At 47.5% G+C, this 71103-nt stretch overlaps 1 protein-coding gene and 2 long non-coding RNA genes across 11 annotated transcripts; 1 reads left to right on the top strand and 2 right to left on the bottom strand.

Annotated features, from left to right (window-relative positions):
- Window positions 1-232: 232 nt before the first annotated feature.
- VEGFA (vascular endothelial growth factor A) lies at window positions 233-23430 on the bottom strand. Of its 9 annotated transcripts, XM_085055134.1 has the most exons (9): window positions 22723-23430; window positions 16852-16903; window positions 11455-11651; window positions 9644-9720; window positions 9194-9226; window positions 8884-9030; window positions 6404-6475; window positions 5137-5268; window positions 233-2890 (listed from the first exon to the last, which is right to left on the bottom strand). In XM_085055134.1, the coding sequence occupies exons 1-9, from the start codon at window positions 22786-22788 to the stop codon at window positions 2869-2871; spliced, it is 798 nt and encodes a 265-aa protein (XP_084911260.1). In that variant the 5' UTR covers window positions 22789-23430; the 3' UTR covers window positions 233-2868. The 9 variants fall into 9 exon arrangements, 8 of the variants coding, with proteins under 8 accessions (XP_084911260.1, XP_084911263.1, XP_084911262.1 ...); XM_085055137.1 differs by lacking the exon at window positions 8884-9030; XM_085055136.1 differs by lacking the exon at window positions 5137-5268.
- Window positions 23431-24158: 728 nt separating this feature from the next.
- Window positions 24159-35115, bottom strand: LOC146439384 (uncharacterized). The gene is made up of 4 exons (XR_014850785.1): window positions 35010-35115; window positions 27155-27191; window positions 25909-25982; window positions 24159-24589 (listed from the first exon to the last, which is right to left on the bottom strand). It is a non-coding gene; the product is annotated as an uncharacterized LOC146439384 (long non-coding RNA).
- A 130-nt stretch (window positions 35116-35245) lies between these two features.
- Window positions 35246-42004, top strand: LOC146439385 (uncharacterized). The gene is made up of 2 exons (XR_014850786.1): window positions 35246-35383; window positions 41733-42004. It is a non-coding gene; the product is annotated as an uncharacterized LOC146439385 (long non-coding RNA).
- The last annotated feature ends 29099 nt before the right edge of the window (window positions 42005-71103 follow it).

Below are 71103 nucleotides of genomic sequence, written 5' to 3' on the forward strand. Positions count from 1 at the left end.
ACACCACCCTCTTCTCACTAAGCAGGGAATTTGGGCTGAGCTCCACACAAGGTTTCTGGTGCCTACCTCCCATTCATTTCAATGGGCTTTAGGTACCTAGGTGCTTTTGGAGGCTCTGGGCCCAAATCCAAGAGTCCAATTGGTAGGTTGCTGATGCCCTGTAGCCTCCAGAGACAATGTTACACCATGGAAGAAAACCAGGATGCAAGGCAGAAGGAGAAGGCAAAGGAAATCAAGGTCAGAATTAAATTCTTTAATACAAAAAAAAGTTTGTTTGTCGTCGTTGTCGTTGTTTTTTAAGATATATCTGTAATTTCTTTGTTTAAAAATAAATATGTACTAAGGAATATCTTGAAAAAATTCACTAGACACAATATGTAGTGTTAATATCTTTTTTCCCCGCAATTATTACAGATAAACAGTAGCACCAATAAATAAAATGATAACAAATATTAAAATTAAAAAGGAGAGAGATTCAAGATGTAGAATTTTCTATTTTTCCTGTTTCTTCTTTTTACATATATAAAAAAATCGTAGTGTCTATTTAATCCGAATCACACATATACATAAACATATATATATATACAAACACATAGCCAAATATATATATAGTATGTAGATGTATATCTAACCGTTGTCTCAATAGGAATGTGTAGGGGTAGGTGTTAGAGAAATTAATTAAATAACTGCCCATAACATGCTACTGACTCTGCCAACAATTGGGGAGAGATGGGATGGGACAACAGGGAGGTTAAATTTATACACAACCAAAAAAAAAAAAAAAAAAAAAAAAAAAAAAGAAAAAAAAGGAGGTACGGCTTATAAATAGTTGAAATTAAATATTAACAAAGAATACTGAAAAATCCCTACTCTTTAATTAAATTATCTGTTTAATTTCTAATTTAAAAAGGGATATTAAATAAGTATATAAAACACTTTCTCTTCCCTCCCCCGATCGGAAGCCTCTGTCTTGCACACGATGCAGCATGAGTATTCTACAGTGCAGATGCAAGCACCCACCCGTGTGTTTTCTCTCCTTCTGAAAGCCATCAGTCGGATGGGGAGATCCTAGTGGTTAGTAGTCGCTTGTTGTGAGTCTGTTTTTAGACTGTCTTGTCTTTTTGGAAGCTTTCCGTGTTGTACATTATCAGGCGTTGAAAATTCAATTGCAGATGATGTTTGGCAGCATTCTGACACAGACCGAGTACCTTTTTGATTATTATTATTATTAATAATAATTTTAATCACAGAACTAGATTATATATATCCACATAGATGTACAGACACACTTTCAGGGGGGTGTGTGTGTGTGTGCGCGCGTGTGTAAGGTGGGTTTCACATACACCACAGCCTACACTGCAGATACTCACATAGCCAAGAACCTCACGACACAGCTAAGGGACTCCAGCTGCCTTCACGTTTGATTCCCCAGCCCAAGACATGGAAAAGGGGCCTGACATTTACAGCACGTCATTAAAAAAAAAAACTTGACGTTCTTAAGGTTCATTCACACTGGACACGCAAACTGAAGGCAGCAGAAGTCACTTTCTTTCCCCACCCCTTCAATCTTGGCATACATATATATTATTTTTTATATATATATATGTATAAAAATAAATATATATATATAAAAAAGAGAAAAAAACACATCCATACATCCATCCACACAAATGCATACATTCACATACATACACACACACACCCCCACTTCTGTGTATATACTTTTGATTAATATCCCTTTCCAGAAATGTTCCATAAGCATCTTGGATGCTCTTGAGTGGCAGCTCTGTGCATGAAGAAAGCAGACAGTGCTGAACAACTGTGTGGCTATGCACCGGTCCCCATTCTTGCTTCAGCACACTGTAGACCTTGTGTCCTTCTGCAGCCACCAAGGGCGGGAAATCTAGACTCCTGTGATACTTCCTTGAATGGAAAGTTAGTGCGCATCAGCTGCCCACCATCCTTAAGAGAAGCCAGCGCGCTCTCCGGCAAAGGTTCTACAGCGAATAAAGTCAACGCAAAATGTACACTGACATCCCATGTCCCAGCAAGGCAGGCAGGTTATGAGACGAGTAAGGGCGAAGGTTTGGGGAAGAGAGGGGAGGAGGAATCCTTGATCACGGAGATGGCCATATCCTTGGCCTTTGACCCATCGCACCCTAAGATGCCGCTCTTTGGAACTCCCTGCCCATCCTCTCCATCACCTCTCCTCCCTGTTCCAGGCAAAGAGAAGGTGGTTTGTGGTACAGCACACTCTACAGAAAAACAGCGGAGGCCGCACAAGTCAGTTAGAGTTAAGAAGTTTACACCCAGCGCTTCTAGTCAAGTCCAGTCTTAGCTTGTTTCTTATGCCCCAAGTAGCCCGCTTGTGTCCACAGCAGTCGAGTATTATCCAGTGAAGACACCAATAACATTAGCAATGTTAAAAAAAATAATCAGTATATATATATATATATATATAATATATATATGTGTGTGTGTGTGTGGTTAAAATATACATATATGTATATATAGATGTGGTTAAAATATATATACATATATATATATGTATATGCATGTATACACACATATATATGTATGTATGGGAAAACCCATCAAATACACCCCTATAAGTCTTCCTGGCTCTGTTATTTAGCAGCATAAAAAGAAAAATAAAATAAAACAGTTCAAAACCCAAAGGTGAATTCTGTGCGGCGGGTGCCTTGGGGAATGTTCCTTCCGGAGTCCATCGTCCGTACTGAAAGTGCTGTGCTCTACCGATCCTTCATTTTTAGGGTTCATTTGGATTAGTGTTTTGTTTTGTTTTATTCTGTCCAGGCGAGAAATCAGGCTCCAGAAACAGGGCTGTTCCCCCTTCTTTTCCGCTGCTCACCGTCTCGGTTTTTCACATCTGTCAAAGAGGAGAAGGAAGGAAAAAAACAGAACAGGGGTTAATGTTTGTGATGGGGGTGCAAGCAGGGCAGGGAAGGGAAGGAAGGGTGGTGGCTAATGTGTTTAAGAGCACATGGTGTTAAGACATGGCATGATGTCACTGGTGGGGTGAAGTGCTGTGCAGATGGGGCAAATCAGCTGAGAATCTCAACCCCCACGGATGAGTCAACGAATTCTTTGCCCCCAGGCTCACCTAGAATTAGCAGGGGGGATACTTGAACACAGGGAAATTTAGGAGCAGAATCAGTGGCTTCCCCACGGGTAAGCTGAGTGTCTTGTTTGCACCTTTGTACACCACACACACAAATACACAAAAACACACAGAAAAACAAGGCTAAGCAATGCATGCAGAAAGACACACACCCTCGGCTCTCCACCTAGCCTCTTGTTTGGGTTGGAAGCAGTGCATACAACAAGGCCACATGCAGGCAAGAAGGTGAAAAATAAATGCCTTTCATTCCACTAGCTGCTGTGAGTGGGGGTTAGCACCAGAGAACAGAAGTGGCCTGAAGAAGCAGCAGAAGAAAGGAGAATTTACCCTCCCGTGTAGGTCCCAATTCTAATTCTACAAGACCATGAGGAACTTCAGCTTAACCAGCTTTTTATCTGGAAACTGATAAGCTAACCACTCCTATAACTCCTTCGCTTTTTTCTGGCCAACACACCAGTTCTGGAAACCTCCCTTAGTGCCAATTATCTCACCATGGAGAGAGACTAGTAAGAGAAACTAGTAAAGCCGTCCTGCCATCACGACTTCTTTGGGGTAGTTTGGTTTTTCATTGTATTTGTTGCTATTTCTCACCCTTCAAACGTTGTGGGGTAATTATCAGTTATACTGGACTTTGGGAACAGGAGCAGGCGGGAAACAGCCAACATTAAGTCTGGTCCAGACTTTAGGAGTTTTGCTCACTAGGAGAAGTTTAACTCCAGAAGTTGCTCTATTCTAGCCCCTCCATCAATTACTTTCCCACTGAAATTAGAGCACCCTCGAAAAATTCTCTGTATACAGAGCAGTTTCCACCATGCTGGCAGTGCTAATGCCTCTCTGGTTTGGACACAAATCATTTTCACACCTAAAGGAAACACTTGCTATTTGTATCAGCCTTAGTCACCTAGCCAATGCATGTCTCCTCTTTTCAGATGTAGCCACAGAGGACCCCGGATATCTCTTCCTTATTTTCTCCCCTTGAGCCACTACCACTGCAATACTCTCTTAACAGGAACAATCTCCTAGATCTCTGTGAAAGGGATCCAAGTTCAGAGTCACAGCCAAAGGCTCATTAGCAATCCCATTTCTGTGTCTCCCTCTAGACAGGCAGACGATCCCATACCAGAGGTGCATACACAGCTTCTGTGAGTCAAGATATCCCCAAGTTCACCAAAGTGCTCAGGTGAGGACCAGGAATCAGTTTTTTACATGTCTGTGCCACAGATGGTATGTGACAGCACTCAGATGACACATTCACAACATGGATCTCTGAACTAACACTAACCCAACAGTACCTTTATGTCTCCCACCTGACACCTGAAATACACACCTTTGCATTCACCCAGGGTCAGACTTAAATCTGCTGTATTCCATTCACAGACCTGAGTGCAGCCCCTCAAACTGCAACTCTGGACAGGACATAGGGAACTGTAAGCACAGCGCAAGAGGACAGGGCGCTCTCCCTGGCTTCTAGAAGAACAAAGAGCCAAAGGAGAATGTAGGCTCAGCCTTAAGGGAGGCTCCTAGTGGCTTTCCTCATTCTGCACAGAGCAGAGCATCTACAAGCCACAGAAAAAGGGCTTGGAAGACAGGAGTGGTCAAGTCCTAGTCAGTTAAGGATTGTCTTTGTCCAACAGTATGCTCAGAGTTGCATACAGATAATGTACAGAGGGATACAGACCCTCCCCCTGCCTACCTCAGCAACATGAACTCCATTATCCTGTTCTATGATAAAGAATACCTGAGATACAAATGCCCTGTCTCTGGGAGCCATCCCCATCCAAGTTCTGAGAGCACACCTGAAATGCACAGCTGCCCTCTGACACAGGGAAACTCTGTCCTCACCCCAGTTAGCCCCTCTGCCCTCTGGCCCACGTAGGACAGAGAAAAGAAGTAATCAAATAAGCACTGGTGCCAGAAGTCAGCAGGAAGCAAGCTCCCCCCCTTTCTCTTTCTCTCTCTTTCTCTTTGTGTGTTTCATCCTTCAGGACACAAACCTGCAAGTGCGCTCGTTTAACTCAAGCTGCCTCGACTTGCAACGTGAGTCTGTGAATTTGCAGGAACATTTACAGGTCTGGGGATCTTGTACAAACAAGTGCTTTCTCCTCTCTGAGCAAGGCTCACAGTGACTGCAAAAAGGCAAAAGGAAAGATGTCTAAGCTACAGCGCTTCAGCAGAAAGAAAATACACATGCAACACCCTAAACATCAAAGCAATCCCCTTGCCCCCTCCCGCAGCCCCCATGCTGCCCACTGGAGTGTCGAGGGCTGATGGATTTTCCAGCAGCACCCCGACAGCCCCAGGACAGCAACCCCTTGCATTAGCGTAGAGAAAGAAAACAGGCCTTCTGCACAGTATTCACAAATGCTGCATTGGATCCATCGGCTCAGGCCAGAGGGAGGAAGAAGGGAAAAGCAAGGATGGGAAGGTGAGAGGTCCCAGCCAGCTATTGACACATCAGTGAAAGGAGTTCTCTGAAGTGGACTATTCGAGTAGAAAGAGGCCAGCGGCTAAACGAGTTAAATCCACAGGGTCTCTCCTCCCCTGCAAAGCAGCAGGGCTTCGGAATCACATGCTTCCCCCTGCAGCCAGCACTACCCTCCTTTCTGTAAGCCCCATCTCAACCTTGCCACCTAGGAGTCTCCTATGGAGGGGCCGTGAATTTACAATGCAGAATTTTGTGAAACACCATGAGAGAGGCAGAGCGAAAGAGACAGGGAGAGACAAGCCACCAAATCCAGCAGAAAGAGAAAAAAAAAACGACAGAGAGCCCCTCCCCACCCCTGACTCCCCAGCACCCCCTCTCTGGCTTCCCACCATCCCACCTCTCCTCTCCACCTGTGACTCCACCAGACACGCACCACATGTGCACACGCACACACACACACACACATGCATGGCAGATGCCAGCCTGCCTGTCACCAGTCGTCATAGCAGTGAGGGCACGAGACAAGTGGGGGAAAGCAGGTGACAGAGTTGCAATTGGAAGGTGTGAAGAGGTGCAGGGTACTCTTCCACCCACCACACTCTTGTGCCTTGGGAAAATGGTTGCCACTGATGATTAGAGAGCCAAGCAAGCTAAAGCCACCTTCCCTAAGATAGCCTTAGTGCCAGAGCAGTGCCACCACCAGTGCTGCCCCTTGCAGGATCTGCAGCCCACCAGTGACTGAGAGGGGAGGGTGAGATTTGAGCGAGCAGCAAGCAGGCAGATTGGTTTGGGGAGAGGGAGGGAAGAGAGTCTACAAGCAGAGGACACAAACGTACAAGCTGAGTGGTTTGTACCGGCCTTTCTTGCGCTTTCTCTTTTGACCCTTCCCCTTTCCTCGTTTTGATTTTCTGGAAGAAAAACAAAAAAAAAAAAAAAAAAGAGAAAGAGAGAGGGGGAAAGAAAGGGAGAGATAGAGAGAAAACGGAAGAAAACGCAAGGAAGAAGAGAAAAAAAATACAGCCATGTGCCTTGCTGGGAGGGGAGAAGCACATGAGGCAGGACTGGAGGGTAAATCCCAGGGCTGAAGCACAGATCTCCACCTCGCACACACATTCACTGGCTCCGGCGCTCCTGTCAGCTCTGCAACCAGCCTGCCCACAGCCAAGCCAGCACCAGGAAACTCAGCAGAGACCACCTCCAGTAAGGCTGCTGCGAGCAGAGGCGGATCTGCTGGAGCCTCAGAGGGGCACCTGCCCCTTCCAGAGGTGCAGTGGGAAAGGGACAGGGGGTGAGGGAGAAGGAACAGAAAGCTTTGTGAAAGCATCACGCCACCGCAGTGAGTGCAGACAACCATTCCAGGCGACAAGCACAGGTGCACAATGACCGATAAGAGGCAACCTGAGTGAAAGGGCTCTCTCCAGGGAAGAGGACACCACTCTGACCTGATGCACTGCCCAGCACTGGGCCTAGGAGGGGGCAGCTGGTGGCAATCCTGCCTTGGGATGGGAGCACTCCACAGACAAGGGAAGAGATGTGATCTACACAGCAGTGCTGTGTGGGAGAGGGCTATCCAACCTGAAGGCTTTGCTCTTCCACCTCACCTCCTGCCTGTGGCTCAGAGGACTCCAGGAGACCTTACTTGGATGTCTGTAACATCTCCTCTGGCAGCCTCCATCCTGATTACTGAAGGGTAAAGAGGGAGAAGAGGAAGAACTGACCTAGTTATTTTACCCAGGAGATAACCAGCAAGCAGTTTTCAGTTCTTCTCTCCTTTCCCTCCTGTCACCTTCCACATAGATCTGCCAGACAGACAAGCAGATGGAGCCAAGGCACTGACTCCATTCTGAAAAATTCACCCGTTGCCTCTGACTCTTGGCCAGGAGCTGAGGCAGGCAGGGGCTAGGACATGCAGTCCTGGACACTAATCATGGATCCCTATAGGCCATCGAGAGCACAGGGAGCGAGGGAGGCTGGAGCCTGTACTGCTCCTTGAGCCAGATTAGCACAGGAACAAGGGAGAGACATGCAAGGAGAAGGCCCTAGGCAAAGCACCAGGGCTTGTCAGGCAAATGAGTCCCAGCTTTGAGGCAGTTCAGCAAAGGCTCCCTCGTTCCCTGGTGCAGCCCACCTCGGGAAAGAGCTGTCAAAAGGAATTGGGGGGACAGAAGAGAAAGCACCATAGGTGTCTCCTAGGCCCTGTTCAAGTCGTCTCACTGGAACGAGTGTCAGAGCATCAGCTCAATCCCGGTTCTGCCCTACATGTCAGGCAGGAGTCACAGGGAGACGGTGAGGGGAAGAAAATCAACCTGAAGGGAGGAGAGGGGTACCAATATAACAAGACTTTCAATCCAGTACAAATCAAAGCACACCAGTCTCTCCCATCCCTTCCCTTCCTTCCCTGGGGAGTGCAGAACCAGCGAAGAGCAGGCAAGGTGCTGTTAGAAGAGGAAAGTGAATGCAACACAGTCCGAGCTGGCTGCTACACCCACACCCCATCCTCACCAGAGCTCACACAGACCAAACTCTTGCACACCTTTGAACTACAAAGCCACACAGACCAACCATCCCTGACACGGCCCTGTGCAGAGAGGACTGCTGGCTGCACGCAGTCAGATGCAGTCAGGAGCAGATTTCCAGGGGAAGGAGAGGCTGGAAGGCAGCTAGAAATATACAACCACCAGGAGAGGGGTGAAAGAAGCTATCTCACTCTCCTGTTTGCTCCCTCTGTCTAAGATTCAGCCTCATCTCCAAATATTTATTCCTTCCTCTCCGACTCGGCACCTCTAAATGGCAAAGTTGCTTTCCCAGTCATGCGCAGTCCAGCTGATCCTCTCACTCAGAGAGGTCATTCTTTCTTTTCAACGTTGTTTCACATTTTATGCTGCTCCCTGCAACTACTGCAGGATTAGAGCTAACTTTTCTACTTTCCACAACATTTTTACTTTGGGCAGGAAGTAAAGGGAAGGTTGTGCCTTAATCTCCTTCAGGCCACCAAAGCAAATCCATCAGACTCAGAAAACCCCTCATGAAGGCCTTCACCCACACTCAGCTAGGACATCCACCTCCCTTTACACCCTCCCAGGTCCCCACCCAAGTAAAACCAGTGTCACATCCTGCATGGCATCAGTCCTGCCTCCACCAGGCCTCTACTTCCACCTCTCCCTGTAGCCAGCAGAGTTCCTACCCAAGCTGCTGTGAAAGAAGCCAGCAAGTACTCACTCAAGCAGCAAGAAAAAAATTAATAATAAAGAAAGGCAGCAATTCGCAGTAACCAGAAACACCCCAGGAAGAGGGAAGGGGAGAATGGGGGCTGCACCTTGAATCCATTCCGGCAGGACAGACACGACAGGACTTCCCGTGCTCGGGAAAAAGCATTAGGAATGATTGCCATGGCCATGGGTCATGCAAGGTCCAGGACTGGGGTATGAAGGAAGGACCATCAGATCTGGGTTTCTGTGCCCACCTGGAATGGATTCAGAGCGTCGCCCCATGCACTACCATATGCCATTTCCAAAAACACCTTCTTAAAGTGAGTATATCCAACCAAAGAAAAGGGCAAGGGGCAGTGGGGAGAGGAAATGCCAACCAACCACCAAAAGAGAAAGGAAGAAAGGCTTGTGACTTACTTTTCTTGTTTGTTTTTGACATCTTTCTTTGGTCTGTGGGGAAAGACAGAACAAAGGCTTCATTAGAAGAGAGCTTACAACATATACTTCCATTATTATCCCCAGTTCCCACCAAGTCCAGGGAAGAACATGTACAGGCAGCACTGCAAGATGCCCACGGCACAGGTTAAATGGTCCATCTCAAAGTGTTTTTGCTCTCCTGTTGCATCTTGCTGGTAGCCAGTGCCAAAAGATCCCAGGTTGCAGGCTACCACTGTCCGCCTGTGACAGCTAGAGACGGAAGAGCCCTGACAGCAGAGGACTTAGTTTCCCAGGCTCAGCCTTCCCACTGCAAACCTACTGAGGAGACTGCAGAAGCCTCTGAACAAGACTCCCAACCCAATGGCAGAAAAAAAGGAAAGGCTCAGAGTAAGTTTATTGCAAGAGGAACCAGTGCTGCTCAATTCTCACCTGCAGTCACATTTACTGTGCTGTAAGAAGCTCATGTGTGATATGTGCTGACTCTGATGGGGTTTAATTCTCATGATCTGGAATGAAAGAAACAGAGAGGGTCACGGCCCGTTCACTCTTCATATTCACAGCTCCAAATGAGGCTGCTGCGCAGCAAAGCACTCGCACCCCAGGTGATCCTGGGAAGAGCAGGGCAGAGTTCAATCTAGCTCTGAGGCCCTGTTCTCCCAGTCAGGGAAGGCCTTTGATCACAAGCAAGCAGCAACACCAGACTCGTGCCAAAGCTCTGCTCGTGCATGCCCAGTGCCAGCACTGGTGGACAGCCTTGAAGACAGGCTTGGGAGAGGGAGTACCACCACAGCAAGGTTCTCACTGAGCCCTCCCTGGCTGATGTGGGACAGACTACAGGTGAACATCCAGCCTGCTTGCACAGAAGCAATGCTTCAGTCTCACACAAAGGTCTAAAGTAAAAATTCCATATCCATCTTCTCTTCCTTAAGCCACCATCCCTTCCCTTCCCATCTGACATCTCATTTTCTCAGAGACTAGACACACAAAATAAATCTGGAGATCTGTGCTTAAAAGAGCCCTGCAAATCCGGACATCACCCAGACCCCAGCTCCAAGTACATCCAGGGAAGTCATATTAGAAACTATGGAATATTGTAACATTCTCTTAAACCAGAACATGGCTGGACCACTAGCTTTAGAGATCACCTTAAGTGCCTCTGACCCTTTACAGGCATGCAGGCATACCAGCCAAGAACTCTAATTCAGCAAGGAATGGTAGGAAGCAAACCATTCCTAGCTACACCATGCTAGTATGCTCTGGCCCAGGCTGGAGCCTGCAAGTGGAAAAGCAGTATGGGGAGCCATGAAAGGGCACAGGCAGGTTCTCCAACAGAATTCAAACCCAGCCGAAATAACAAGTAAAAGGACCTGTTGGTTAATCACTTAGCTCTGCACATCTCTCACTGACATTAAAAAGCGGCAGCAATACTTACAGTAGCTCTTCAAGAGGCTGAGGGACCAAAGTAGGTAAGGGAGCTACGGGTTATGGGTTAGGGACACCAGAATGATTTTGGACACTAGCTGGGATCCAGGCTGACAGACAAGGGTAGTAACAAAATCCTCCAAAGCAGTTTGCATCTTTCCCATGTGCCTAGCCTTTGCTATCATGGCCACCTCTGTCTCTTCCCAGGAATTAATTCAGCAGCCTCCAAACAAAGGAGGAAGATGCCCAGAGGCAGAAAGGCTTTTCCAGCTAACACAAAAGCAGTTTGTTTCTTAGAGCCCCATTCACCCCTGCTGGCCAGGGTAGCTAACAACCCAAATTCCCTCCTCTGTTGGTACAGGCTGACCTCCCATGCCCTCCAGGAGACAGTACTGACAGGTTCTCCCCTTTTGCCCTACTCAGTTGCCTTCAGAATGACAGCTGTGTGTAGAGTTAAGCTGGAACAAGAACCCAAGGAGTATCTTCTTTGCAAACTTGGAGATAACACCACCAGAAATGCTCCTTTACATTCTCTAAGCATGAAGCACTCCTTTGCAGAAACACTCCTTTGCATGCTCCTACCTACTTTATTTGGGCAAGAGCCAAAAAGTAGACTCTCCTCTTAGCCTTAAATAGACATAGGCAACTCATCTTTTAACCCTGCATGACGGAACACTGAGCATCAGACTCAGAAGAGGGGTTCCCTGGGGTAGGTTGCCCTTCCTCTGAATTAGATGGGAGCTGGGACTTGGGGTGGCTGTGATGGCTGACTTCCATCCTTCCAACCAAGCATGACAGATTGCAAACTGGACCCTCACCTCCATCGTGACGTTGTATACATCCACAGGGACACATTCTAGGCCCTCATCGCCGCAGCAACCCGCACATCTCATCAGAGGCACACAGGATGGCTTGAATATGTACTCCACCTCATCAGGGTACTCCTGGAAAATGTCCACCAGGGTCTCAATAGTCCTGCAGAAGCTGCGCTCGTAGACTTCCAGGAATTTGATAACTAAAAGAGGAATGGAGGGAATAAGTTAATGCAAACTTAGCTCAAGAATGTCTAGTGCTTCGCCCCTTAAAGTGAGCCAGACAGTTGCAACACAACTACCCTATGCTCTTCACTAACATTCTTGTAGGCCTGAGTCCTTTATCTATGCACTATAGACACACACATCAAGTGGAAAGGGAAAAAGACAATGTCTTCCTACAGCTGCTTAAGGGCAGAGGCAAGATGGACAAGAGAGCCTCACTATTTGCTTCCCTGGTACCACGATGCCTGTCACAGGTGACTCTTCCCCAAACCCCTTCTCTGCTATTCCCCATACTCCTGGTATGCTGCCACTAAGAATATCAGCTCAGCCAAAAAGAACCTGAAGCTGCAGCAGATAATCTGCGCTCTGGATTAAGGCCCTTCACTGGTTTGCCCTTTACCCCATTTCAAAACAGCCAATGGATGCCCCAGTGGGTTTTAAAGCCAGAAGCATCCTTTGTACAGACCTCAGCATAGAGACACCTCTAAGAGCAAGCAGAGGCTCTGAACCAGAGCTATATATCTTCACCCTTCCTGTCATCTACCTCTGCTGGCCATATAGAACATCTACCTCAGCAGGTCACCTCAGAACCATGACAAGTCACAGCCTCTGTGTCTCCACACTGACCACTTTCCCAGACGAAGGAACCAAGCCACCCACTGAAAGATTCAGAGTAAACTCTTAGCACCCCCAGGATTAACCAGACTATATATTTGGCTACTGAACCACAATGAGACAGTGTGGGAGGGCGAATAGGGTGGATCTGCCATTATCCCATGCCTTCCCTACGAATGGAGCAAACACTAACTGCTTGCGATCTGCACTGATTTCACAAGCATTTCTCAATGTTTCCCAGTCTCTTGCCAAAGCTTCATTTTGCTGCTTGGTCAAGGGTTGGAGAGATTTAAAGAGATGAGAGATAGTATAGATAGTATAGATAAGTACACACGCACAAACCCTGGGTGCTAGTGTAGCACTGCAAACAGCAAGTACCTGGAGCCCTCCAGGCCTCCTAGCTCCAGCACCACACTGGCAACAGAGGATGTCTCACATGGAGCAGAGGGTAAGAGTATGCACAAAGAGATTGTACCTGCCCCATGCTGTTATGCACTATAATGATCCACCTGTACAGTATGCAGAGTCCTCCAGCACCAAGGTTGATAACTCAGAGTGATAAGAGCAAACTGCTTGCATCATGGAAAATAATGGTCTCCAGTAAGCGTTTCTAAAGTGCCCTGAACTTGTGACAAACTAGCATAAAGGTTACTTTGCCACAAAAATGCAAAAGCTGCGGGGCTTGGAGCTCACAGCCCGCAGTTAATTGTTGAAAGTTAATTCTAGGTCATGCAGGGCTGACAGTGCCATAGTGCTGAAGTGCTGAGAGCGGGTACAAGAGGGGCGGAGCTTCCATCCAAGGAGTTTGAAGTGTCAGAGAGCGTGAGCAGCTATTAAAAGAGAAAGTGGCTTGTGAAAGGGAAATGTAGCCTGGCAGGCATGGACTGCTTGTTGGTATTCCTCATCTAGAAGAGAGCATGTTTCTGTTCCTTGTTCCTTCCCTTCTTCTTCCCTCCTCCCCAACTGCCGTGTGTCTCCTGTCTGTTCTCCTATCTTGTCTGTGACTACCTCCTTCTTCCTGTTCCCCTTTGGAGTGACCTTAGTCACCACCTATGTTCCAACAAGTTGAACAATTTCATACGTGGGAAATTCTGCAGGCACAATGATAGCCACTGAACTGCACTGTTGATTATTCACACTGTGCCAGAAGACAGGATCTGAGAACTCTGGCAGTAAAGCCACAGTTCAGGATAAAACTGCTTACAGACCTACGTCAAGGGGAGGGGCAGAAAGCAAGAGGGAGGGAAAGCAGCAGTTACCTGTGCAGATCAAATGCTGCTCACCATACCAGTCTGGGGCAGAAAGGAAGCAGAAACCGAAACAGAGTAGAAAACTGAAGTGAAACTGACTGATGTCTGCCATGCTTTCCTAAATGTCTGCACTACCCAAACATTTGGATTACACCAGAGAATCCAGATTACAGACTGGCCCCAGAACACCACATTCAACTTCCTTTGAAGAGGCTTTACTTTTACAGCTGCACCCTGACAACTAGAGATCTGGGAGATTTGACAGGACCAAATCCTTCCCATAAAGAAGCTGGGAGTTTCTACCTTTAACACATGATGGTTTTCCAAAGCCTGAATCAGCCTCTGAAAAGGAACCAGGGAGTATTTCCCTAGCTGCCAGTCAGAAAACTCTGTCACAAAAGGCACACTGCCGTATTTTGCTGGACACAGAGCACTCACATGGAGAGTGTGCAATGCTCTGTAGCTCATTTGCACAGTTACCACCCAAACCAAACTGGAGCACATGAGGTACAGTCACCCTCACAGCAAAGCCCTGCCTTTTCTAGCATACCTACACTTACTCCTATATACTGGCAATCAGATTCCACACTTTGCGGGGCTGATTCCATCTGTGCTTCCTTTTCATCCATTGTGTCAGGAACGGAAGGTCTCTTTCACAGGAAAGCATGGGAAGGTCACTGAAGGACTAACACCACTAGGCCTGTTCCTTTCCTGCAATTTGGGCTTCAGCCCATGTTAGAAGTTAATCCCACAATTAACTCGCACTCCTACCCTGCAAAACACCTCCAGATTTGAGTCAGAGGTTCTTCGTTGTAAATGGAGGGGGAAGCAAGGTTAAAACCCAGACAGGACCCACATTAACTCTTCAAGGCAGAGTTTAAGTTCAAACTTGTTCAAGTGAGAACATGCTGGACTAGAAAAGGAGAAAGTCTATGATCATTTTGTCTCCTTCCCATCAATGGCTTAGCAGCAATATAAACACGCTGTTATTTTAAAAATAAAAGTGCAGCCACAAGTGCTGGTGGTTTCCTTTATTTATACCAGAAAATCTTTTCCTGTGAAACAAAGAGTGTTTGTCTGACTCCTCTACAACTTCCTGTGCCGCAAAATATGTGGAAGCCTCTCTTGAGCACAAAAGGATAGGGGCTGAAGCTAAAATTACAGTCTCCAACCAAAGTCCATCCCAAATAAAAACCTGTCACAGCTTGACATCTCAGAGAAAGCATAAAATGGCCAAAGACACAAACCCATCTTACACCCCAAGACCCCAAGAGCTTCAGTGGAAGGAACTACAGGACCTTCCTTGGGAATGAACTACAGGACCTTCCTTGGGTAACAGAGGCCCATCATTGTCTCCTCTTCACAGAGGAGAAACTCTATATAGGTATAGAGAGAGGATCTCTAAGGTCAAACCACGGTACAGAAGTAGAGCCAGGCAGGTAGCGCCAGGAGTCCCGACTTCTAGTTCACAGATATATCTACACCGCAGAACCTGAAATAGCACCAGGACAGTAACACCAAAGTCTCACCACTTATATTGCCAGACCAACTTCTCCTGCAATCGCATCAGCCTTCTTGTGACAGAAGTTAATTCTGTTTGATTCTTTCCCTCCCCAGGAGGGATTTGTTGAACACAACAAATGGCACAGATGAGGACACTAGCCCTTTTCTACCAAGAGCAGAGAACTGGTTACCAAAATAAGCCTCACAGCAGGCTCCATCTTGATCCCTCTGGAGTCACTGAACCTTCTTCTGTTGACTTCAGCAGGAGCAAGGGTCAAGCGCAACAGGCGGCAGCCCGCCAACAAATCAGAAATTTTGCCCCTGCAAAATGGACACCTATCCCAAGCACAGCCTGCCACAAACCTCTGGCAACACACATGCAGTCTGTCACACCAATAAAGTTACAGAAATTGAAACTGACTGCTACCACAAAAAAAAAAAAAAAAGAAAGAAACAAGGAAAAAAAAAAGAAAAAAAAAAGAAAAAGAAAAAAAAAGAAAAAAGCCAATCTGGGCCCACACTGCTGGAGCCCTCTGCTGACCTCCGGCTGGAATAACGCTGAAGGTCACAGCCCGTGGGGACCCTGCAAGACGTTTGCCAGACCCTGCCATGCAACAAGTGATCTACTCTGCTACACAGGTAAGGGGAAAACATGGTCAGGATGGTCTTAAAGCAGGTGATGATCACTTCAGCCTGAAAGTTCCAAAGTCCACAGCTCTTTTATCCCACTGCTGAACTGAGGACTGCAGACAGAAGCCAACCTCCTGACACGCACAGGGCTTCACTAGATAGGGCTCTCACAGGAAGTGTCTCTGACTAACCCAGGGGCTGACTGCCCTTCTGGTCTACATTTATTTGCACGAAACAACGAGGCAGAGGCCACTGCCACAACCTGGCCTTTGGGCAACCAAAAAGACACAAAATCACAGTAGCTGTAGAGGCACCACCTTGCTTCCTCACCAGGCCATGGTCCTGTCCGTACTGGACCACCAGGAACAAATTAAGTAGAACCTATCAGATCATAGTGCTGTTCCCTGAATCAGCAAAATCTGCTAGCCCAAACTAGAACGAAAGTGTGTATTTTTCCAGCCTAGCTCTGTACAGCACTTAGCAATCTCCTGAACTGGTGGGATACCTGTTCTGGGAGGCATGAGTCCAGAAAATCATCCTGGACTTGCCCTTTCCTCCTTCTCTTCCCCAGAGACCTGCGGTCTGGGGGCCGCTCCAGCCTTTGTTTGGGGATCAGCCCTGGCCACCTAGCCGGGCATCACCAGCGCCGCCGGCAAAGAGGCGGGCAGCAAAAGAAGACAAATCCCTTCCTACAGCACTGTGGCGAATCCCCAGCAAACTGCTCGCCGCCAGTCAGCTCTTTGTGTGCGCCCGAGTGTGTGTAGATATATATATATATATATGTAAATATATATATAAATGAGCGTGCGTATGTGCACTAGCGCACGCACGCAGTTTCCCTCTGAGTTGCGGTAAGCCAGGGGCGGGCTGGGCCAGCCGTGCTGCCCGCCCTGGCACCGCGGCCGCCCGGAGCCCGGCCCCACGGCTACTCCCGGCCCCACGGCCACCCGCGGCCACCCCCGGCCCCACGGCCACCCCCGGCCCCACGGCCCGGGCCGGGCCCGCGGCGTGGGGCGGGGGCGCTGCGGCAGCCACGAAGGGGTTGATGGCGGCGGCGCCTCCCGCCGGCAGCCCCCGGTCCCGCTCCCCGGGAGGTGGCGGTGTTGGCCGCCGGTGGCTCCGGGGCTCCTTCCCCGAGCCCCCGGCCACCCCGCCCACCGGGAAGCCGCCCAGCGCTTACCTTCATTGGGTTTCCGCTCCCCATCCCCCAGGGCGGGCGCAGCCTTCGACAACTGCAAAGACAACAGAAAATCAGTCACAACACGGAACCGTGAAGCAGTCCCGGGGCGCGGGGGGGTCCCGGGCAGGGGTCCCGGGGGTCCCGGTCCCGTCGCCCCGGCGGGCAGGGGGCGGAGGAAGCCCCGGCGGGAGGGGTGCCCTGAGGCGGAGCCGCTCCCTGCAGGCCGCCCCGCCGGGCACAGAGGGACCTTTTGTTCCCCTGTCCCTCGGCCGAGCCCAGAGGGGCACGGGCGGGACGGCCCCGGGCTGGGGGACGGGGCTGGCAAGGCGGTGTGGCGGGCCCGAGAGAGGCCCCAAAGGGAGAACCCCGGCCTCGGGGAGCTGCTGTCAGTGACCGCTGGCAAACACCGGGCGCAAATCCGAGCCCGGCGGAGAGAAGTAACACGGGGGTGGACCTGCTGCTACTGCCCACACGATCGGTGGACGTGGGCACTGCTTCTCCCCCTTGTAAAGGTGAATCTGGCTCGGGAGGGCAGAGTGGGAAGAAGGGCGGCCAGGCACGGAAGGGCATCGCTCCCCTCTCAATGTCACAGATGTCTGTCACCCAGCAGTGGTGTCCACGGAGGTGTCGGCATCTGGCCGGGTGTCAGTGCGATTAACTGTGACAGCATCACTTTGCCGACCGTCGCCGCAAAGCCGCCCAGGTTTCCTTCCTCTCTGATGGAAGGGAGGGCGATGCCACCTTCACCTAACGGTGCCCGTCCCCAGCCCCGCGTGGCTCCCGTTTCTGCACTCCGCAGCTTCCCTTGGCCAAAACCGAAAAGGCCGCAAGCTCTGCAGTCACTCTTGCTGCCTTTTGGGACTGGGGACATTTCCAGAGCACTGATGCAGGCAGGAATGGTGACAGGTAACCCACCCCCAAAACGCTATAGAGAAATATTACACCACTTTACTAAAGGAAGTCTTTTTAATTCCAGGTGAAACAAGAACTCCACTCTTCCTGCTCATCGTGAGGGCTTTAGCTCTGATGTAACTTTCCAGCCAAGTCAGGCTTCCCCCTGCTGTTCTGTTCTGAACCAAAATGGAAAAGGCCCAGCTTTCTTCACTTCTCCAGGGTATGTTGCCACCTGTGTGATGCCATCCACCCCAGAACTTGCTGCCTTTCAGCAGAGGCCCATAAAGAGTGTGGTGATCCATACAAAATACTGCTTTGTAAGCAATATACTGCGTTTAGGCTTAGAAAAAGGCCCTCTGATCTCATAGCCGAAGACAGAACTGAATTAAGAAGGCCAAGTCCACCCCAAGCTCACAACAGGAATCTGCCACCTATGGCCTTCTAAGCAGCGCTGTGCACAGGGCAGTGTTACCATCCAAGCAGCCCAAAGTGTCAGCTTTTAAAAGGAGGTGGTGAGTCAGCTAGAAGCCCCTCTCCCAGACATTCCTTTGTGTCTGTGCATAGTTCCCTTTGTCTAAAGTCCCCCCTGACTGAACTCGTTTCTCATTTCTACCAAAGTCTTTCTGTACCTGGGCATAACTCACCTGCCCAGACCTGAGCCGCCCCATGTGTGGATCTATTTCTTCTCTGGGGAGAATGGGGCTGTGTGCCCAACCTCAGTGCTATGACAACACTTTAAAAAGCAGGTTCCTAGAAACAGTTTCATTCGTGAAGTGTGAAGGTCACTGCAACAGCACAAACAAAATGGAGGCAGTGGAGGTTGCAGGGGCCTTCCAAAGCCACTCAGTGCCTGACAATCCATGGCTAAAAAGAAAACCGCATCATGGGCAAAAAAGCCTCAGTCTGCTATGGCACAGGAAGAGGATCACAAGCCAAGTCAGTTTATTCAAGTCACAACACCCCCAAGACTTTTCACAGAAGGATTTCTGGTTCACACACAAAATGACTATGACAGACTGAGCAAAATTAGCTCGGAGACACCTTGAGAGTCATTTTTACCCATTCCCTATGCAAGGCTGCCCAGCCAGCTGCCAAGCCCACTGCCTCGTCCCATGCAAGTACACAGGGTGCACAAGTGATGAGAAGCAGAAGCCACACGCTTTCGCTACTCACCTGTGCCTAGCCAGCACCTCGCCCTGCCCTGCTGTAGTGGAGCAGCAGCCAGAACACTCTCGCAGCGCTCACCTGGACCTGGGATGCGATCTGACCCCAAAGATGGGAAACGAGATCGGTGTAAAGTGGGCAGAGAGCTTCTGAGCTTTCCCAGGGGAGCTCTCAGCACGAACTAGAAAGTTTTCCCAGAACTATCAGTAACATACTCTCTGCTCACAATTCCAAGAAACATTTTTGCCCTTTCAGCAGTGCCTTTCACCTGTGCCTAGTGCCCTCAAAGAACGTCCACTAGAACAACAGGTGAGGCAGGGAGTTGTGCCTCACTTCAAAACAGTCTGCTACATATCAGACATAGGGAACCAAAAACATTCCTCAGGACAAGCAGGCCCAGTGTGCCCTTCGATAGGAGCCTGAAGGTCATGCTCTCTTTGGCATTACCCAACAGTTCTGTAACACAATTTCCTTTCAATAGATTTTCAACATTTCACAGTAGTGTGGAAGCAACTCCTGGTCTGGCCTTAAGAATAGGATAAATGAGCCCAGGAATGGGGCTCCCAGAGGAAGCTCCCTTCTGTGATCTTTGCAGGTTGCAGCAAATGCACATCATTCCCTCTGTGGGGTAAAACCTTCCCTAACAAATAAATCCACTTCACACCAACCATGTGTCTGCACCTTCCCCATCTCCCTTCTCCCCCAGTCCCTGTCCAAAGCAAGCTTTTCTCTGAAGGGAGAGAAAAGGTTAATCAAGTCATTCCTCTCTAACCATCACCCCCCTCACCACCACCACCACTCTTTCTCTCCCTTCCCCTCCCCCTAATCTGTGCAGCCTCATTAAAAGAGCTTTGTAACTGTTTAGGACTGGAACAAACAATCCATCCACTTTGAGAGGGACTCTGGGACAGGAGTTAAGGCACTTTTCGTCTTAGGCACTAGAAATTCTCAGCGTTTTCTACTTAGGGGAGGGGGGGAATGGGACTCCCTGCACTCTTTCTCCATTGTACATGCAGACAGAGGTCAGTAATCCTGCAAGCTGCCAGCACGACCAAGGCACCTCTGACAGAACAGACAGGAGAATGGATTTCAGGTTGCTCAGGAATCAGTGAGCCCCTCAGATGTCCCTCTACCCTGCTCCCAAAGGAGTGCTCCTCTTTCCAGCCTGTCCTCAGAGCATGGAAATGGCTCTGGGGAAGGTGACCCGCTGCATCCCAGCTGCCTACGGGCTGTGGAAGCAGGTTCTGGTGGCTCCCCATCGTGGCGTGGTGCAGAGGCACACCAAAGACAGGCAGCCTGGTGGGTGTGCGATCATTAACAGTCTAGTCACAGGCTTGCTCTCCCTCCCTGAGTGTCTGATCACTGCCTGTTCCCTATGGCAATACAGCTGGTATATCCAGGTCCTGCTGCTGTTCAGGGCAGGAGGGGAAGAGCTCCCAGACCATCATCAGTAGTGACCTGTCACCAGGCTGCCAGCAAGACCCGTGGACGAAGGAAGATGGGAAATAACCACCTGTCCCCCGTTCTCTAGGAAAGGGAGGACTGGGAGGGACAACAATGCAATCTCTCTAATCCCGTGGTGTGTGAGGACTGTGCACACCGCTCAGCACAATCGATCAGCTGGGAGGGTGGCATTGCAAAAGTGCCTTTCTCTCCCTCACCTGCATAGAAAGGCCATTGTCACCAGTGGATGCAGACACCTGTGGCATCAGTGCCACCCAAACCCGACCATGAAACAATCTCCCACCATCCTAATCTTGCTGCAGGAACAACCATGACAACTAGCTCAGTAAGGAGTCATCCCCCTCCACCTTCACCAGAGGAGCACCTTGATTCCTTCATTCCTTCTTCACTTCCAGGAAAGGTGCCTGACACATGCTGGACCCTGCTTCCCAAACTCAGACTCTGTCAGGGCTTCTATTAAATGCTCTCTAATGTGCCTGGCTAGCTAGATAGGTTTTATTCAGCCTGACAGCCAGATAAATATTATCATCAAAGCACAAACCCTAGTCCCACGTGAAGAGTCATGCCTTCTGCCATACCCAGAGTCATCGTCAAGCTGCCTACGTGAGATCTGCTGGTATTTCTAACGTTCCCATCACCGTGGTGCCTGGACAACCAACGGACAAATAAGGACAGACCGAAGGGCAGACCTCACTGTCGATCTGCCTGAGCACTTATATGGCCCACATCAGCCAGGTACCTCAACCTCTAGCTGTCTCTCATGTGTCTGTCCCTGCAACATTTCCCCTGCAAACTTCTATAATTCTTCCCCACCATTTTTTCCATCGTTGTACTCTCTATTTTCTTATCTGCCCCATCCTCCAGGCTAGGAGAAAAGGCAGCATGAGGCTTTTATGCAGCTCCTGAGGACAGACAGATCTCGACTCTACCTGATCCGCCGTTTCCTCTTCTGGGGAAGAGGAAGGGGAGGGGAGAATGAACAAGGGGAGGGTTAAAGGGTGTTATCACTGGACACCGATACAGAGTTGTCTAACCTATAGGTGGGGAACAGATGCTACTGTACAAGTTTACTGAGGAGCTGGGAGGCAAAGAAACCCCCGTTCTGGCTGACGGTGGAAAAACTCCTGGAGAGCAGAAAGAATTGTCCCACGAGCCAAATCTGGCAGAAAGGCAGCAGGGAGCTGCTCTGTGCCACACTAAAGTGAGAGTTCCCATAGAGCACAGCCGAGTACAGCCTAATGTGCGGCTGTCACTGGATAAAGTAGAGATATAACAGGCTAGAAACAAAGCGTGCAGTGCTTGCATGACTTCAGTTACAGCTGAAATGGCTCCTAATTGGGGAGTTGCCTTCCAGCATCGGTGCTGAACAAACAATGTGAATAACTGATTAGTTTGCAAGCGACGTTTATTTTCACGATTGTGGGAGATGATCTGGCCCGTGCTCTCTCCAAGTGCCGAGCAGAAATGGTAGGAGAGAACTAACCTGTTATAACCTTTAAAACGTAATCCATGCCTGCCTTGCGAACAGCCACTTTCACGTGGGCACTCTGTCTAAACCCCTTAATATCTCTTGGCAACACAGCCGTCTTGACTCTTTAGAAAACAGATTTATAGAACAGGTTTGCAAAGAAAGCTGCCTTTTCCTTTTTTCTTTGAAAAGAGGAAAGGAGGAAGAATTGGTTTTTAATTCCTCAAGAATGACAATGAGGTAAAAGTGACTGAAGAGGAAGAGAAAAATCCTTGGGTTTGTAATTTCAGCGCAGGAGATCTGTATTTTGCTTAATTTTTCTTGCAGTCTGGAAGAAATTCTGGATCCATTTTGTACTCTTTGATCTCTATTTGTTTTTCCAGCTAGGCATTTTGAACTCCACTCGGCGGCACGAACCCGAGCTGGGACCCAAGGCAAATATCGCCGAAACAGCTTTTGCAATGTCAGGAGACCCGAGGCTGATGCAAGAAGGCAGCGCGCTGCCTCCCTGCCCCGCGCCCCGCCGACCGCAGCGCCCCGGCTCCGGCGGGACCCCACGGGAGCCCCGCGCCGGGAGCCCCGCGCAGGGCGCGCTCATGTGCGCGGCGCTCCGCACGGCGCTGCCGCTACCCCGGGGCCCCGCGGAGCTCCGGGCAGCGCTGTCCCCCCGCCGCAGCACCGCACGCACGCACGCACACGTGTCTGCGCTGCGGACACCCACCCGCACCCGGCGCCAGCGGCGCGGCCGCACCGCACCGAGCAGGTGGGAGGTTAAAGGGGGGGAGAGAAAACAAAAAAGCGGGGGGACAAGTATTTTCGGCCGTCTGCCTTCCCTCTCCCTCCGCTACGCGGGGCACAAAAGCCCCCGTCCCGCCGCTTACCTCCGCGCTCTGCAGATAGAGCAGCGCCGCCAGCCCCCAGTGGATCCAAGTGAGCAGAAAGTTCATGGTTGCCGGCGCACGCCGCGAAGCGGGGCCCGCCGTGCTCCGCCTCGCCGCCGCCCCGCCGCCGCCGCCCCGCCGCGCTCTCGCCCGCGCCTCCTCCGTGCCCGCCGCCGCCTCCTGGAGTGCCGCCGGCCGGGCGCTGCGAAGGGTTCCGGGAGAAGGGGGGTTCCTCTTCGGGGTCTCCGGTTTCACCCCTCCATAAGCCCGGCTTTCCGCCGGTTCCCGCTGCTGCTTTCCGTGGGCGCTCCGCCGGGCCGAGCGCAGGCTCCGCGGCCGCCTTGCCGCCGCCCGGCCCCCGCCGCCGGGCAGTCCGATCTCCACAGCGGCGCCCGTCCGCGGCGCTGTCCCCGCGTCGGGGCAGGCAGGCACCCGCGCCGCACTCGCTCGGTTTCGCGCACTCAAGGCAAAGTTTGCGCGGAAACTTTCAATGCATCTCTTTTCCTGCGCCCCCTCTTCGCGGCGGCTGCCTCCGGCGGCTCCCCGAGTCAGGGTCGCCTCCCCAGGGGAAAGGGGCTGATTCCGCCGCCGCTCGGCCCGACCCCTCTCCGCAAGTCGGGGTGGTGGTGGCGGAAAGGACGAACAGAGCGCTTTCCTCCTGCCCTCTCTGTTACTGTCTCTCCCTCTCTCTGTCCACCGCTTAAAAAAAAAAAATCAGAATAGTAATATATGAAAAAAAAAAAGGAAAAAATCCAAGCTGGATAGAGAGGGAGGGAACTGGGGCGTGGGAAGGCTCTGTAGAAAAGGGAGGAAAAAAAAAATCCCAGCGGATCAAAGTATAGGTGGGGAAAAAATAAATTAAACGAGAGGATAAAGCAAGGCGGCAAGCTAACAGCAGGTCCCGGTGCCCGGGGAGGGCTGCTCTCGCGGCTCGCTGTCCCCCGCCGGCGCGGCGTGCGCTCCTCGCCCCCGGCGCGGCGGCAGCCCCGCTCCGCGCACTCCAGCGGCGGCTCCGCACAGCGCCCGCTCCCCGCGCAGCGCCCGCCCCACCGCCCGCCGCTCGTCAGCACTCTGCAACTGATTAGAGCGGCCACGGGGAGAGACGCTCCGGCGAAGTCCCACCTCCTCGCCCGAGGCCCGGCCTTCTTCCCCGCCCTTCTTCCCCGCCCTTCCCTTTAGGCCGTGGAGGTGAAGGGCTTCCTCCCCACACACGCGGGGCCGTAGCCCCGCGGCTCGTGCATTTCGAGCCCAGCTCCCTGCCCTGCCTTCCCGCCGCGCTCCCTGCCGTGCCGATGGATACGCGTTCGGGTCAAAATTCACTCTGCTCGTGGGAATAGCTCCAAAGTCCAGCAGAGCCATTTGGGGAGAGGGGCGGCGGGGGACAAATTGTAATCACAGCCATCATCCGACCACCCCCCCAGGACTTGGCTTTTCAGATACAGTGATTTCTTAGCAACTATGTGTTAAAGAGCTGAAGGAGCGTTATCCTCAGGTGGGTTTTATTTCTCTTAACCCAGTGCTATTCCCCCGTGGCTGAGGGGCCTGCCTGTGCTGGCTGAGTGGTGCCCTAATGTGCAGAAATGTGTCATCCTGAAGGGGTGAAGGTTTTGCCAGACAAACCCCACCCTGCTTTCTGAGAAGGTTTGAAGGGCAAAGAGACAGCTTTGTCTCGCTGAGTTTGGCGCGGGCATTCCCCAACTGAGCTATTTCGATCCTGTCACACACAACATTTCTTCATACGGTATACATAGTTTCAATATGCGGGTGTCAATATACATAAATCTTTCTCCTGCTGCTACCCTCCAAGGACCTTATGTGGCAGATGGAGTGGAAGTCCATACTGGCAGATCCCAGGGCTCACCGTGGGCTGGAGGAAAGGGAAGGGGAAAAAGACGTTGAAGAAAGAAAAGGCTATATTATCATTTAAAAGCAGGTATTCCAATGCTGTGTCACAGACTCATACTGATACAGGCAAAGCATTAGCTCTATAGAGGCACCTGCTGGCTGAGAGAAACACATGAAACAACCCCACCCCCCTTCCAAAAAATCTTTGCTTTTGGTAGATCTTGTTCTTCCCTTTGTTTAATTTTTAAAGGTTTTGTGTCACCCCTTGGTGCAGTGTGTGGGGATGTTGCCAGGGTCACACTTATCCTGAGGAAGGCTGGGAGATAAGTGACAGTGCCTGAGCAAGGATCAGCTCCCATCTGGCCCCTCCACTGCCCCAACTGCAGGTCACACCCCTTGTACCCATGGCCTCCCGTCTGGGCAAGAGCAGAAATCCAGCCCAGTCAAAAGCCTGAAGGAGAATGTAATCCCTTTCTCCTCAAGGATCACGTTTCTACAGCAGAGTGGTGGGTGTTATTCAAACATTACAAAATAATCCCTTTTCTATCGCTTTTTCTATAATTTTTAAAACAAATTGTTGCAGAGGGGTTCTGTAAAAACAAAATACCCATCCAAAATAACTGGAGTTCCCCATACTAAGGATACAATTGCCAAAAATGCCTTCCAAGAGACAGAGAGAATTCAGTCTCCCCAGGAAAAAGAGGGAATATTTCATTAACTGAAGGTAAAGCAAATTTAAAGTTCCTGGAGGCAAGAACCACTTCCGACTTTGTCTCAATCCACTGTGAACAGCTCCGTCTTTATGCCAGGCCTCTGCACTTCAGACCAGCAGCAAGCAGATTAACTCACTCGATCCTTTTATTTGATGGAAGGTATTTTCCGTTCCTACTAGGTGAGCTTTCTATGAATGAAGGTAGCTCTACTGCAAATAACTTGCAATTCTAACACTCCTCTGGATGGACAAAATCCCTCCAGCTGCTGCTCTGAGGAAAGTCCCCCACAGAAGCCTCTCAGAAAAGATTAAATCCACAAATGGCAAGGGAAGCCTTATCCCCATAAAGCTACAATGTACTGTAAATAATGTACAGAACCCAGCTTCTAAAATTATCACTACGGGATTGCTCATCTCGTTTTATGTTTCATCTGGATCCTGTGATCTTCCCACCTGCCAACATCCTGTTACCAGGAGAGCAGTGTATGTGAAGTTTGTGCAAATGGTCATGTACTTGCTGAATTCTGGCACCAGCAGGGACATTCATGTGCCGTCCATGTTAATTTTACACCATAATAAATACTGACATTGCTATAGAATCTGCAGTGTTCGTGCTAAGTGCTGCTCACTGAGAAGGCAAATCAGTATGTGTCCTGGCTACACTTCTTTATTAGCCTTGTTATTGTTCCCATGTCCATGGTCCCTGAGACATGAAGAAAGACAGCATCAACAGGCAGGATTTTAAATATGGAATACCTAAAAGCATGAGCCCCATGTTTAGGAACTTAAGGGAAGACGTGTGATTTGCAAAGAGGCAGGGTGATGACTTATTTGGAGCTGTGAGGTACTGAGAACTTTTAAGAACCTGACCATAATTTAGGACTTCATCTTGCAGACTGAACTCAGTGGAAGCTTTGGCATTGACTTCAAAGGGCACAAGACCGAGCCTTATTTAGGGGCTCAAAATACAAAATTAGGAGCCTAAATTTTGGCATCCATATTTTAATACCTTGTTGGTAATACCCTTCATCTAATCCCTCTATTTAACCTGAAAAGAGACGAACGTCAGTAACTTATTACGACTTGCCAAAGAGAACCTGTGGCAAGAAATGCATTACCTGCACTTCGTTTATTTTTAATCCCCTCTCTCAGATCCCCAAAATAACAGCCGAAGCAATGTTAGTGGAGGAGCTCAGACCCAGTTTGAAACTGGAACAGGAAATGTGAAAAATGTGGATATCAAAAAACAAATTAAACAAAACAATATTTTCTTAGTATTCCATCTTGTGGACAAGTCTGGGGGGATGATCCAAATTAGGAGAGAAGTCAGAGAAACAAAGAGTAATTTTAAGTATTTTAGTGCCAGAGATATTTCTTAACACACAGCTCACTCACTGATTTCAAATATAGTCTCTTGCGGAGCATGGAGGACAGCACAAGAAAAATCAACATTTTGGTACAGCCTTCTAGTAGGTACAGAAAAAAGGCCAGAATGGAGTGAGCTGTTGAGCAAAGCAGCCAGGTGAATGGATCCTAAACATCCTGAGGTATTTCAGGTGTTTTTTTCCCTGTAAGAAATCATGGGGACACAAGATGCAGTAACCAAGCTATGGCCAAGTTGGCTGCAGTGGTCACAGAATGGTGAATCAATTAACTGCATGAGTCTTATTATTGTGATTATTTTTGTGTTGGTTGTACTAACAGGGAAGGGAGCAGCTGTAGGTATAACGAAAGGTTGCTCCTCTGAGATGCTTTGCCGACGCTCCCTCTGCTGTGATGTAAATAGAATACATGTGACGGGTAAGGGCAGCGCTCTACTCAGATCTGCAAGCATTTAGAGATGCCCATGCACCACCCACTGGCAGTTTCACTTACCTCTGTCACTCAGGAGTTTCCCAAAGATTTTCAGCTTCTGTAAAGAGAGAAAAATGCTTATGAATGCACAGCACCATCACTCATTCTGTCCCCCTATGTTGATTTTGTACCCTGACCTCTAGTCAATAATCATATCATGTTATGAGGAGGTGCTTCCTTTCCTTACTCTTTGTCTCTGTTTTCCTGTCACTGACTGGATCTTTGTAGCATCCTTTTGCAGCAAGCGGCAGAGGCAGTGACAAGTGAGTGGAGGTAACAGGACAGGTCCTCAACCATCAGCAGGATTGTTTTAACATCTACAGAGAGATCAAGAAACACAAAACAGCTCTTCCTGCCAAAACTATATGTAATGTCAGCCTAAGGGTACAGTCATCTTGACCCTGACTTATATTTCCCTGGCTAATAGATCTGGTAGGAATATACACACGGTTATTGTGATAGTACTTCACCTTACACTTACATCACATTCCCTGGAGAAGCATCTGATGGGGCAGCCTTACTTATTAAATCATTTCCTGGAGGGGAGAATTCGTTTGGGCTCATTTATTATCATTTGTCCTGGAGCTCATATTTTAAATTCTGAGCATAAGGAGTGGGTGTTATTCATGGCTATGGGTCTAAGAACCAAACACTAATTTCAGGAGAGCTGTTCTATTGTTTGAGGTTGATCACTTGATGTTTGTCCCAGGTGCTGGACACATGTTGCTTGCTGAAGGAGATATGGCTTGATCTCAGATTTCGACATATTGGTACCAAACAAAAATAAAACTAAACGCAAGTATGCCTATCCCTCCCCTGCAAATCAAGTGGCATTTAGCAATATTGACTTCAACAATAAATAAATAAATCTATTCAACAATCAAATTGGAATTACCTCAGTGAGGCACCAAATGAGTACAATAACAGAGACACAGAAGTTGGACAGTCCTCTGCCTATGAGTCCTCTGCAAAGACAAGCAAACGGGACTTCTGTCCAGAGGAACCCACAAAGTATCTATTCTGTGTTCCATGGGCCTCAAAGTCCCCCCCAGCACCTCTCACTGTACTTCAGAGCTGTAGCAAAGGCCAAACACCACAAACATAACTCACCACAGAAGAAGAGGGCAAGGCTCTCTACAAAGTCCTGGCAGTGGCAGACTGTGGTTTGCACCAGTGCCCCACACAACTATCTCCACAACTAGCTCCAAAGAGAAAGGTAGCAAACCCCAGCTGGTGGTGTCTGTCTGATCCAGGCAAATCTCCCTCCTGCCCACAGATCTGACAGTCACATTAAATGCTGGGGACATGGGGACAGGATCATGAGCACACCTTGCCACAAATCATGTCTTTTCTCTGGCCACTCACTCACCAGTGCTCCCCTAGAAGGAAGAAGCTGCAGTAGAAACCCAGAAGCTTCCTTTTCCTTCTCCTTCAAAGGCAAGAGAAACCACTCCTGCCTCCTTTCAGGAAGTGTGCCACAGAATGCCTGCCACACCGGCATGGTGCCAAGTTCTGACCCAATTTCCTCTCACCTGCTTGGTGACATTCAAAAGCCCCTCTACAATGAAGGGGGAGGGGGGGGTGGTGCTTGAGAGGAGTAACTTCCCTAGAATGAAAAGCCAGGGAACAGCTTGTTTGTGGTTCCCCATCCCAGGGTACCAGAGGGATGTGAAATGTGTATGTACTAAAGCAATACCTATGCCTCTTCCCCAGTAATTAAGGTCTGAGGTAGGGAATCTCTCCATCCCCAAACACCACTGCCCCACAGGTGACTCTAGACCTCCTTTTCCTCCATTTCCTCCATTTCCTCCTCCAACCCCCTTTCCCACAAGTAACTCGTGATTATCCCAGGTGATAGTTTCACCTCTGCAAATGACTTGGGACTTGACCTCTTCAGGAAATCCTGCCCACTCAATTGTGTGGGCTATAAACCCCAACCAAAGGATGCTCCAATCAAATCTGCAGCTGGATGCCAGTTAAATATTTTCATACTTATGCTAGATTATTATCTGATGTGTAAACCACAAACCATATATACAATTGCAAGGCTTCCATCTCAGAGGTATATTAGTGTCTGGCTCTACACTCCAAAAACATGCAATTTTTTTAAAATAACAGACCCTACAAATTGTTTTGGATAAATGGAAATTTTATAACTTTTCAATTGCAGTTTACACAAGATTGTATTTCAGTTTTGTGAGGATCTTAAGTACAGCATATTGAATACAGTTCAGTGAGTAATTTTGTGAAAGCACATTGGGTTGGTCAAAGCAGGGAAGTTTTCTTAAATTCCTTTTGTCTTTAGACTCCACAGATGCCCACACACCTTGGTGGCTGACTGCCCAGAACCACACCTTCACACCTCAAAAATGGTTGGGCAATACCCCAACTAATTAAAGATCAAAATAAGGGCAAATAGTCTGTTAGAAGGTTCCTAAATTCTCCAGCTCTCAGTCTCTCTCAGTCTCAGCTCTGGAACTGAAATGCAGGCTGTACAGCATTTCTTGAAAATAGAGGATGAGACAGAACCTTCCTCATCTTTGGCCAAACTCATCAGCCTTCTCCTTGCTAATGATAATTTCCCAAATTCTTTTTTCCTCTTAGCATTTCGAAACTGAGTTCTCAGGCCAAATCTTGGAGGAAGGAACTTTGGTCCAAAACAGCTTCAACTTGAGACAACAGTTCACTAGTGTCAGTTCTGGGAAAACTTCACTTACACCAGTAGGACAAAATGTAGCCAAGGCTCAGAATGCCTGAGATGTCAGAAAGGCCTCCTTTCTGAAAAATAGGATATTCATAAATAAAACTACTTTTGAAGAAGATTGGCAAAATCTGAATTGGGGAATAGGTTTTCTGATGTCACCAATTCACAGAAAGGTCAATATTAAAAACCCAGATGATGTAAAACAAAAAACATAGAGGCAGCCACTCATACAAATGCCATCCATCAACAAAATTAGGTTCAAACATATGATCAGTTTCATAATTTCCAGCTTATTTTCCACTCATCTGAAAAGAAGTGTTTTTTCTGGAACTAAATTATAGGTCAAAGAGCTTAGCTTTTGACATCTATAGTTTGATAGAGAAGTTGTTTTTCAGTATTCTCTGTATTCTCAAATATACAATATTAACTCTTTCAAAGGCCAATGGACAGAGGAAGGGATGTGAGTTTGTAAATCACCAGTGAATCTAACATACTGTCTCTATTCTGGTAAGTCGAAAGCACAGTGCAGGTTTACTCCCTCCCCTTCCTGGGCATTTCTCAAGAGCTAAGTTGTGGATGGACAAGCCTCCATCTGTCCTTGTGTTGCAGGGCAGCACAGGACCATCAGGCCAGTGCTCCAAACCTGCACAGGTTAATGCTCTCTTGTCATTACAATGTGAGGCAGCAGCAGTCACGAAAGTGAAAGCTACTTTCCTAGCAAAGGAAAATCCATAGCCTTTGCTCCAAAACCACTTGCTCCTAACAGTTAATTTTCTCTGAAAGTGGCTCATAAAACAGCTCTTACAGAAATGCATTTATATGTGGATATAAATATCCAGAGCCAACCAGCTTGTACATAAAAGAGAAGCAGGCCAGTTAAAATAAAGCTTCCCTCACCCTTTAGAAAGAGCAGCATGCCATTTCTTTCCATCTCCCTTTCTCATTTACATGCTCAAAAGTTGCAGAAACCAGAAAATACCTTCTCTACCCTGAATTAAATAAATGTTACAGTCACTTTACCTTTTAATACTCATGACCCTGAAACTTGGAGGGTAAAAAGCCTCTCCTGCCCATCCAAAATATCTTTATGCTACAGCTGGAGTTTCATGCCACTAGTTTTGTGGAAGTTTGTTTTCTTGTCTCCCAGTGCCATGCACAGGGCTGTACCAGAGCCCCAGGACATGCCTGACACTGGGACAAGACAACTGTTTTCTGAGGCAACATCCCAGGTGCATTCACTGGCTGGGGACACCAGGGCTTTCAGCAAAACAACTTCTGCTTTACTCAACATCAGCCCATTTAGGTGAAATAACATGAGCTGAATTCCATTTTCAAAGAAAATGATTGCACAAACCAGTGCTATCTGTGAAAACAAATAGTTAAGCAAACGAAGCCAGGCAGGAAACTCAATGCAAAAAGAAGTGTGTTTCATGAAGTGCCATGCCTAGCTAGCTAGCTTGGCTCTGGAGACCAGCAATCCTGTCTCTGACAAGTCTGTGCACTCTCCTCTTTGCACACTGACACACTTCACTGCATTGCACTTGTGGAGTTTGCTTTGATCCTTGGTGTTACTCAGCAGAGGGACCCTGCTATGGTGAATGGCTCTAGCTACAAAACTGTGCTGAAGCACCATTTGTGCCTGTGACTCAGCTGGCCTTTTCTGTTTGGAAGGAAGGTGACTTTAGAGTCCTTGAAGGGAAGAGGTGACTTCTAAAAGAGAAATAACTAATTTGTTCTGTACTTCAGTTCTTTCACCGTTGAACATATCCGCTGTGCATGTACCCCTGTTCCTCCCCTTTCTGGGGCTGAAGAGAGGTCTGAGCATGCAAGACTGGGCTGGGCAGAGTGCATGATGAGAAGAGGATGCAGAGCTTGCTAGAGGAGGTGCTGGTAGAAGGTCAGTAGCTCTTCACCCAAGGGACAGTGCCTGGAGGCTTCCATGGGAAGAGGACAACCTTTCAGTTCACTATGTAACATGACCTTTAATGCAGTAAGAGACATTGAGAAGCCCAAGGGCTAGCACCTTGTAGAATGAAGTGGTTGCCAAGGGAGTTGTCTTCTTTAATAACATGCATTCGTGACCCAGGTGCAGACCATGTGCAGACTGGCCTCGCTGCTGGACAGCACCCTATGTGACAGAGAGCTGAGGCTGGTGGCTGGGGGCTCATGCCAGGTTTCAGTCAAAAGTACTTGCCTTTCATTTTGCTCCAGACTGAGCAGTGTAAATGAAGGAACTGCATCAGCCAGCGCCAATTTCATCCAGTCAAAAGTTTGGCAAATTAGTGTGAGTCAAAATTCATTAAGCAGCTGCTGAGGTTGCCTGAGCTGGCTGAACTTTTCTCCAACAATGTGTGCTTCAGAGAGCAGGTATTGGGTCAGCTACTTGTTCTCCCAGGGCCAGGACTCATTCTGGCAAGGGGAGGACCAAGAAGATCATGCTGGTACTGCTCTCCTGGCATCCCACCTCTGTGTCTGGACTTGTGGGAGCACGGAGGACTCTGATGGAGTCATCACTAAGGCAGGCTCCCAGTGCAGGAGTGATCTCCTCACCAAACATGGCCAGGTACCAGAAACCAGACAAGAATCAGGATGTGTGCTGCATGAATATCTCTGCACACTGATAGACAACAGCTAGTCGGAGGTACCCAAGCACACAGCCAGAGCCAGTCAGCACAGCATGTCTGTGCTTTCTTTCAGAAGATGGACTGTGCTCTGTCACTGTAGATACCTTGGGGACAGTTACCTGCTGGCAAACGGGAAAAACTGTCCAGGGTGGTTTATTGCTGGCTGTTCCTGTCCTGAAGGCACCAAAGCATGTCCAACTCCAATGCAATGCAGGATTAAGACCAAAACAGTCAGCTGCATCCCAGAAGACTGGTGCTTATTTTACTCTGACCAGCACTAGTCATGCTTGACTAATGTGAAAGGTGACCCCTCAAGAGCTGCACACACATCAGCAGGCAGAATGGAAGCAGAGTGGGTAGAAAGGGTCAGGGTAGACCTTCCAAAACACTTTCCTCTAGAGGAAATTCATTCTCTAATGGTATTCTGCACTAGAGCAAGACTACTAACTACAGAACTGAAAATTAATTATTGATTACTTAAGAGTGAAATGAGCATGACTCAATGTGATTTGTTACGGGCAAACAGAATAAAGTCCAAACTGCTAATATACAAACCTGGAGGTTTAAAAACGCCAGTTTTCAAAGTGGAAAACAGTTCAGCTTTGAGGTAAATGAGATGGGAGAGGAACACAAATAGAAAAAATTGAATAGTTAGGAAACAGTACTTTTGTTGGTGTTGAAAGATCATAATTGAGAAAGAAGGGTGGCTTGGAGGTAAATTAAAACAATAATTAAATATGTAGATATTGGTCTCTGTATGGATTTGTGTGTATGTCAATATGGGGGGAAGAGAGAAACTAGTAGCAATAATTAATGTAATTTAATTGATTACAATTGTATGAAATAGATGCAGGGAGGAAAAGCACAAGAACATATTTGTGAACAGGAGATTTAAGGGCAGTAAGACAGTTTTTTTTAAGCAGAGTGAAGCCAAAGAATATAAAAAACTAATTCTAGGCAATTACTGTGTGGTACTACTGATGAAATAATTATCCAATAATGATACAGAGAACAGCTGAAGCCAACAAATATGACTGTCGTAGAGTTTGGACAGTGATGACACATATTTTCTTCCCAAAAGGGACTTTGGAGTTTTTTACAAATGTAACAGAAGTGTAAGAAACCTGAAGGCAGTGATTTAGATTGAACACACGTAAAAACCCCTACCTGTAAAGTGCTAAAAAGAACTGTTAGAAAAAAATTCTGAGGGGCTTTGATAAGTTTGAGAAAACAGGTTTCATATGGCTAGAAATAAGGTGGCATTGTACCAGTATGACAATGAGTAAAACACAAATGTTGGGTGGCACTGCAGCAAGATACCCAGAAAGCTGGAGAAACCTCCATTCCTGAGCTTTTCAATTTGGAAGAACTAATTCAAGAGCATAGTATAATTTGCATCAGTGAGTCTAGATACATAGGAAGTGGATCAATTTGGTATAATAGCTTTTATCAGAGAGATTACAATTTTGCTTGACAGAGGTAAAAGGGTTGATGTAATTTATTTGACTTCTTCAGGCCATTTTAGTTCATGCCATGGAATGATAGAAAATATGTATGGATCTTGTTAAATTGATTAAAACTGGATAACCACTAGGTCTTGGGAAATGAAACTGTAAGTGAAGAGTCACTGTTTGATAGGTGGTGCTTTTGGCCCAGCTCATTCAAATCCAACTTAAAAGGTGTACAAAATGATTTCTATTGATGGTGTAAAGATGGAACTATTACATGATGAAGAGGATGTCTTTGGTGCAGAACAATACAAATTGCAGGGCTCATGCAAACATGATGTATTTTAATGCAGAAATGTATGACTCAGCTGTAGTGGAAAGCAGGAGTCCTCCTACCAGAAAGCGATTTCTACCCAAGCAAGCCAGCAATATGGAGAGGAATTGGAGGTCATGGAAGTATCTGCCAGAGTGAAATATAGTGTCAAGGGTAACAAGATCCTGGGCTGCAAAACAGGAAATATTAAACAGGAAAAGGGAGGTTGCATTATGCCAGCCTTTAGCATCAAGAAAACTGCTGCATGGGCAGGGAGGAGTCGGGGGCATGCTGAGAAGAGCCAGAGGATGAAAAAGATGCCATGGAATAGGGTTGCCATGATGTAGCCTGTTTTTGGATGAAAGAGAAGCTCATGGGTGATTTGGTAACGGCGTGTAAGAGTCTTATACTGGAGACAGCAATGCAATAACAAGGTTCTCCTTCGTTTAGCAGTTACAAGTATTGAAAGAACCAATGGGGGCAGATGAAGCAAGACAATCTTGGAGACTAGAAATAAGGCAAAAATACAACAGAGGAAAATTACAAGAAGCTCTGGTGGATATTTTGAAAACCAGAAATCTTTCTAAAAAACTTTCTAGAAAGGAGCATGCTTCTCCCTAATTGAAATAGGGACGAACTCAGGAAGATTCTTTGGCAGGTGTTATACAAATCAGATGAGATGGTCACTGCAGTCACTTCTGACCTATGTTTCTGAATCTATTATAGAAGTTGTATTCTGTGGGTGTATTTGTTGCTTGCTCTGATTGCAGTAGGGATTCAAACCTACATGCTGGTCAGTCACTGCTGTTTCTCCACATTCAGTAGTGATTCCCTTCCTGACAGCCTCTTTTCCTTCTTCACTGCTGTAGCCAGAAGCAGCAGTGCGCATCATCACCTTCCCTCTTGCTCTCCACAAGATTCAAACTCTCACACGCCACTCCTGGTTCCCCACAGCTCCATTTCTGTCCTGGTGTCCCCAAATCTCCACATTCCTCCAGCCCTACTCCTACTGCTCAGTCCCAAGAGATGTCTCTGGGAAAAGACCCTACAGACAGCTGGAAAGATGCCTGTGTTTCTCTCTTCAGTTACAGAGAGCAGCTGTGTGACTGCCACAGCCTCGAGTCACGGGCACTTTGGGGGCGGCTAAAGGCAACTTTTGAGGTAAGGCAAACTCCCGTGACGATCAACTTGCCCACGTCATACTCCAGGTTTCTGGCAGAGCGGGGAAGGGACAGACAGGGCAGATTCCTGCCTCATGCAGCGGTGATGTAGCATTGTCAGCATTTCGGGTGGGCTGGCCAGGTTTTCCCCGAGGAGCGAAGCGCCTGGCTTTTCGCGCTGCCCACACTCCCCCCTGCTGGTGGCAGCGGGCTGGGCGCTCGCTGCAGCCTGCCCCATCTCCGGCTCCATCCGCTTTCTGCCTACTCCAAATTCTGAGGGTGAAACGCCGCAAAACATCACAAGGGCATCTGCTCCGGTGCTTTGGAGCTATGCGGGATTAAATATCCCTCACCCGAGTGTTTCGTCAGGGCGTGAGTTTCAGCCTCGATGAGGCGAGCAACGAGGAGTGCCTCTTTTCAGCTGATGCTACAAAGTAAAAAAACCCGTGTTAACAGAAGCACCTGAGCCAAGGAAGTCTCTGCCTGCAAATGCCACCGTAGGAAAGACTCAACGGCACCAAAGCAGGGCCATTGGGCAGGCGTGCGAGCAGGAATATCATTAACGCCTCGCATGACTCATAGCTGGAAGTGGAAGTGCAATCCCATTTACCTGTGCCCTCTGACAGGACGGTCATAACCCCAGCAGAAAGAGATCGCTAAAAATTAACTTATTGGTATTGTTGTTGTTGTTGTTGTTCCTAAGAAGCCAGACAGAGGACTCAATGGGGAACAGCCCGTCCCCTCCTGACAGCCACCCTCTGAAGACAGGACTTTTCTGCTGAAGATAGGGATTAAGGAGAAAAATGAGTGAAGATTTCCGTTTCTGAGATAGCTGGTAATAATTAACATGCGGCTAATGGAGGGGCATGTTAGTTGGGCTTTTTGGGGAATGTACTCTAGCTGCGAGAAGATGGAAAAATTCCAGAGTGAAATGCAACTGGCCTTGCACATCATATTTCTTGTGCTCCCCAGATCCCATCAGGCCATTAGAAAGCCTGACCCTGAGCACACTGAAGCTACTCCGAGCATTTTCTTTGTGTGTAGAAGATCTTGGGGCAAGGCTGCTAAACTCCAAAGATGAAAACCAGGATTATACTCCAGCTGGACAAAATTGAGGCTCAAGAAACCCATGGGATACCTCCATCTCTCTGGCAATATCTTTTTGCCAAAATAAGACTGTAAGTCTTGGTGAAGTTCCCCCTCTACCTCAACCTACTCTCTCCTTCAGAAGTTGGTTTATAAGGAAAAACGCATCTCAGGGTTTTGCACAAAATGACCTTGATATGCCTACCAACACAGCAGGCCAGTGTGTGACCTGGTCTGTGGGCTGTGCATCACCACAAAGTACTCTGAATAAAGCAGTAGGGCAGCACAGACTTTGATGAAAAAGGGACAGAACAGCCCCAGAATAGCCCCACTGTTAACCCTAGCAATAAGTTAAAATTTTAGCACATCTGTGGCCTATCTGGTAAGGAATCCAGCCCTGATTTCCTCTGTGGTAGGACACTTCTCACACTGTTAACCCACACAGCACTACCACTTTTCAGGCAGGGAAATGAAGAGCAACTTCTCCCAACACCTGGGACTAGGCACATTTATGTACCAAGAGTAAAAACCCCATCAGTTTTTGTTATTGTTTACTACAGCATATGCAGCAGGTATAGCTCAAGATAGTGTAAGAAAAAATAGTCATACAAGGACATAGATTCTAGGGTATTTAGGAGGGCAGAAGGACAGATAAGGTGGTGTAGGAAGAAAAGAAAATGAAAAATTTTGCCCAAGGCAGTTGAGAGATTGAGGAAGACATGAATCTGAATGAGAAAGTTTTGAACATCAGATGATTGCCAAAGAACCTTAGTGTTTTTCCTCTCCTTCAAATACAGAACAGGGGGAGGGAAAAAGCCACACTGGAATCCTATCTCATGTTATCAGCATATGAAGAAAAAGTCTCACTCCATGCAATTACTTGCAGCTCTGTACAGGCAAAGACTCACGTGGGAGAGGGGATGGAAGGTCCATTAGTAATCACAAAACCCAATCTCCTGTAATTACCATCCAACCTTTAAACAAAAAGTCTTCACAACTTGCCAACCATAACCGTAATTCTATTGTCTTTGCTCCTGGGTCCCTTGGCTCACAGTTGCAAGACCACTCATGCAGAAAGCCAGGTTATAATTGTGATAGCTGATGGAGACAAAGAGAAAGTCCACCAGGGAAAGATAAATATTGTTCTATAAAGATCACCAACCAAATCTACTCAAATTCCAGAAGATAAGAATCGTTAATAATTTCCTGCTCAAAGTGGCCAGCCCTGGCCTCTCCTGCAACCTCTTGTTCCCATGAAGCTAACATTTCTGAATAATAATTTTTTTTAAAAATTACCCAAAACTAAAGCAGTTTTCCCTTGTGTAAAACTTCTGTCCCTAATTTAGCCAATGTTGGCTTTAGGCCATCACAATTTTTTTTTCTCTAGTGGGTCAAACAGTGCATTTGGAGAAATGCAGCTATATCTGAAATGCTCACACACTTTATTTTAAGCAAAACACAGACATAAGCATTCCAGTAAGTAAAAGCTACCTATTTGTCTTACCAGAGCGAAAACTTTTTCTGATGTCCCTGAGGAACAAAATAAAAATAAATGAATTTTGAAGTAAATTCTGTCTTTTAAGGGCTGATGAAACACTTTGACTGCAAATATGCAGAATCACTCTCTGGAAATGTTATCTACCTTTTATCTACCAATGGACTCCAGCACATTCAGACTCTCTCTCATACTCCAATAGCTGGAAGTTTATAACTCTGGTGTTATTTTCAAGCATTTCCAAGACCCTTTTGGTTTGGTGATTTATTCTCTTCAGTTAGAGAAAATAATTTGCAAGAGCTGTTTTCTGGCTCTTCTGGCTCAGCAGAGCAGCTGCAGAAGTGATTTGCCTCCTAAGAAGACCTGTAAACTCTCTGCATCCCAGAACAGGGAAAATAGGACCAATTGTTACTAGAACAGCATCGTATCATGGTCTGCAAAATAGCTGTGGCTGTGACCACTCCTTCTGTCAGAGCTGAGCTGCCTGTGCCTGCTTTGTGCTTCTTGCTCTTGAAACTCCCACCCAGGGCATTTCCCTCTGTGCTACCCCCACAGGAGCCATCCAGCTGTGAGAGACAAAACTGGTTCTGCTCACCAGAAATGTGGCATTTTGCTTATTGCCATGCACCAGGCAGAACTGGGAACCAGATCCAGGGGAGGGCTTGCGCGGTGGGCATTGGAGGTCAGTAAGTTATCGCTTTATTTGTAAACATGAGAAAACTTCATCTGGAGTCAATAAAAACACAGAGTCCCGTGGGGCCTTTTTCCTGGGTCAAAAGCAATAAATTCAAAGAGCTCATCCTTACAGAGAAGGGAAATTGGCAAAGAACAGCGGCATAATAATATGTTACATTGTATATCTACAGGCCCTTTGATCCCTGGATATTTACAAATATTAATGAGTCACGCTTCTCAAGCACCTTTTTGGAAGGTATCATTAGACCATTTTCCAGATGGGGAAACCCACAGGAGAAAGAAGTGATCCTTCCATAGCCACACAGAGCGTCTGTGACACAGCCAAAAGCAGAAACCAGATATTCTTGCTTCCAGTCCTTTGTTTTTAATTATAGCAACATTCTTCCTCCCATTTTTTATGTTGTATTTTATAACAAGTCATATATGAATACACCTATGTAGGACATTTGTTGCTGGTTTATTTTCCACCAGTCACACTGGTATTTTACTCCTTGCATTAAATGAATTTTAACTGACTCTATTACAGCAGAAAACTCAGTAATAAATATATACTGTGGTCACACAGAGGGCGTTGCTCACACAAAACAGTAATTGCCTTTACAAGCAGCAACAGGACACTGAAAATTTAAGAACAGATGCATCTTTAATGTTTGAGAAGGAAATTTTAACAAAAGAGCAAGAAAAATGCATCTATACGCGATAGTGAATACCAAATATGTTGTGATGTCTTGGTCAAGTTCAGCAACTCTAAAGCTGTGGTATCTAAGGGACCAAATTTAAGAGACAAAACTCAGTGTCTATTGGTTTGATGGAAGAGTAGGGGTAGAAAAGAAAGAAATCTTCAAAAAATCATCAAGTATTCTCAAGTATGTGAGAAAACAGCTATCTGTAGGCTCCTTTGTTCTGGGGAATCTGATAAAAAAAGCAGTCTTCTTTGGTGACACACCACCTAGGATTGCTTTTTTGCTCCTGTTGTGGATAAGCAGGACAGTTGTCACTGGATGACCTTACCCACAGTGGCTCTGTTTTCCTGTAGAATACCAAAGCATTTTATTATCTTTTAATTATTTTCCTTTGTAATTTTTCTTTTTTCTCTCTTTTTTCCCCCCTCAAAATACTCAGATCCTTTGCAAATAATAGCTCATATTTTAAAGCCAGAACGCTATCATATTTTAGGCTAATAGGATAACTTCATTTACATACAGGGCCAGTACTCATTAGCTTATTCCTAAAAACCATATCAAAACATTCAGATCCTCCTGTCTCCTCCCTCTGAAATCTATAAATTCTTCCCACCAAGCCCATAGATAAGAGGATGAGCCAGGCCTTTGCATGGATTCTGATCCTTACTGGCCTTGAAGCAGTGTGGGAATTTGGCCACTTTACAATTTTCTCCCTGTATTTCTCTTCAGCCTCACTCTTCTCTGCACTCACCTCTATTTTGGATGTTTGTCCTTTCAAGAAAACAAAGTAATTGCTCTGGATTTTACCAGGGGACATTTTTCTGGTGGGATAAACCTGTCCAAATGTTGGCATTTACATCAGAGCTAGACGTCTAGACATACGTTAGCAGTCAGCAGAGAGAAACAGGCATTGTGGGACATGGGTAATCTCATTTTAAGGTAGATGTTGAAAAGCGCTCAGATGAACCAAGTCCTGGAAGTGCCTATCTCTCTCCATTGGCTATAAAGATTGCCTGGAGCAGAACTTCAAACATAAACATCAAAAGTTAAGGGAGATGAAAGTGTATGATCCTCAAAGTGCCTAATACAAAGGCACTTCAATAATCACTGGGCTTTGGCTCTTTGTAGTGCATGAAGTAATATCTATGTGTTTTCCATGATGTGATCAAATAGCAATAGCAAAGAAGGAAGAGTATTTTCTATGAAGGAATCACAGACCTTTAGTTCTTCTTTTGAGGTATCTGCTCACATGACTGAAGACAGCCAGGCTTAAGCCTCAACCTCAAACCCAACATCTTCAGTTCCAGTATTTCCGCTGCCATCAGTGGAATCAAATTCTTTTCCCTCAGCAAGAGGAAGAATGAATTTACACCAAACTTAATTCAAGGGAAGAGCTGCTTGTCTGGCATCACTGAGCAGATGCCAGTAACATGCATTCTTCTATAATTCCAGCTCTTATGTCCCTAAAGGAATGTGAGGCAAAATACTTCGTTGTCCCTAAATTTATATCAAAAAGGTGTTTCAATTCAGTTGCCTTTATTGGCACAGTGTGTACCTTGTCACCAGTGAGACCTCATTTTGTCCACCTCACAAGAGGAGGCCACACTTAAGACTCCCCCAAGAGTAGGCATTGCAATTACTACCTGCATTGCAATTACTACCTACACTGATGATGCAGCCAGAGACAGACCAGAAACCCCAGACAGCAGGCTTTTAATCAAGCTTGTAATCACAAAATACTCTCATATTTAGACACCAGAATAACTGCAATCCCAATATGATGATAGGTGATAGAATCAAGCTCAAAAGCCTTGACACCCTCCTCTCCAAACCAACCATTTCATCATGTTTTTCATACAAGAAAATAGACAAGTGTGTGTGCATATTCCTATTTTTTCCTTTCTTTATTAGCAGGGCTGACTGTCACTTTATCCATATTCCTTTCCAAATTTAGCTACATTCACACAACGTCAGCATCTCAACAAGGCTATTAAAGACACCAATTTCGCTTCATAACTCTTCAAGCATTTCGCTTCAAACACTTCAAGGCCTGGTTTGTTGTAGGGAGTCTTGTTGCCCAAAAGCAAATTTTCCAAAAATGCCTGAGCAAAGAGGAAGGTTTCTGTGAGTTTCATGCTCTAGACAACCTTCCTAATAATGTGGAAGTGTTTGGGAGATTTTGCACCCTGAATTATCTTCTGCTCTTCAGGTATTCAACACTGTTTTAGTTTAATTTGAGTCAAAGTCCTAATGGAATTCAAAAAGCTATCCACAGTCCTTGTTCTTCTTCGTTTCAGACAGTCTACTGCTAAGGACTAATTTCCCTGCACTCTCTCTTTGAGTTATGAACTAGGATTGTTTTTCTCAGTTTTGTTTTTCTTGTTCTCTAGGAACACTTATTGGCAGAAGTGTCTTTGTTTCTTAGAAGTTCATCAGCTCTCGCCATCTGTTTCTCCCATGATGTCACTGCTGTCACTTTTGCCTCATCACTATTTCCACGGCAATCCATTAGAACTGGATGCATCAAATGTCTGACCTCCACAAGGAATTAAAAACCAGAGCAGTAAGGATATGAAGAAAAAAGAAAAGGATAATGGGAATCAAAACCAAGGAAAAACAATTGCTCAAAGTCTCTGCCTCTAAATGTGATTCCTCTGCTTAATTTATTAATTGCGGCGTCGTATTTTAAGAATATCTTAAACTTAGCCTCTAAAGAAAACCTGTTTGAATTTATAGACTTTATGAGGTAGATATTTAACAATGTTTTCATAGCATTTTAAAAGGAGTGATTTCATTTCCATACTCAGACTCCTATAACCTGAAAATCAAGACATGGTGTGAGAACTATTGTCACTTCTTACATCATAAGAAAGAGAAAAGCAGGTTGACTTTTAAGTTGAAGGACTAATTTCTTTTTCTTAATATTGACACCTAATAAAAATAGGAAAAGAATAGTATCGTTAACAACCATTCTGCAAATTCAGACAGGAGACATTTGTAGGTTTTGAAACATACATTAAAATCAAGGAAAATGCCAATGCAAAAACCTTTTTCTTTCTTTCTGAGAAACAGCAAACCTTCCCCTATTCCCATTTTTCTTTCTTGTCCTGATTACAAAATGTCAACAAACAAACAAGGCCATAAACCCAGTTGCATTTTCACTTGGCACCTGTAGTGTGCGCTTGCTCTTACATAAAGCAGAGCTTTTTTGCCAGTTTTATTGCTCTCTCCAGTATCAAGATGCCCACAACATTCCAGCCAGGAGCTCTCCACTGCTTCTGGGGTTGTAACCATGCCAGAAATACCACTGCAAAAAGGAAGGCTTCCTTTCCATGCACCAGAAATAATATTTTCCACAGATCTCCAGCTTGCACAGGTTAGTGTGACCACAGGCTCCTTCCTTAGCCCCCTGTAGTGTCTATCATGATGAAAGCTTTTGAAAACGCTTTGTACACTAAACTTCCTGAAGCCAACGGGAGGGCTCAGTGTGGCGTTCTGCAATCTGAGCATCCATCTAAGCGGCCGTGTTCCTCATGGAGTCCCAGCGCTGCGTATGCTGCATATCTGTGCTAGCAATTACTGCAAAGGGGTGCAGCTGAGCCTGATCTCAACACAGCTGAAGCTCAAGCACTGCCAAGAACAGAGTGTGTTCAGCGCTGTTTTATGGAGTATGGCTTGTCATCATATGCAGGAGCTCTCCTTGTTCTCATTACCTCTCTTGAGTGCCAGAGTCCTTGAGGTAAGCAAGAGACCCTTCTCCTCCCTTGCTCACAGTGAAAACTGCTTGCCTCAGCTTGGAACCTTTTTTAGCTAGAAATTATCCCCTCGACATGTTTGTCTGCATCACTGGAGGACCTGGTAAGTCCCAGAGCATATATCCCTATGCATCCATCCAATAATCTCCAAAACGAATATTTCCTTTTTGCTGGATGTGGAGACATGTCCCACTATATCTCCAGTTTCATCTTCAAGTTGTTTCATTGTTCTTTGATTTTATCCTTTCACCATCCCAGAAGGAGATTCCTATTCTCTATATCTCATATTTGGAGACAGAGATGAATGAGTACAGAGCTTTTTTATGGATTATGTGTCTGTCTCCTTAGCTGCGTACCTATCTTGGTGCATAAGGACAAAGAGGCTGTTCTGAATGGATGATTTCTTTTTTTTTAGTGAGGGAGAGAGGCTGTGGTGGAACAATTTTTGTGCTTGGTGGTTGGCTAGTGTAAGCCAAGCAGAGGAAAAAGAGGACGTATTGTCATTGCACAGTCATCAGAACCCCTCCAGGTAGCCCTTCCCAGGAGTCCCATGTTCCCCTTGTACATTTTCAAGCAAAGTGTCCATCTATGCCACCCTCTTGTTCAAATGTTACATGATTGTGATTGATCCTTTTCAGTAGTAATGGATGAACACACAGGTTCTGAAGGCTGAATCAAAGAGGGCCTCAGAAATTTCCAGTTGCATCATCTATATCCACGTATGCATACTCAGACTTTCCTCCTCCTCCATTTCACTGTCCCTCGTCCTTGATTTCAGCTGCCCTTTCCCTCATCAGTTGCTCTCCATATCTCAATTTACCCTGGAAGACTCTCCAGCCATCTCACATAATTCATCCTTACATTCCCCAGCCCTACCAGACTCAAAAGTTTAGGGCGCAGATTTTTCCTCATGCGTGCGAACAGCAGTGGGTGGAGTGGCTGCTGAAATCTTACTGGATCTGTAATATGGGCAGTGTGGTCTGTATGCACTTAAAAACAAAATCTTGAGGGAAATTCTGGAGCCAAGCTAAAATGTCAGGATTTTGCTCAAAAGGCCAATAGATCTGCAGTTGAGAAAATGAATCACTGGCACCAAACAAGATAAGCAGGAGATGAGGAAAGTTAGGCTGTTTGCCTAGAAGCCCTTTGTACTAATACTGGCCCCTGAGTTTGTGACCTGACAGAGGAACTTAATTTGCCTTTAGATGAAGAGGCAGCTTCAGGAGGAGAAGGGAAGAAGAGAGCGTTTCAGGTTTTTGCTTCACCTAGCCTGGCAATGGCCATTTCACTCTCAACTGCGCTGACCCAAGTCTGTCTCAGCACAAGAAACCAGAGTTCAGTGTCTATTCTGGGAAATACAGATGGGAGTGAAGTGAAGGAGGAGGGAGACCCGTTTCCATGGTTTCAAGCTCTTTCCTTCTCGATGTTGCTTCCCTCCTGTTATACAGATAAATTCTCCAGTTTCGAGGCTCAGGCCCAGCTCTGCCTCCTGCAGCAAGGCAGGGTCTTTCACACCTTGGCAAGATGTTCGCTGAGGGACATGGCAGGGAAGCCCACGGTCTGCTGCTGCTCATGTCAGGGCTGGCTCTACCATGTGTTGCACCCCAGCTGTCACTGAGTTTTCAGGTTGCTATGTCCCACTGCAGCTTCCTCCTTCTCTTCAAGCTGACCCTCACACAACTGAAATCCAGCTGGATGTCTCCCTTGGCTGCTCTGAACCATGGGGAATACCTCTAGGATAAGCCATAGCCCTCCTCTGTCTTTCTTTCCCCTGGACAGGAGGCTTATAAAGTCCTGCTATTTCCCTCTCTTAGCCTTGCCAAAAGGATGCCCCAGCAAACCCATTTTTTCAAGGACATTTTTTCCAACTCCCTTAAAGGCTGTATCCAAGTAGCTCCTGGTGGTGGCATATAGGGTGTCCTTCTGGCAGGGGCTGAACTCAGCCCACTCCAGTGCTCTCCCTCCCTACTGTCCTGCAGCAAAACCTCCTGCTTCTTTCCCCCTCAGCATTCCCTCATTCTTTCCCCCGCTCAAACCCCTTTCTCAGAAGATCCTCCCCAAAGACCAGAGGCAGATATTCCTCCTGGAGACTCTGTAAAGGAAACGACACAGCTCAAAGAGATCTGTTGTATTGCCCTGAGTTGGGGCTGAATTTTCCTAGAAACACCTCCAGCCTGCTTTTTCTAGGAAGAAATTTATGTAGGGAAGCCTAGAGTCAGGCTCATGGCTACAAGTCCAAACACGGAAAAAGTGAAAAAGGGACTAAAAAAATAGCTACCTTATCATTAAAATCTGAAAGCGATTAAGCTTATCTTCTTCTTAGGAAATAGGGGAGAAGTGAAGCAGCACTGTAAAGGGCCTGCAGTTGAACACGCTTTGTTTGTAGGATAAGTGGCTTTTATTCCTGGTGAGGAGAACTAAGCTGTGTTTACAAATAATGCTGACAGTCCAGCCCTGAATGTGCTCCAAAAATGCAGCATCCCTACTCCTGGATTGCCTCAGCACTGCATCCCCAGAGGCAGGGAGAAGCAATAAATCAAGAGTAGCAATCCAAAACATGACACAAGTTTTGAGCAATATTTTCTTGTGTCTTGTGGTACGTAGAGGGCTTGCTGTCTCCACATCCCACTGGCAATTGCTCTGGTAACAAAAATATTATTGTCTGCACTGTCATGGACAATAAAGACCCCTCAGGCTCACTGTTTTAATGTCGGGATTTATCCCAAGTATCCTTACCACGCCTCTGCCTCTAAATGCTCTGATTCAGTGACTTGGCAGTAGGGTGGTGAGTCACTCCCTTCCATCTGCTGCTTGGGTCAGCCCTGCAGGTGGGACGGAGGTGATGTGAGGGCCTTGGGCTGGCCTGCAAGCAAATGGCAAGTTACACCCCTGCAGAAAACACTGCTTCAGATCCCTTTGGATTAGAGTAGCTGTGAGGTGACCCGTGTGTCTCCTTCACACTCTTGCCCAACCCATTGCTCTGCTTGTATGGACTCCATCTCACATCCATGAGTTCCCAGGTCCTGTGTCTTCTGAACCCTAGAGGGTACTAGAGAGCAATATTCAGCTTCCTAAGGAGTAAGACACTCGTCTGTGGTCCCAGAGGTGTATTCTGTGAAACTAGGAAGCAGCCCTACATGCCTCGGAAGAGCCTTGGAGGCACAGGGCCTGCGCATCCCTCTCATTCACCATTGCTCTCTGAAGGAACCCAAGGAGGGACTGGTCAATGTGGGGAACATGCACAGCCTGGCAAAGGATGTATTTCCCTCTGAAGTTTCAAGATAGGCACGTCTGGGCCCTCGGTGAGGATAAAAGGATGCTAATGTATGCACCTGTCAGCACCACTCTGACTTTAATAACCAGGGGTCCTTTTGCTACCAACTCCTCTGCTTTAGCAGACACATTGCTCATGTACTGTGGTGATGTGGACCAAACAAGAAAAGACACAAGCAGACCAGGCAGCCTGTGCCATGTTACTGCAGCCCTCTGAGCAGTGACTGCACACATCCCGGCACGCAGTGTGAGTGCATTCCCTGCCCTGCCTGGAGTCGTAATGCAGAATGGGATCATCCTGAGCCCATCCCATCTAGGCACTCTCCCAAGTTTTAAATGTTCTGCGAGTTCAGACACAAGAGAAACATTTCTGCCCTTTCTGCTTTGCCCCACTACAAGAGCAAAAGAACAGCAGAAACTGCGTAAGTCAAGCAGACCCCATCAAATGATGTTTTTGAGCGTAATGACCAGTCTTGGTGAGCTGTTTCTGCCTCCTGGACCATGCAGAGTCCTGACATCAGTAAAACCCTTCTGCTTATGGAGATAGAAGCATCTCTGGCTCCTGACAAGCCAGGGTGACAGATGTTAGCAGTGCTGTGGAGCGTGCTGGCCATTTGCCAGCTTTTTGAGGTTCGTATGTTAATTACACCTGAGTATAGAGAAGATTTGAATCAAATCTAACCACTCACAGTTATAACTTTCTACTCGGACAGAGAAAGCATACAGAATTTCATACAGTATGGATTAAAACAAAAATATGCTTTCAGAGCAGCAGGAAAAAAACCCAAACAACTTTCTAAAGAGTCAAAGAGTCCTTTGCAAAACTTCACTCCCATCTTAGAATGCTAGCAAAGGGTTCAGCTTCATGGTAGAAATGGATCTGTCTCTGAACAGGTCTACACAGTTCAGCAAAGTGATCTTGATGTTCCCTGTGCCATTCAGCAGAACTACTGCTGTCACCTTGGTATTGCCTGAGACTTTGAAAGAAAAATGAGACATTACTATGCAGAAGTCATTTTTTAAAAAGTCACAGTGACTTTTTTATCATCTTGCAAGCAAGAAAAGACAAAACTCATCCTTTGGCCCTGAAATTTGAAAATGCAGTATAAAGGACAATTTCAGTGGTTGTAAAAAGCCAGATTAAAATACGCCTTGCTATCTTAAGGTACTTTGTTCTTCCACTATTATAAAACAACAAATTCTACCAAAAATCTATGAAGCTCCTGGCAATCATTAACTGTCTATGAGCCTTCAAAAAGTATGACTGCCACAACCAGCTCTGTGCTATCTGACAGGCTTCACTGTATGAGCAGCCATTGAGGATTTACTGTTTCTCACATCCATCATCTAAAGTACCTGTTTGTGGTCACCTGGATGAGTTCTTTCTGCATCCCCACAGCTCAAGGGAGAACATGCCAGGAAGTGGTCTAAACCCCAGCAAGCTCCCAAAGTCATGCTTAATACAGCCATCCCCACCCACATCACAGAATCATCAAATCACAAACTATCAAGGCTGTAGGATACCCTCAAGGATCATCTGCTCCAACCATCAACCCAGCACCACCATTATCACCCCTAAACCCCTATCACCACTATCACCCTATAACCCTTAAACCATATTCCCAGGTGCAACATCCAGACATCTCTTGAACACTTCCACAGATGCTGACGACACCAGCTCCCTGGACAACCAATTTCAATGCTTAACTGCTCTTTCAGTGAATTATTTTTCTAATATCTAATCTGAACCTCTCCTGGCAGAGGTTAGGAGAGGCCTTTACTAAAGCCATTTCCTTTCATCCTTTTCCTCGAGACATGGTAGAGGAGATGAACTCCCACCTCTGTGCAGCCTTCTTTCAGGTTGCTGTCGAGAACAATGAGGTCCCCCTGAGTCTCCTTTTCTTCAGACAAAACAACCCCAGTTCTCTCAACTGCTCCTCACAGGACATGTTTTCTAGACCCTTCACCAGCTTCATTGTCCTTCTTTGGACATGCTAAGGTGCAGAGCACCTGCAGGTCAGCATGCACATGGTCACACAGTCACTGAAACCACACCATGGTGAGGAAAACCAAGTGGACCACTGGTTCTAAATGCAGGCTTAGGCACAGACACAAATTTAAGGGACACACCCGTTATGAATCCATGGGAAAAGTAGCAGCTACCTTGACAGGAGCAATCAGAGCTCAGGTTTCCAGCAAGCTTTCAAAATTACGAGTCCTCCTGCACTAGCACTGAGATGAAGGCAGGTTTAGAAGCTATTTATCGCACTTCAGGTTCTGTTATCACTCCATAAAGAAAATAAATGTTTTGGCCATGAACACAGTCAGTTATTTGGCTTTTGCTGTGCGTACACAGGGAAACTTCCTAGTAACTTCTTGCACTGTCATCAAATACCAGGAATTTGTTCCTTTCCCCCGAACTAGGCTCAGGCTTGAATTCTCAATTCAAAGACTTTGAACTTGATTCAGGGTAACATTGTTTTAGCTGAAGTTCACAGCCCCTTAAGGCCATAGAGGGCCAGCCAGAACATCTCATCTAACTTTGTGATGCCCCCCGGCCACAGACTTCATCAGTTCATGAGCTACACTTGCATTCAGCAAATCTCTGCTAGCAGTACCAGGAAGATCTCCAAGATTTTGGGGTTTTTTTGGTACAGAGAAGGTAAGGTATTTATTAGGTGGTTTTTTTGGTGTGGGTTTTTTTTTTTTTCCTAATGCAGCTTTGATAGAAGAAGCCATGCAAAGACAGAACTATGGTAAAATCTTCATCTCTCCAGTCCTTATACCCTACCTGGGTATAGACAGGCCAGACCATTTCCAGTTGTTCTCCTGGGTCTCAATATAGGGCTTGGGATGAGGCTTCTCAAGACAGTCATTCTGCCATTTCTGGAGTGCTTCCCTGCCTCCTGCCCCCACTCTGCCTCAAGCCGCACTGTTTCTACCCCATCTTTCCCCAGTGGTGAACCCACAAGCAAAAATGACACCTGAAAAAAACATTTCTAAAGGTCAGTTATCCAGTCTTAATAAAAAAGGGTGAAATTTCCGTGTAATTGCAACCAAGAGGCTGTGTTGTAAAAACTGAGCTCATTCATAAAGAGAAACAAAAGGGGAAGCTGTCTACAAGGAGCAATTCACAGAGCCACATCTCCGTCAGCTTTGGCCCTTCAGACTCTCCACAGACCTTTGCTTTGGTACCCATTTACATAGGGTGATCCCAGGAAACCTACAGGGGAGAATGGAGAGAAAGCTGAGATGATCTTCTGTTCATATGAAGGCATGAAAGAAAAATTACATGAGGATTTGTGACATACTTTTTTTCTTGCTTTCAGCATCTTCAGAGATTCAAACAAACTGTTTAGCTAGAATGAATGCTCATGGTCAAATTCCTGTGGGAAATATTCTTGCTGAGTCAAGCTGGCGGAAAAACAGAAATTCTGCTTTGTGGGAAATTCCAGGACCTCTGTTTTCTCTCTAAATTAATTAGAAAAGTCAGAAATCAAATTTTTCTGCAAAATGACATTTCCAAGTATTTTTCTTGAATATTTGGAAGAAAGGATAGGCCAATCTGAGTTTTACAAGCCACAGCTCTGTGAGATGTGTGCCAAGTATAAAACCTTTTGGATATTTCTGTCAGCAATTCCAAAAGCCACATCACATTGCAGTAAACAAGTGCAGCCGCAGAATTAGTGCTCCTCACAGCATCAGATTGCCCTGCAGAAAACACAGTGTCAGAGCAGACAGTGTCTGCAATTTTCCCCTAGCAGACACACCAGGCTCGGAGGAGATCCTTTTCCTTGCAAAGCCATTTGTTGGGCTCTCTTCTGATATCTGTGCAAGGGGAAAGTATGTTTACATTGTGAGTATTTTCTCCTTACCTCTCCCACACACTGTGTGTGTTCCAGTGACGTGCAAAGGAAGTTATAGCTGACAAAAGGGACAGGCTCTCCCCAGATCTCCCCAGAGATCTCCCCAGAGCCTTGAAACAAAGGCTATTACTAGGAGCTATCTGTGCTTCTTCCAGTGCAGAGGGTGCAGGCACACCCACAGGGCAGCTCCTGAAGCCTGAACGATGCGATCCTGTGCAGCACTGGTGAGGCTTCGAGCAGGTGGTTTCAAATAGCACACACTGAACTGAGTTCATGAGGCTGAGTGAGGAGGACTTCAGCCCTACATGCTTTCTCTGCCTCAAGAAAAGGCAGTAGTCAGAAGCAGATGTCTTCATGAGGTGGTGCTCAAAGGATGGGCCCTTCCAGCACAGTAGGACATGAGACCACAGCTTCTAAAGCCCAAGCTGGAATTGGGGTGGGAAGAGAGACAGGAACAGATGAAGATGTGATGCTGCTCTTGTGTGCCAGAGTTGCACAGGCTTTCCCTAAATCAAGCCAGGATCAAGCAGAGATTTCGTTAAATAAGGCAGTCCCAGGACAAGGTCTCTCAAAGTGCTCAGACATCAGGGACAAAAGATGGTTTAACAGAAGTAGGATGAAAGAATTGTTCTGTTAAATCTAGCCAGCACCTCCTGCTTCCAGACTGCTCTGTGGCATATTTGTAACAGCAGCATGCCAGAGAGACTGCAGATGCAGGCGTTAAGAGTTACACTATGAGGTGCAGGAGAACTTTAGTTAGTTTAGGCAGTGAATTTACTGAGGACTGACTGGAGCACAAAGGAAGTGGTGTGTGTGGGCTCCTCACTGGCAGGCAGAAACAAAAAGCGTTACAAATCACTGCATACTCCTAATGGGAATTAGCAGACAGAAGGGTTGCAAGGCATATACATGGAGCACATGAAAAACAAGAAGCAGAGCCTAGGAAACCAAGCAACTGGATTATTTCTTCTTGAGCTGGAGTATGGAGTTCCTGTCTTGTAAAGGTGCTGTGTCATTCATAAAGCCCATGCACCAGGGGAGCAGCCTGGGGCTTCTTCAGTAGGCTATAAGAAGAAATAATACAACAACAAAAGGGATTTCTAATTTTAGACATTGCTGTCAAGGTGCTGTAGGGTTACAGACACAAGCCCTGATTCTGCTATGTGTTTCTCACAGGTGCCGTCCCCTCCTCTGCCTCCAGATGTGGTTAACTCAGCTGTGCACTCATAAACTGCTCTTTACAGGACCAGGGCCAGAGTTTTACCAGCAAATTCAGTTTTGGAGAGTGGCTTTTAGTGAGGCTTAAAAGATCTGGAAGAGGTGTGAAACTTCCAAACAGCTTCATCATTCTCACTGATTCCCCCAGACAGCAGAATCAAAGGCCAAGTGACTTGATCACATCCCTCCTCCTTCCTTCTTCACAGATCAGGAAACAGCAACAGCAGCATGCCACAATGGTAAGAGTGACCTGTGGTTGCAAAGTTACAAGGAGCAGTGCATTCCCAGGAAGCTTTCACAGAACCATTGCTAAGAGGTTTTTAGGGACAATATCCTACCGAGACTGAGGTAGTATAAAGAGACTAAAAGGAGGACAAATATATTAGAGACAGTCATGTGCGGCAAAGGGCTAACACCAGCCTAATCTGGCATTTTAGCTCCCTTCGAATACACATGTAGTAGTTTGGGCCTAAGTGAGATGTCAATGGACTCCAGCCTGGTGTTATTTTTCTTGCATAGGAGAGAATTCCCACAAACAAAAAATAGATTTCTATAAAAAGTTTCCTAGCTCCACTACCAAGCCCTAGAGAAGAGGAGGAATGAAAAATAAGAGGACTGGCAGCATATTGCGAGATTTTCTCCAGTTCTTTTACTGCAAGAGTCAACCTTTAGGATGAGCAGGGTTTATGCCAGCAAGCATTCATCCACATGATGGAGTTAACTCATGTAGTTTACTGTCCAGCCTCCCTCTCCTTTAGCTGACTCCGCAAAAGAGCATCTGTGCCTTACTGGCTCCTCTCTGTGCTTTTGGGGGTTTATCCCACAGCCCCATGTGCTGTGCAGGAAATGGCGTGGCTCTACAAACCCTTTCCCAGAGGACTGGGAGGAGACATGTCTGTCTGACCAAGGGAAGGGAAGAGAGCCCCTGGAGGACTTGGCAGCACGGGAGAGGGGGTAGCTGCACCCGCATTGCAGAGCGCTTATGTCAGCAGCCTTGGGGTTGCACTCTAGCCTATCTCCTTGGCTGCCCAGCCAGCTCGAGTCGAAAAGCATCTTCGATTTATAGGGATGTGGGTGTGGATAAGACACAAGTTACCAGCAACACCAGAGTTATAATCCTATTAACTTCGCAGTGAACACCCACGCTAAGCAGGGAGGCCAGAGAGGTAGGATGAATCCAAAAGAGGAACGGGGCAGTCAGACTTGTAGTACTGGTCCACTGGTAGCCTTCCCACTCTTTCCCTTCATCCCATACACCCAGTGATCTCATTGCCAACTGCAAAAGTTGAGGGCAGGACGTGGTTTTCCTGCCAGTCTCCAGGACACAGGATCTCAGCAGCAGGACCCCTTCCCCTTGCCTGTATTTCAGCCACTCATCCCTCCTCCACCTCCACCCTGAGACCCTGCAGCTGGGCCCAGAGCACACAGCCAGAAATGGAAGTTGTCAGTGCAATCACTGTTGGTTTCACAACCTCCTATTACTGCAGCTTTACAGTTTATTTGCTCTATGTGCCAACAAATGTGGACACATGCTCTGTTCTGTGGATATCCATGCATCTGCGTGTCATGCTACCCACCTCCTAAAGTAGAGGGAAATGTCAGGCCTGTGAAAAGGTGATATCCTTGGTCTGGCAGCTGCACATTTTGTGGTCACTCTGTGTATCAGATGGGCATGGGAAATTCCTGCCGGACTCTGGCAACAAGTTTCTCTCTTGGCTAATTTTTAATGGCAAAGGTTTTGTAATCACCATCCGAGCCCGAGGAGCAGAAATTCCTGCGGGGTAATTGGCTTTGTCGGTCTGTTGGGCGCACTCAGCCTTGATCTCTTCAATTACTGTATGCATGTACCTCCTCTCACGCTGACACGCCGGTGAGGACAAGCCTGCCAGCTCCATGGATGGGTGCGTGTCTTCAAGCAGTGCAACCGCCCTGGCAGATAATGCACTGCACGAGGCATGGGGCAAGGCTAGCAAGAACCAACTCTAATCTCAGCTAGGTGGGAGCCACTTCAGGAAAAAGATCACTGTGGAGACAGGACCTGTGGGGACAAGAGGACAAATGTGGGCCTCCAGTTGGTCCTCTTCTACAACTTGACTCACAGTGTGCTGACCACAAGCTTCTTCACCTGCCACCACACGGGGCACTCATTACCAGCAAGGAAAACACTCCCAGTGGAGACTCAGCTTCAACTGGCAAAAAGTCTGCACATGCCAGGATGGCTTATTTTGGATGAATTTTCTGCCAGCAGAGGATCACATTATCCTTAGACTCTTGCCAGCATTACTGTATTGATGGGAGGGACAGGATGACTTTTCCTTCCCTTAATTAATGGGGTTATGCAGGCAAAAAATTGTTAGGAATGGACAAGGCTGATGACCCCTTAATACTGCCTCATCAGCACACAGCATTTAAAGGATGTGTACAACACTGAAGCATGTTTTGAAGCCCCTCTGTGGGGCCCAAGAGGGTTACACATAGGCACAAATCTTCAGATCTAACATCTGTTATATCAGATTACACACTGGGATCTCAGGCATAACAAAGGAGTCAGGATAGTCAGTGTGCACAATCCTCTTCATGCACCCCACGTCTTCATCATGGTCTAAACACCACATTTTCCTACATCATCTCCCATCCATCTCTGTCCCATCAGTCCCATGTGCTGTTCCCATCCTGCTCCATCCTCTTCACCTCCTTCCAACAGCAAACTCTCTGCTCCTGCCTTTCCTTTGTCAGCCCTCAGGTCTGTCACCCCTTCCCAGATCACCCCAGGAGCTGCTGCCCCTACAGCAGTGGCCGGAGAGTTGTTCTCCAGCTCCACCGTCCTGGAGTTCACCGCAGGCAACTTTCACTCCCTCATCTCCTTTAATTGCGGTCAGCACCCCCCGGGCTGGGGGAACTCATAAATACCACGGTCTTGTGAGGGAGTCTTCCATCCAGTAATTGACTACACTTTCCAGATGCGCTTCCAGCAAGAAATTAAAAAGCAATGTGACCCTTGTCGAGGGTGCAGGCACCCCCCACAATGCAAACACCCTCTCCCAGGAAAGCCCTGTCCCCACAGACATGGGGCTGGCTGGCAGGAGCCACAGTGACTGGAGTCACCGGAGGGGCAGAGGGGCCATAAATCAGGCCTCTCCAGGCCCCCACTCTCCCCCAGACCCTTATCAGCACCACTCAGCATGGTGGGTGCTACAGGAGAGATGTGAGCATCGCCAGTGGAGATAAGGGCCCCACTGGGGCTGGCCCTGCTCCCCTGGGAGCCTCCAGACCCTGCAGGCACACAGGCTGGCCAGCGATGCCCACCCCTCACCTCTGGGGCAGCAGGCCCGGCACAGGGGTCTCCTCTTCCTCCCCACTCCCAGCCCCAGCTCCTGACAGCACTGGGGGCTGCAGTCGGAGTGCCTGGCTCTGTCTGCCCCTCAGCAGATCTGGTGCCTTAACCTGGATAGGCTGGCACTTCCCCCTCCTTGCACCCTCATCCCTTCTCGTCTTTGTCACATCAGAAACAGCCTTAATGAAGAGGCTTAATGAAAAATAAACAAGTTTGGAGCTTTACACTTGGGGAGCAAAACAGCCACAGGCTGACAGTGTGCATTAGTGCCAAGGAACCCCTTCCCAGCCTTGGCCATGGGTGTCACACTGAGTCCTCGAGGACCTGTCTTGCTGGGGGCCATTCTGGCTGCAAAACCCCTTCCCTTTGCACCCAAGCAGTGCCATCGCTTTCCAAATGAGCATCTGCACCCTCCAGCAATGTTGTGATGGGAGAGGAGGCACAGCTGAGTGTCTCTCCTGCTGAAGGCCTGATTGTTGGCTCAGGCTCCAAAAACGTGGCACCATGTGGCAGAGCTGACACCTTGCTGGGCTTTGCAAGAGGCCAAAGAATTGGGACAACATGGGGTGCAGGACCAAGAGGTGCAGGGGCAGAGTTCAGTCAGGGAAGGGTTGGGGAAGACAGAGGTCCTCAGCAGGACTGCCAGCAACCAGCAGGGTCTGGAGCAACTTGGGGCCAGGGCCAAGGGACAAGAGCAGGAGGCTTTGGGAGGGAAACGTGCCCTCAGTGTGCTGGGCTCCTGCACCCCCTACTTCCCCAGCGCAATGACCTCCAGGGCAGAAATGACAGTCTCCAGCTGTAGGGCTCTCAGGCAGGGGAGGGGGGAAATCCAGTCTGAGGGAGGGCATCCTCCAGCACCAGTGTGGAGTGGAGAGGAAAACTGTATGTGCTGTGGCTCGCTCCTGTCCTGCCACAGTTGGTGGCTGGGAAGCAGAAGCCAGGGCTGGTGAGAGGAGGTGAGACCACTGATGGTCCCTGCAGAGCAGGACAGGGCTCCCTGTATGGGGCACAGAGAAAAGTGCCTGGGGAGCACCAGTGATTCACAGCATTGAGAGCAGGCACAGATAAGTGGTTGAAAGGTCTCTCACCCTGCTAATCCTGCTTCCTTTCGATAGCTTTAAATCCATCACTTAAAAATTCAGTTTCTCTGTTGGAGAGCTGGGTGGCCTACAGGATGAATGGAGCTCTTCACCCCTGGGGCAGCAGGGAGACTCCAAAAAACAGGGCCAGGAAGGTGCTGGCATGTTAGCACGTAGCTGGGTTATAATTTACACGCATACGCCATATGCTTACTCCCATTAGCATCTTGGCTTGGAAGGCACCCAGTCTCCTTTCACCCCTGAAGGAACTGACCTCATTAGAAAGCACTCAGAAGCCTTCGAGGTTGCCTGCAAAATAGAGGCAACTACACCTAAACCCAAGCCTTGAACATCAGGCTCGTTCCCCTTTGATGGAGTTAGAAAGATGGCACAATTTGTTGTGGGCAATCTCAATCGGGCCAATTTCCCTGAGGGGACACAGCACACAAAGACATCCTTGCTGCAATTTTGGTGACCTCAGGTGGCATGCAGTAGGGATCATTTGCATTTGCATATATAAAATAACACCTATGAGAGATTGCCCAAGGGTCCAGTAAAGATCAATTAGCTGGTAGGAGAGAAGTCTTTGACTGCATGGCTAATCCACATAAACTGTGACCTTGGAGACAGTTGAAATAAGATTGAGACCATGCTTAAGTATGGTTTTATTATTGTCACTAGCACTGTTCACACTGAGTGTGACAAACATTGTCTTCCTCCTGCACTCCTCTAGGAAAGGTGAAACCATTTCAGAAGCTGCAAATAAGTCTCAGAGATAGGTAAGGTCCTCAGGGGTCAAGCCAGCAGTCCCAGCTACACAGGAAGGCTTTGCCTCTGTGTGGACTTGTCTCCAAGCAGCTTACCCTTTCTCCCACCATTCTGGAAGGCCACAGTCCCACACCATCCCCTCCTGTCTTTTTCCACTGTGTTTCTACCATTTCCACTTAATGAGTGCTGAAAAACCAACTCCCTGATCCCTGTGGACCGGCCCAGGGTTCCAGGTGGAGAGCTGGTGGTAGGAGGGGTGCTGAGTCTGTATATTCTTCCAGATCTTCCCCCTGCACACTCCTCCACATAGAAATATCCCTGATCCTATCAGCGGTTTTGGAGCTGACGTCCTTTGTGACGCAGGTAACATCCCACAGGGGTAAAGAGGAATGATCTCCCCCGACTGGGCTCCCAGACGCTGACTGCCCCAGCTGGGGAGACCTCACACTCATCTCATTGCTGGTGCGCAGGGGATGCTGCTGGATCACACTGGTTTGCTGAAGGCCTGTCCAGGTGACAAAGTGGAGCAGTGCAGATTTAGACCCACCCAGAGAGCTGCCCTTTGAAATTCTTCTCCCCTGTTCCCAGCAGCCAGCATTTTCCTGCTTTCCTTCAGGCTGTTAAAAGGCCATACTGTCAAAAGTCCTTGCATGCCCTCTTGACCAGCATTTCCAAGCACTGAAACCATTACTGCAAATGTTGAAAGTGCTGAAGCTTGAGCCCACACCCCCCAACTGGCGCCTCCATCATGTTGTCACAAAGAGGACTTGGATCACATACAGGAGCAGTGGACTGTATGCAGTAGTTGCACCAGGAGAGAGCAAGCTTCTCAAGCAATGGCCTCAAAGGCAGCCTCACTACCAGGCCAGCATGTACCTATTGTGGAAAGGTGTTTCCAGAGATCCCATCTCATTCCCTGTCCCGATTTGACCACATGGGACCTTCGCAGTAGAATGAAACCAGGCACTGTGGGAGAAGAGCAAAAAGCATTCACATGGTGAATGCCTACAGCAAGGTGCTGAAGTGCTGTCATGCCTTGGTGCTTAGGGTCAAACTCTCTGACTAGTTAGGTGTTAAATTCCTTCATCAGCCCCAAGCTACTGCCTCAGGTCAAAAGCAATCTCCACCACATAAGAAGCAGGTTCAGCTGCTCTTCAACTTCCTTCCTTCCTTCCTTCCTTCCTTCCTTCCTTCCTTCCTTCCTTCCTTCCTTCCTTCCTTCCTTCCTTCCTTCCTTCCTTCCTTCCTTCCTTCCTTCCTTCCTTCCTTCCTTCCTTCCTTCCTTCCTTCCTTCCTTCCTTCCTTCCTTCCTTCCTTCCTTCCTTAACATCCCCACTCTTGTCCCTACAGGTCTTCTCTGTCTTCTCTGTCTTCTCATGCATTAGCTGCAGGAGGGGAAGAGCAGAGAAAGGGATATGAGGGAGGGCTCTGCTTATCTCTCCCTGAGGGAATTTCTCACCTCCACTCTGTTCTGCTCAGCTGCCCGGGAGGCAGCCCTGTCGCCAGAGACAGCGTCTGGCCGGCTGTGTTGACAAAGTCACAAGAGATGTGGAGTGCACATGGAGATCAAGGCAGGGCTGACACAGGCTTTAAGCTCATTCCCACTGCTCTGCTCATCAGAGAAAGGACGTGGGGGTGGAGAGGGGAGAAGACTTGTCTTCTGTACTGTGCTGAGACCCAGGAGCAAACCTGGGCTCCTCTGTTTCCCCAGCGCAGCTGCTCTCAGACGCTCACACTTCCCTGCCTGGTCCCAGCCAGAGGCAGCACAGGGTTGACAGCCAGAGGCATCACTCCACGACCTTTGCAGAGAGAGCAGAGAATTTTTTCCTCATATCCAAGTAGCAGTGTCAAAAACTGGTGAAAGTTCCTGCATCAAACACACCAAGGTTTTGCTCCCAGACTTGACATTGAACCGGGCTGCTCAGGACAGGCATTCACAGAGCATGTTATCTCCTTCTTCCTCTTCTGCTCGCCTATTGCAGGGCTCTTCATCTGAATGATTCCTCATTCAGATGCTTATCTGATGAGTTTGGCATCAACCCTTAGATCTGAGTGCTCTGCCCACGATCCTGCTGCACCCCTGTTTGCAAAGGATCATGATGATATACACTGTAACTGCCTGGCAGAAGAAGGCAAGTTCGCATTTGTCTGGCAGCTCTCATGCACACATCTCAACTGATTGCAAGTGCTCATCCGTGCCTCTCTTTAGCACGGAGTTCACTTGCCAGGAGGGGTTTGCCCGTTTCCACAGGCTGGGACCAGAACCACTGCCAACAGCTCCAGCAGCAAGAGCAAAGCTGCTCAGAGTGCCCCCTCCCTACATCCTCCCAGACATCCAGGCTCTGTTGCCCCCTACTCACAGCCCCGCAGCTGCTTGCCCTACTTACCCCCTCCATGCCCCAATCTGCCCTTACAGCTCACTTCAGCTACGCGGGAAACTCAGGCGTGTTGGGTGCAAAAAAGCGTTCCTCTTGCATTCCAGTGCTCCCAAGCACTTTGTGCACTGGAGTCTGGGTGCTGGCGCCTGGTAAGATGTCAGGGGAACCTGGTGGGCTCCCAGGACTGAGTGCACATCCCCAGCCCTAAATGACTGCTGTCCTTGCCACTTTGGCAGATTGGGATGAGTTAGCAATATCATTTCAGTACTGGTGTAACAGTGGGTAACCTTCCTAGTATAGAAATGTTGTGTTTAAAAAAACACCCCATACCTCTACATGTCTCAATTTCATGGTGAGACTGACAAAATAAAGGCCAGCTTAGCCTGAAATAGCTGCATTTTTAATGATGCCCAAGTCCCACTGTGGACAAAAATGAATCCCATCCCCCGAGGGGCAGCAGAAGTGGCGCTAAAAATCTGGCCAGCAGTGCTGCCGCTGCCGGCAGCCCCTGACACGCAGCGGTGTGGATGCAGGACGCCTCACCGGGAGGGAAGAACAAGTAGGACTTCCCCTTTCCTGACGCTCTGTCTCCACCTTTGTGTTGCAAAAACAAAGAGGTTTGGGTGTGATCCCGTCCTGCGCCCAGCGGCAGCTTTGGCGGTTGCGTGCACAACGTGCCCGCTCCTGGTGCTGCTCATGGAGGAGGAGGGTGTCTGTGCCATGGGCACGTTCCTCTGCCCCCGAGGCACCATCCTTCTCTGTCTCCAAAGTATACACGCCTGCACCACCTCCCATCTGCTGGCAGCGGAACAGTTGCTGGAGACTTTTCCATGCTGCAAGCCAGGTTGGATGAGGAAGGCCGGGCTCTTCCCAAGGTGCCCAACCGCCTCCTGACATGAAATCATGGAGCTGATCAATGCAGATGAGCACGTAGAACAGCGTGTGCTGTCTCAGCCTGACTAAAAGAGCTTATGGTTGACAGCCAAACCTGGCTTGACCTCCTCCAGGATCACCCTGGGGAGTGGGGCTCTTCTCTAGTTCTCCTTGTCTCATTTTATTATTTTGACCCTAATAGCAATATCCAAGTAAACCCCTCAGGCTAGAAGTCAAGGGGCTGCAGTTTTCCTCAGTGGTGATTGGAAGCCAAGAACAAGGAGAGACACGTATTAATTCACTTTGCAACCTAGAATAGCACATACAGGGTCAAGGATCCCACCACCAAAAAACAGAGGGAGGGCCACATCAGTGTGATGGAGGGCATATGTTGTCAGAAGGAAAAAAGGATCAGAGGAGGAAGAAAAATCCCCTGACGCTACTTATGCATGTGTACCCAGCTAAAAAAGCCACTGCCAGAGCAAACTGTGAAGACCTCAGGCCAGAAGGAATGGAGCTATAGTAGCGTCTCCATCCAATTTGGCTCCCATGATGAGAAGAGGAGCCTGTGGTAAGAAAGCTGGCAAAGCCTGCCAGAGCCAAGCTATACAGTAACATTAGCTGTCAGAAGCAGAGCCTCTGGGCTATGCAGTCTAGGCTGCTTTTTTTTTTTTTTTTTAAAGCCTTACTCTGCTTTTTCCAAACTCCCGACTCTGACAAGCATTCTGGACAGCTTGGTAACTGTGTGCTAAATTTGGCCTGAAAGCATATAATCCTAATGAGAATAGAAAGACCTGACTCTCTTTGGGAGCTCCTGCTAGACTTCAAAGGATCCAGGACTTACCAAGCAGTTTTGAAACATATCCATGACTTCTGTCCCACTTTCTGATTGCCTCTGAGGAGGGAAGGTTGTGTGCATGCCTGGGAAGTGGCATGGGATTAGGAGAGGAAAGCAGGGGGTGTTCAGTGGGAGTGGGGTGGAAGATGTAGGGGTTTGCATGCAGCAGGGGGGTGATGAGTTTGTGCGCCAAGAGGGGACCAGGAGGATCAAGAAGGACAGACACAAGTTTTCTTCTTGTTGCTGGAGAGAGTGTAGATGGCATGGTGGAGATGAGAGGGTGGAAGGGGAAGGGAAAATATCCATTAGTGTCCAAAGGGAAAGACTTGACAACAAAGAGAGGTTCATAGTTGGGAAAACAGGACGGGGTATCAAAGGAGGCGTACAGACAGAAAAGATAGCCTGGGAGCACACACATTATCCTGCATGGATGCCCACATGCATGCTGAGTTGGGACTCCTGATTCTTCATTTGCCCACTTAGTAATAACCCCCTGGACCTTGCAATACTGTGAACACCTCTCCCAAAGAAAAGTGCTTCCTAGGGCTGGAGAGGATCCATAAGAGCAGGCTCTCTCATGCAAAACCCTTTTCACCTTATACTGGTTTTGCTGCATATGTCAGAAGGAAGCAGATATGTGTCTGTTTCATCCTGGACACTGCCACGCAGGTATTATTACTAGCTCAAGGTTTCACATGAACTGAGAGCAAGGGGGAAACCAGAGAGCTGGGAATGTAATACCCTTCTAGCTACTGGACAGAAAACAGCAGAGCCCCTCTTTGTATCCCATTCTGTCTTGTCAGATCTAATATTGCCCAAGTCAGGGCTCCACATAGATGTGCTGCTGACCGAGCACCAGGCAGTTGAAAACCTGGTGCTATGCCAGCAAGTATGTGTGGCACATTGCTAATGCAGAGAGGGGCTATCACCCTCATAGGCACCACAGGCATTTCAGTGCCTGATCTCTCATGGATTTATGCTCATCTGCCCATCTTGTTGCTGGAGTGCTTTACATGGAAAGGCAACTGCAATGCATTTATCAGACTGTGCAGCGATGCCCACCTGCCTGCCAGCTGCTTCCTGCTGCTCTGCTGACTTGCTTCATCGTTCCCTCCTTGTGAACATCAGCCTTTTCGACACCAGTCAGCAGCAGTCATAGCTGTTACTTAATGACTTGCTCCACAGAAATACAAGAGGCAATGGCCTGTCTTCTGCACTCTCCGTGGCTCCATCCCTGGGAAGGCCCCAGCCCCACCACCCACTCCCCACCTCCTGGCAGCAGCAAGGTGGGTGGCATTTCATCCCATGCACAAGCACTGCTGCACTCAGTGCTGGCAAGACCAGAGTGTACCATTGGTCTGGACCCCAGATCATAACACCCAGCCCTCTTATCCGCCCAAGAGTGCACAGACACAGCCATACACCCTCTCATCGTGGGCCCAAGCAGAGCCTCCGATGCAGATGTACTCTCCTACCCAGCTCTCACAGACAATGGAAATGGTCTCATTAAAATGCTGTGGACAGAATGAATCACAGCTTCCCTCAGGCCTCATCTCTCGCCCTTCCCAATGAGATGAGATTGGCAAAAAGAAACCAGCCCATCACCCAGAGCTGCCTACTAGCTTTATGCAGCACCAGGAGGAAACACCCTGCTTGCCACTGTGGGACCAGGCTCACCCCAGTAAAGAAGTGGAAAGAAAAAGCACTCCATCGAGATGGTAAAGAAGCCCTGGGTCCACACTAGGGTCTGCCAGGGAACAGTGCTTGTGGAGTCACAGGCTGTGGAGGGAGCAGTGAATGTTGAGGGATGCAGGCGATGTCGTAGCAGTGAGAGAAAACAGTTCTTCACCAAGCGGAGCAGCCAAACGTTTTCCTCAGGACCCAGCAGTGATGTCTGTGTCTTGCTCTGGGCTGGTCTGCACTGTCCTAGAGAATGTAAGACCTAGCACCTATTTTACTTGTCTCTCCCAGCTCTGGTTTCAATGGCTTGCAACTTTCCACTTTCTCCACTTGGGCTGACATTTTCCAGGCCAGGCATCTGACTTAGCCTGTTACAAGAAAAAGAGGGGAAAAAAAAGAAAACAACCCAACAAAAAAGACCCATGCACATTAAGGGATTTTGACAATTTTCAGAATGCCAGAAGGAAAAGAGGTTCTTTTGTCCATGCTAAAAAAATCAACACTTACAACTCATTAACTGAGAATTTGCAGTTAAAAGCAAGAACTTGAAATTAGGCAAGAGAAGTGCCTAGCTGCCAAGAATATGTCTCTGCTGTCCCCAAGAAAAATATCCATGAATTTTGATCCAGTTACGAGCTTGATACTCACATAGAACAGATTTGGCAGAGTTGGCGGCTCCATGCTGCAAAATTTCTGCCCCAAGTGAGTGTGTTGTATGTCTACACGGGACTCTCAAGCACCAAACCAAACTGGTCCTACACCAGAACATCTGCATCTCTCTGTGTCAATATATGTGGGGTGGGGCATATTGATGGAAATGTTACTTTCTCTGAATAACATAAACATTTGCCTTGTAAAATCTTGCTGAATCACGCAGTGCTAGTTTCCAAACATTACCTGAAAACACTTGCCAGGTCTTCCCTAACTTCATTCACTTCACACACCTTTTGATTTCTGTGGTGACCAATATTATGTGTCACAAACAGTTCTGATTTCCTTCCTTAGAGAAGCCAGATTCATGTTCACCAAACCTAAAACCAATGTAAATCAGAAAAACACACAGAAAAAGTGTAACATGATGGTATTTCTATAGTATCTTACCTCCTTATGTTCAGGGAGTTAAATCCTAGGTGCAAAGAAAACCTTAATTCCACCACTTCCTCACTGGAAAGGTCTGACGATATTTTTAACCTCTTGCTATGTAGGCTCTCATTCTTTCGTCTCTGTGGTTTCTGAGCTACTCCTAAGCAGCAGTGATCCTGACTCTGAGAGTTGAGGCCTCTGATTCTTTTACTCTGCGTTCAGGGGAGGAGCTGGGGGAATATTTTGAAGCCTCCTTTCTCAGGCATTATGCTTTTGGATAGATGGTGCTGAGTGGGGAGCACAGCTCACAGATGTCAGCTCCAAGAAGAGTTCTAGAGAGGAAAACTGACTAAAGGAAAGCTGTGGCCCTTTCCACCAAGGGCTACTGAGCTACATCTTTCAGGGTATTTGGAGGTCCAGATTCAGCTTTCACATCAGTACTCCAGAAAGCAGAGTAAACCACAGCATTAATGTACATAGCACCTTTCATATCAGGACCACTGGGCATTTTGTATCAGTTTCACCTCCCAACAGACCAGAGAGACTTGGTAACAATTATTACTTTCTCCTTTGCAGAGTAGAAAATAGGCACTGAATATGTGGTGAATGACCCATGGGCAACAAATAAACCATATGCAGAGTTATGAGAGGAGCCCAAGTGTTCTGACTTCTTTCTTCCTGCTCTGACTGTGACAGTGAGTTGGAGTAGCAAATGTCACATGCAGATAATAATAACACACACTCTTGCCTTATAAAAATGCTGCACGCTTTACTTTTAGCCAAGACTTTTGTGTACACTTCTTCCTTGTTCTGCTAAGTATTTATCTACAGTTATATCTAGCTATGTTGATAGTAATGCAGCATAGAAAAGGGAGATGGAGGGGAAAAGAATCATGATCCAAAGTGATGAGTATTCGTGGGGTGGGAGATGGAATAGGAGTGTTTTCCTCTTCTCCCATCTTTATTAACACAGACAGGTTTATGGGAAGAGTAGTGGGATTTTCTAATTAGACCAACTGATGCATTTGGGAAAAGACAGACAAGCTATTAGGAGTCTGATCTCTTCTTTAGGTTGGAAAGACACCTCAAGCTAAGTACAGACTGTAAACAACCATTCCAAATTTGACTTCAGTCTGTCAATCAGCTAGTTGGTTTGAGGAAAAGGCAATTGTTAGTGCATCCACAGCAGTAAGAAATACTAGCAAGGGAGAGGGGTAAAGGCTGTTCACTTCCATATAATACATAGAGGCCGAAGTTCTTGCCAGGCAAATAGCAAGGGATTGGTGGAAGAGTGGGGAGCTGGGAAAAATTGTAAAACCAGTAGAACCACAGAATCATGGAAGAGAATCATAGAACATTCTGAGTTGGAAGGGACCCACAAGGATCATTGAAGCCCAGCTCCTGGCCCTGCCCAGGACAGCCCCAAGAATCACACCATGTGCCTGAGAGCATTGTCCAAATGCTTCCTGATGTCTGTCAGGCTTGATTCTGTGACCACTTCCCTGGGGAACCTGTTCCAGTATTGTTGCATCTTTGGTTTCCATTAAAGTATGTATTTTAATTCCCCACTCATCTTTTGAAGGTGTTTCCTAGGTTTGCCATACGGATCCGGATCAAGTCTGTGACAGCATGACTTTTCACTCTGTGAACAGTCCCCTCCTGCCTGTACAAGCCTGCCCCTGTTATGTACCAATGCCGCTTGTGAGTTCTTTCATGGTGCAGGGATGGTTTGGTCCTTAACTAGTTTCCCTGAGGACACAGAGCATGCTGGAGGACATGTGTTACCTTCTGCATGCCACTGGGATGGCTTTGGGACATCTTAGGGATTTTTTTATCCTCTGTTGTTGAAAGAGAGTTTGAATTCAGGGTGGCGATGCCTTGCTGTGCCATGTAAAATCCCCAGCATGGACTGCTTCTTGCTAGCCTGATCTATTGCTAGCACCACCCAGCACTTCATCCCTTTGTCTTTTGTTGGCTGCTATTTGCTTTCTGTGTCTCCCCATCTGTCTGCCCCAAAGGGCATAGGACTGAGAGCTCCCTGTAGCACAAGCCTTGCACTGTGCAAGCTGTCCAGCTTCTCTGCAGGGTTTACAAATGGTTATTCCAACACAGGCGGAACCACACTCATCCTCAGCCTTCCCTGAGTGCTGGGAGCTTCCATCACAGCAACCACACTTTGTTACAGCAGATGCTGTAAATCTGGATCACTGTGTAGAAGGCATGGAGTGATTTCTGAGGATGAAAGAGGTGGGACCAGAAGAGCCTTCCCTAAAGCCTGGGGGAAAACAGTACTCTTTGCCAAATCCCCACCATGTAATTCCTTGCAGAATACTTTCTTCCTGCTGCATCTTGCCCTGTTTCAGACATCTCCTTTCCTGACTATTTATCCCTCTCTCTTTCTATCTCTGCTGTTTGTTCTATGAAACTGTTCATCAGCTAATTCCCACAGAGGGGTCCCAGGTATCAGTTCGTTCATGAACAGCTCTGTGAAAGTCTGCTTGAAATACTAGCTGCTCTGAGTGGATGTGCACGTCCCATGGGATCCTTCTGTCCCTTGTCATGAGGGAAATCCTTTGGGTGGCACAGATAATCTCACAAACAGACAAACTCTGAAATGGTTTCCTGACGTCAGTGTCTCCTGTTTGATGTTCATGTCCCTTTGGAGCACAGTGACTACACAAGGCAGAATAACAATGTTCAAAAGCAGTTGGATAAATTAGTAGCTATGGATCAATTTAATCAGAAATGCAAACATCTCTGGGCAGATTGGACAGTAGGGCCAGCAACAGCTTATTCTCCAGCAGACTTGTGCACAGTTTGCATGCCCCTGCTAAACTAAAGGAGTGTAGAGATAGAAAAATCAATATCTATCTCTATTTGCTCTATCTCTTTTCTGTGCACACGTCTGTAAGCACAAACCAGCCAGAGCCTTTGCTTGGGCCCATCCCCAACAGCCCATCTGAACCCTACTCTAGCTGAGATCATGCTGGAAGGCGTTTCTCAGGATGACAGGCCTGCTTTCCTCCAAAGAGGGGCTTAAAACAAAACAACCAAAGCCATTCAATTAGAGTTTGGGGCTTAGAAGGCCCCTTGCCTCATGAAAAGAGAGATTAAAGCCCTCTGATAATTTATAAAGTGCTTAAAAGTTTAAAGGGGAATTGGGCTTTTATCTGAACCACCAGATAACATGAACACAAAGGCCACGCACAAGTCAGCCTAAGGGTGCAGTCACTTCATTGTAGAGAGTTTGTGCTTCTAACCATGGATCTGACCCCAGCCCCTAAAATTAATAGCCAGACTCCCAGAGTCTCATGGACTAGTAGCCAGGCCAGTCTGACATGTCCCCATGGCTCAGACACGTAATCACGTAAGTCTCACCTGGAAAGTCCTTGGGTGCCCTCACTGAGGGGTGCCTAACAGCTCCTGTGGTGACATGGGCTGGATGTCCAGGATGCCTTTGAGTGAACATCCTGGCACTGAGGGCTTCTCCCACCACACCAGTGGCCAGTGATTACTTAATGACAGCATGTGGTATGCTCAGCATGCCCTAAGCAATGTATAGCTGGCCCAAGTGCTCTCAGAAGCTTGCCCAACCTGTTTGCCTTTGAATTGGTATTTCAAACAGCCAGTTATTATTTGTGTGGTTGAGGCCATCATTCATTTACTCTCCTCATAGACTTTTGCTGTCTTCCCAGCTGGCTCTCTCTCATGCTCATATCCACTGTGGCTGCTGCTGACAATGGTGTCCTGACAGGCTGAGAACACCACTGACCAGTGGAGGGAGGAACATGTGTGGGACACAGATTGTACCCTGGAGCTGGCTCTGGGTGCTGGAAATGGGTCCTGCAGGAGACTGGGACTCTCAGGCTCACAGCAAAATGACAAGCTCACTATTCCTCAGCATTGCCCCCACACATAAAGGAAATAAGTTGCCCTTTGACGAACAGGCCTAACAAAGCCTGGGGTTCCTGGGGGAAAGGGGGTGTCCTTTGTCCCCAGACTTCTTCTCCTCACCCTCTGCATTAATCCTCACCACACAACATGCAAGGGACAATAGCAGTGCACATAATCTAGAGCTAGATACCTGCTGGCAGGCAGTTGTGTTCACATGTGGTGATGATGTGGCCAGCTGATGTCTAACAGTTGGGTTCTCCCTCTCTTTCATTCAGAAATCACTGCTTTCTATAATTTCACCTACTCTGACGGCCACAAAGTTACTGTTTTTTAAACTTGTACTGCTCTTTGAGATGTGATTGAAGCTGACTGGCATGTTGCAAAGCTACTGGAAAAAGGGAGGATGGATGGCCAAAGAAGCATTGTTTCCATTGGAAAATGGGCTTTAAAAATACCCTGGAAATAAACCAGGCTTTCTTCCTTTGTGCTGACCTCCAGTAAAAGTGTGTCCTTCATCCAGCACTCCTAATCCCAGTCATCCCAGCATGCAGACAGAGCAACCTAGCCCATCCTCACTGGACCAAACTACTCAGTCTCTCATGAGTGAATGAATCAAAAACTCCACTTTGCATCTGCTTTGCTGGCAGCCTACAAGAGGATCAAAATGTTCCCAAAATAAAGCATTATTGAAATTGTCTGCCAAATACTTGTTTTGAAGGGCCTTTACTGCAGCCTTTCAAGTCCAAGTTGAAGATGAAGGTCAATTCTGGAGATTTTGGTACATCACTTGGGGAGACAACTTTGTCAGTCTCTGATCTGAGGGCCAGGAGATCTGAGTCCCTTTCCCAGCTCTTTCTAAGACCTTCCACATGGTCCCAGAGAAAGAATTCCTTTTTGTATTTTCTCTCACAGAGTTTGTCCATCTGCTTTGTTAAAACTCTTTTCTCTTCAGGAAGCAGGCTGGCACCAGTGAAGATGTGGCCAGCATTTCCAAAATGGGGCCATGAACTTGACAAACAGGTCAGTACAACACTGATGGCACACAAAAATAGATAAGGACTTGGCGAGTCTTCCTTTTGGAGAAATATATGCAAGAAAATAAGTATAAGAGAATATTATTCGTTGGAAGTGACCAACAAGGATCATCAGAGTCCAGCTTCTGGCCCCGCCCAGGACAGCCCAAAGAATCACATCATGTGCCTTGGAGTATTGTCCAAATACTTCCTGAACTCTGTCAGACTTAGTGGTGTGAGAACTTCCCTGGGGATCCTGTTCCAGTGCCCAACCACCCTCTGGGTGAAGAACCTTTTCCTAATATCCACCCTAAACATCCCTACACAGCTTCAGGCCATTCCCTCAGGTCCTGTCACTGTCACCACAGGGAAGAGATCAGTGTCTGCCCCTCCTCTTCCCCTCATGAGGAAGTTGTAACTGCAGTGAGGTCTCCCCTCAGTCTCCTCTTCTCCAGGCTAAGCAGATCAAGTGACCTCAGCCACTCCTCACACAGCTTCTCTTCAAGGTCCTTAATCATCTTCATTGCCTTTCTTTGGATGCTCTCTAATAGGTTAATATCTTTCTTATATTGTAGCACCCCAAACTGCCCCAGCACTCAAGGTGAGGCTGCCCCAGAGCAGAGCAGAGCAGGACAATCCCCTTCCTTGCCCTGCTGGCAATGCTGTGCCTGATGCACCCCAGGACAGGCTTGGCCCTCCTGGCTGCCAGGGCACTGCTGAATCCTGTTCAACTTGCCACCAACCAGGACCCCCAGATCCCTTTCCATGGCTCTGCTTTCCAGCATCTCCTTCCCCAGTCTGTCCATACATCCAGGTTTACTCCATTCCAGGTGCAGGATCCAGCACTTTCCCTTGCTGAACTTCATGTGGTTGGTGATTGCCCAATACTCTGATTTGTTGAGGTCTCTCTGCAGGGCCTCTCTGATCTCAAGCATATCAACAGCTCCTCACAATTTTTTATCATCTGCAAGCTTGCTTAGTATCCCTTCCAGTCCTGCAACCAAGGTGTTTATGAAAATGCTGAAGAGCACAGAGATGATGATGGGGCCTTGTGGAACCCCTCTAGTGGCAGGTTGCCAGTCTGATGTCACCCCATTCCCTGTAACCCTTTGTGCCCAACCTGTGAGCCAGTTGCTCACCCATTGCATGATCCAGCTCTGTGCTGGACATTTTGTCTGGAAGGATCTGTGAGAGACGGTATCAAAAGATTTGCTAAAATCCAAAAAGGTTGCATCAACAGGTAATAACACACATAACATGTAAGTACATAATATATATCTAAGGGTATACATACATATAAATATATATACACATATATAATGTTCACATCTATAAAGAACCCAATATAAATTGTGGGAATCAATGTATTTAAAGAAATATTTCTGAAAATATTTAGAAGTGTTTGGTCTGATCATTGGTATTGGCAATGTGCGTGGGACATGGGAAACTGCTGGCAGTTAGTCAGATGTGCCACACAGCCAGGGCTGTCCAACACCTTCCGTGCAGCCAGGTAAGGCTCGCTCCAGGGTCCACTGCGTGTCAGTACTCAGCAACTGACAGCTCTTTTCTGCTGAAGAAGATTCTATGTATACATCAGCCACTTGGCCTGTGCAGTGATGAACATGGGAGCCACTGTGAGATGGAGGAGGTGTTCAAAACATTCGTGAAACATTAGAACATTTTTGCGTTTCTGTGCTGTGGTTTGTCCTTTGGTTTAGGACACCACCAGAACTGGCCAAGAATACTTGAGCGTGACAACATTCTCATTCGCATGGCTGGCATGCTAACATCCTCATTCTTACCTTGCATGTCTGTCAAGTATAAGCAAAGTATCTATTAATTGTGTCTGATTGGATTTCAGCTGCTCTTTTAAAAGGTCGCTGATACAAGTTTAGACAATAGGCCAAGAGGAGGCTGAATCCCCATGGAGAACACACAAGGCACTCTCTTGTGTTGCTGATTTAATAAGGAAGAGTTGAATACTTCTGTTTAGAAAGGCCCAAATACTTTGAAGGTTTCTGCTTGAATGGAAGTTGGAATTCACTTTGGCTGTGCTCTCACAGTCTGCATACTCACCTCTCCACTGCCCCAGCCAAGGATTTGACTGTGGGAACCTCTGCAAGAATAGCAGGTGACAATGCTAGCTTTTTGTGGGAAACCTTGTTTCCAGAAGATGCCACCTTCCAAATGTGAGGCTCATACTCCAAGGCTAGCAACAAGACGTGAGATGAGATTCATGCTATTCAACACCCAAGACCATAAATGAGGTGATCAACATGTGCCAAGAAAAAAAGTTAACTTTGATTTTGAAGCATTCAGGATTTTTAAGTAACAAATTTCTGAGAGTTCATATGTAGGCAAGACATAAATGTATCACTTGAGAGGACAAACAATCACTTATAAACTCATGGGCTACTCAACAACATGACCAGGGCTGAAGTGCCCCAGATACATGATTGGGAGTGTTACTCACTTGATTGCAGGCATGACTCCTCAGGTCCACATGGTAATCAGAAACTCAGCCAAGATCTCACCAAGTTGGCCCTAGCTGCCAACTGCAAGGCCCCTTCACTTAGTCAAGTCCTCTGTGCAATACACACTTCCTGTCCTATCCCTTGCCAAAGTCCCACTCATCTGCAACTCACCCCCAGCAGCAGATGGAAAACATCCACAGCAAGAAGCAATGGGAAAAATCAGCTCTGGTTGGCT

This window comes from Lichenostomus cassidix, chromosome 3 (genome assembly GCF_008360975.1).
Source record: "Lichenostomus cassidix isolate B80296 chromosome 3, HeHo_3.0, whole genome shotgun sequence".
Classification (NCBI taxonomy): Eukaryota; Metazoa; Chordata; class Aves; order Passeriformes; family Meliphagidae; genus Lichenostomus; species Lichenostomus cassidix.

Bases quoted from the DNA above. Each gene is read 5' to 3' on its own strand.
- VEGFA (XM_085055134.1), bottom strand. From the start codon at position 22,788: ATGAACTTTCTGCTCACTTGGATCCACTGGGGGCTGGCGGCGCTGCTC. The intron at 9,227-9,643 runs GTGAGAATTGAG...CTTTCCCCACAG, and splicing joins CACAGTAAATGTGACTGCAG to ACCAAAGAAAGATGTCAAAA. The intron at 5,269-6,403 runs GTACGTTTGTGT...GCCTTTTTGCAG, and splicing joins CGGTACAAACCACTCAGCTT to TCACTGTGAGCCTTGCTCAG.